The sequence below is a fragment of the Stenella coeruleoalba genome (assembly GCF_951394435.1).
Source record: "Stenella coeruleoalba genome assembly, chromosome: 20".
Taxonomy (NCBI): Eukaryota; Metazoa; Chordata; class Mammalia; order Artiodactyla; family Delphinidae; genus Stenella; species Stenella coeruleoalba.
The window spans coordinates 58,129,890-58,201,978 of record NC_137166.1 but is presented as its reverse complement, the minus strand read 5'-3'; the positions used below and the strand labels follow the sequence as shown (position 1 = coordinate 58,201,978).

At 41.5% G+C, this 72,089-nt stretch overlaps 1 protein-coding gene and 1 long non-coding RNA gene across 2 annotated transcripts; both read right to left on the bottom strand.

Moving 5' to 3' along the window:
• Nucleotides 1-11,480: 11,480 nt before the first annotated feature.
• LOC307179564 lies at nucleotides 11,481-22,692 on the bottom strand. Its single transcript, XR_013825427.1, has 3 exons — nucleotides 22,420-22,692; nucleotides 18,761-18,887; nucleotides 11,481-17,450 (listed from the first exon to the last, which is right to left on the bottom strand). It is a non-coding gene; the product is annotated as an uncharacterized lncRNA (long non-coding RNA).
• Nucleotides 22,693-34,399: 11,707 nt separating this feature from the next.
• On the bottom strand, nucleotides 34,400-49,551 carry LOC307178508 (uncharacterized protein). Its single transcript, XM_079906698.1, has 5 exons — nucleotides 49,266-49,551; nucleotides 47,877-48,003; nucleotides 37,919-38,891; nucleotides 36,564-37,876; nucleotides 34,400-34,797 (listed from the first exon to the last, which is right to left on the bottom strand). Exons 1-4 carry the CDS (start codon nucleotides 49,296-49,298, stop codon nucleotides 36,568-36,570), a joined length of 2,442 nt encoding a protein of 813 aa, XP_079762824.1. The 5' UTR covers nucleotides 49,299-49,551; the 3' UTR covers nucleotides 34,400-34,797; nucleotides 36,564-36,567.
• Nucleotides 49,552-72,089: the final 22,538 nt, after the last annotated feature.

The following is a 72,089-nucleotide window of genomic DNA, read 5'->3' as shown; positions in this document are numbered from 1 at the left end:
CCCAAAGAAATTCGACACGGCCATGTGTCTGGTCACGTCAGTCACGAGCTGTAATTTTCAACACACACCCTGAGGAGCCCTCACACAAGAGGAAACAAAAAGCAACAGCACATACTTTATTAAATGAACATTTCTCCTCTCTGACATACCTTAATCTGAAAGCCAAAAGTGCAGCTACAAAAAAATGGAGGTAATGAATACAAAAAAAAAAAAAAAAAGAAAACCTTGAAACTGGCAGAGAAAAATATTTGCTGAATACACATGGGATAAAGAATATTTACTCACATAAGATATAGAACTAGAAAAGCATCAACTACACTCAAAGTACATAAACATCTGAATAGACAGGATGGGCAACACCTACAGATCCGGGGAAAGGGCCAAAGAGTGTCTGCTTTTTGACTGTGTGCTCCTGTGTGGAAGATAGTGACAAAGCTGCCAGACAGGGCCAGAATGTGCGAAAGAGTCTGGGGCATTGATGCCATGGATTCAGTGGACTCCCCAATTTTGTGAACATCTTTCCAGGACAGTTAAGAGCACAGATGGGCACTCACTAGGCAGGGATACGTTTCAGTGGTCGGCCATGCAGTGATTCAATTGGAGGTAGTGAGCCTGGATGTAGAGGGTCCTGTTGGGAAACTCCTGGGATATTCCTGTAAGAAAAAGTTGAGTCCTGCGCCAGGGCAATTGTTGTGAGGCTGGGTCATTGGGGAGAGGCAGTACAGATATTCTAGTGGCAGAATCAAGTACCGGGAGTTAGTTGTAGGAGGGACGGCAAGGAAGGAGTCCCATCTATACTCAGATTTCTGGCTCAGACAACTGGACTTAACACTGCACCAGCTGGCACACTGTAAGTAGATGGGTCACGAAGCAGGTGCACACAGACAATGAGCAGTTCAGTGATGGGTGTCAGACACGTTGTGAAAGTCCCGGTGGAATAAACGTGTGCTCGTCTGAACTCTGACTCCTGGTTCATTCTGCCTGCCCAGTTTTGTACATCACACCTTGTCAGTTTTAAAACACACATCCTTTATCACTTCTCTGAAATCAGGATTTTTTTAAATGACTGTGTGACATGGTTTAGTGGGCAGTGTACTTTTTTAGAGGTAAATAAAATAGTGATTCTTCTTATAATGGACGAAATCTTGGCTTTGGTGAAATACAATAATGTCTATCAAACTCAGAAGAAAATAATACATGAATGTCTCTCCTTATGTCCTGAATTTTACCGTGTTCCAAAATGATCTGAAGTACCCTTTCAAAGTAAAGCTCGTAGGACAGGACAATTTCTGTAGAAAGACAAAATCCCTACCTGGGATCGAATATTGGAAGGAATCCTCAGAAGGCTCTTCTCTCTCACAGGAGGGGTTATCGGGAGACTGTGTTTACAGCTCAAATAAAAACAACAGAATGGGGCTTCCCTGGTGGCGCAGTGGTTGAGAGTCCGCCTGCCGCTGCAGGGGACGCGTGTTCGTGCCCCGGGCCGGGAAGATCCCACATGCCTCGGAGTGGCTAGGCCCGTGAGCCATAGCCGCTGAGCTTGCGCGTCCGGAGCCTGTGCTCCGCAACGGGAGAGGCCACAACTGTGAGAGGCCCACGTACCGCAAAAAAAAAAAAAAAAAAAGAACAACAGAATGGGAATTCCCTGATGGTCCAGTGGTTAAGAGTTGGTCTTTTCACACTTTCACTGCTGTGGCCCGGCTTCAATCCGTGGTTGGGGAACTAAGATCCCAGAAGGCTTTTGGCACAGCCAAAATAAAAACAAAAAACAAATAAAAACAAAAAACACAGAAGGACAAACAAGCTTCCAGAAACTCCCAATCCTAAGAACTAAAACCCAAACCAGGAGACAGAATAATCTAGAAAAAAAAAATAACAGGAATAAATTGACTTTCAGACAGCACAGAGATGGGTGTGGCCTGGAGATCTCAGGAATCGCATCTTTTAAAAAGAGTGGATTTGGTGGGGACTTAAGGGCTTCATTGCTGCTCTTCCCAAAAAGAATATGACGAAAGACAAGGCCCATTAATATCTTAGCGATACTGTTCAAGGGCTTCATACAGCTTCACTGAAGAACTGAAAAAACATCTCCTGGGACAAATAAAACATTCTGAAAGAACAACCTGTGTGCTTTCTAGACTGTGATGTGAAACAGCACACAGCTGGGTCCACACTCATTTTGGGAGAAGCCAGGCTCCTGCCACATGCAGGAAGCAGAGCCTCTGACTCACTGAAAGTAGTGAGTCCTTCCACATTGGGGTTCACAATGCAGACCATGTGGCTGCCTGCCTCCTCCACACAGTAGCAAAACAAGGGCTCCAAGACATCAGCATCTGAAACCCCAAGGGCCTTACTTCAACTCTCTTCTGAAACTTTGCATCTCCCCACCCATCACTGAATGCCAAGTCACCCCTTTCCTTTCCACAGCTCTGACCTTTTCCAGCTTCTGTAACCAGGCTCTACCTGGGTCTAATAAGAATAGCAATAGGACTTCCCTGGTGGTACAGTGGTTAAGAATCCACCCGCCAATTCAGGGGACATGGGTTCAAGCCCTGGTCCAAGAAGATCCCAAACGCCGCGGAGCAACTAAGCCCATGTGCCACAACTACTGAGCCTGCACTCTAGAGTCCATGAGCCACAACTACTGAGCCTGCAAGCTACAACTACTGAAGCCTGCGTGCCTAGAGCCTGTGCTCCACAAGAGAAGCCACCACAATGAGAAGCCCACACACCGCAACAAAGAGTAGCCCCCGCTCGCCGCAACTAGAGAAAGCCTGTGTGCAGCAACAAACACCAAACAGCCAAAAATAAATATAAATAAATAAAACAAGAATAACAATAAGTATGGAAGTGTTCATACTTACAGCTACAATTTTTGAGAACCTGCCATGTGCCATGCTTTGTTTATATGCTCTCATTTAATTCTCACACAAATTCCTTGGGAGCATGAATCCCATTTTCTTAATGAAATCCTGTGAAGGACAGTGAAGGCAGAAAAATATGGTTCCTATGTATCCGTTTAAAGAAAAATATCTTCTTTAAGTCAGAAGGGGGGGGAGGTGATATATTAGTATTTGTTATGTTATTCCTTATACGTTTATGCTTCCACAGCCAATTTCTTTTCATTAATAGAAAAATGAGCCTGAAGTTTACCACTCAGCCTAAAAACACCACCACTACAAACACCAAGAGAATAGCAGGAAGAGGTGCTGCTGGCCTCTTGTACCCCCACACCCAGAGATGCCTTCACCTGGTTTATTTTGACTACTTAAAGGCTACACCTGAGGGAGAAACAGAGAAATAATAAGCAAAAGGACCAGATTCAGGAAACTCTTGTTTTACAAATCCATGTGGCCAGAGGTCTTTAAATTGTTAGGCACAAACTCTTATTAAAAATAATGGTTCCAGAGAAGGACGTCAGCTCACCTCCTCTCACAAAAACACCAAAATCACAACTAACTGCTATGATCACCACACAGCAAATCACAACAAAAAAACAATGGAACCTACCAAAAAAATTATGCTACATCCAAAGACACAGAAGAAACCACAATGAGATGGTAGGAGGGGCTCAATTGTGATAAAAATCCAATCCCATACCCACCAGGTGGGCAAAGCACAAACTTAAAAATAATAATATCACAGAGGTTCCCCCACAGCAGTGAAAGTTCTGAGCTCCACATCAGGCTCCCCAGCCTGGAGGTGTGGCATCTGGAGGAGGAGCCCCCAGAGTATCTGGCTTTAAAGACCAGTGGGGCTTGATCGCAAAGTTCTGTTTCCCACAGGACTTTGGGAAACAGAAACTCCACTCTTGGAGAGAGCATACAAGGTCTTGTGTGCATCAGGACCCGGGGGAAAAAGCAGTGACCTCATAGGAGCCTAGGCCAGACCTACCTGGTGGTATTGGAGAGTCTCCTACAGAGGTGGGAGGTGACTGTGGCTCAATGCAGGGACAAAGACACTGGTGGTGGTAGTTCTGGGGAATTCTCATTGGCGTGAGCCCTCCTGGAGGCCACTGTTTTCTCACCAAGACCTGGCCCTACCCAACCTACAGGCTCCAGTGCTGGGACTCCTCAGACCAAACCAACAGGGCAGGAACACATCCACACCAATCAGCAGATAGGCTGCCTAAAGTCTTCCTGAGCTCACTGCTTCCCACTAAAGACACCCCTTGACACAGCCCTGGCCACCAGAGGGACAAGACCCAGATCCAACCACCAGTGGGCATGAAGCAGTTCCACCCACCAGAAAGCCTGCACAAGCTTCTTAGACCAGCCTCATCCTCTAAGGGGTAGACACAAGAAGCAAGAAGAACTACAACCATGCAGCCTGCAGGACGTAAACTGCAATCACAGAAAGTTAGACAAAATGAGATGGCAGAGGAATATATCCCAAACGAAGGAACAAGATAAAGCCCCAGAAGAACAAGTGAAGTGGAGATAGTCAATCTACCCAAAAAAGTATTCAGAGTAAAGACAGTAAAGATGATCCAAGATCTTACAAAAAGAATGGAGGCACAGACTGAGAAGACAAAAGAAATGATTAACAAAGAGCTAGAAGATCTAAACAAACAGAGATGAACAATAAGATAACTAAAATTAAAAATACACTAGACAAGATCGACAGCAGAATAAATGAGTCAGAAGAAAGGCTATGTGAGCTGGAAGACAGAATGGTGGAAATCCCTGCCATGGAACAGAATAAAGAAAAAGAAATGAAAAGAAATGAGGACAGTATAAAAGACCTCTGGGACAACATTAAACACACCAACATTCACATTGTAGGGTTCCCAGAAGGAGAAGAGAGAAAGGACCTGAGAAAATATTTGAAAAGATAATAGCTGAAAACTTCCCTAACATGGGAAAGGAAGCAGTCACCCAACTCCAGGAAGCGCAGAGAGCCCCAGTCAAGATAAACCAAAGGAGGAACATGCTGAGACACATAGTAGTCAAACTGACAAAAATTAAAGAAAAAGATAAAAAATTAAAAGCAACAGGGAAAAGCAACAAATAACATACAATGGGATTCCTATAAGGTATCAGCTAATTTTTCAATGGAAACTCTGCAGGCCAGAAGGCAGTGGAACCATATACTGAAAGTGATGAAAGGGAAGAACCTACAACCAAGAATACCCAGCAATCTCATTCAGATTTGAAGGAGAAATCAAAAGCTTTACAGACAAGCAAAAGATAAGAGAATTCAGCAGCACCAGACCAGTTTTGCAACAAATGCTAAAGGAACTTCTCTAGGTGGAGAACAAAAGAAAAAAAAAGAGGGCTTCCCTGGTGGCACAGTGGTTGAGAGCCCGCCTGCCGATGCAGGGGACGCGGGTTCATGCTCCTGTCTGGGAGGATCCCACATGCCGTGGAGCGGCTGGGCCTGTGAGCCATGGCCACTGAGCCCATGTGTCTGGAGCCTGTGCTCCGCAACAGGAGAGGCCACAACAGTGAGAGGCCCGCGTACCACAAAAAAAAAAAAAAAAAAAAGAAAAGAAAAGAAAAGAAAAGAAAAAGGCCACAACTAGGAACAAGAAAATTACAAATGGAAAAACTCACGGGTAAAAGCAAACATACAGACAAAGTAGGAAAGCAACCAAACACAAATATGATATCAAAACCAGCAATCAGAGCTTCCCTGGTGGCGCAGTGGTTGGGAGTCCACCTGCCAATGCAGGGGACATGGGTTCAGGCCCTGGTCCGGGAGGATCCCACATGCTGCAGAGCAGCTGGGCCCATGTGCCACGACTACTGAGCCTGTGCTCTAGAGCCCGTGAGCCACAACTACTGAGCCCGCGTGCTGCAACTACTGAAGCCCACACACCTAGAGCCCGTGTTCTGCAACAAGGGAGGCCACTGCAATGAGGAGCCCGCACACCACAACGAAGAGTAGTCCCTGCTCACTGCAACTAAAGAAAGCCTCCGTGCAGCAATGAAGACCCAACACAGCCAAAAATAAAAATAAATAAATTTATAAAAAACAAAACAAAACAAAACAAAACCCCCAGCAATCATGAGGAGAGAACAAACGCAGGATACTGGACATGCATTTGAAATTAAAAGAGCAGCAAGTTAAAATAATCTTGTTTATATAGACTGCTATATTAAATCTCATGGTAATCACAAACCAAAAATCTACAATAGATACACACACCAAAAAAAAAAAAAAAAAGGAATCCAAACACAACATTAAAGTTAGTCATCAAATCACAAGAGAAGAGGGAGTTCCCTGGCTATCCAGTGGTTAGGACTCAGCGCTTTCACTCCTGTGGGCCCAGGTTCAATCTCTGGTCAGTGAACTAAGATCCTGCAAGCCACACAGGACTGCCAAAAAAAGAAAAGATGTCTCAGTAAATCAGAAGAGAAGAGAACAGAAGAGGAAAGGGAGAAAAAAGACCTACAAAAATAAATCAAAAACAATTAACAAAACAGCAATAAGAACATACATATTGATAATTACCTTAAATGTAAATGGATTAAATGCTCCAACCAAAAGATATAGATTGGCTGAATGGATATAAAAACAAAACCAGTATATATGCTGTCTATAAGAGAGCCACTTCAGATCTAGGGACACCTACAGACTGAAAGTGAGGAGATTGAAAAAGGTATTCCATGCAAATGGAAATCAAAAGAAAGCTGGAATAGCAATACTCATATCAGACAAAACAGATGTTAAAATAAAGACTGTTACAAGAGTCAAAAGAAGGACACCACATAATGATCAAGGGATCAATCAAGAAGAAGATATAACAACTGTAAATATATATGCACTCAACATAGGAGCACCTCAATATATAAGGAAAATACTAACAGCCATAAAAGGAGAAATCAACAGTAACACAATAGTGGGGGAGTTTAACAGCCCAATTTCATCAATGGACAGATCACCCATACAGTAAATCAGTAAGGAAACACAGGCCTTAAATGACACATTAGACCAGATGGGCTTAATTGATATTTATAAAGCATTTCAACCACAAGCAGCAGAATACATATTCTTTTCAAATGCACATGGAACATTCTCCAGGATTAATAATATGGCGGGCCACAAAGCAAGCCTTGGTAAACTTAAGAAAATTGAAATCATATCAAGCATCTTTTCCAATCACAACATTATGAGATCAGAAATCCACTACAAGAAAAAAACTGTAAAAACCACAAACACGTGGAAGCTAAACAATATGCTACTAAACAACCAATGGATCACTGAAGAAATCAAAAAGGAAATCAAAAAATACCTAGAGACAGAGAATTCCCTGGTGGTCCAGTGGTTAGGACTCCATGCTTTCACTGTCAAGGGCCTGGGTTCAATCCCTGGTCAGTGAACTAAGATGGCACAAGCTGCACAGTGCAGCAAAGAAAGAAACAAAGAAAACAACTAGGCAGAAATGAAAAAGAAAGAACGAAAGCACGAAGATCCAAAACCTATGGGATGCAGCAAAAGCAATTCTAAGAGGGAAGTTTATAGCAATACAATCTTACCTCTGGAAACAAGAAAAATCTCAATCTAACCTTATACCTAATGGAACTAGAGAAAGAACAAAATGAAAAGTTAGTAGAAGGAAAAGAAATCATAAAGATCAGAGCAGAAAGACATGAATTAGAGACAAAAAAAAATTGAAAAGATCAAAGAAAACAAAAGCTGGTTCTTTGAAATGATAAACGAAATGTATAAACCTCTAGCCAGACTCATCAAGAAAAAAAGGGAGGGCTTCCCTGGTGGTGCAGTGGTTGAGAGTCTGCCTGCTAATGCAGGGGACACGGGTTCGAGCCCTGGTCTGGGAGGATCCCGCATGCCGTGGAGCAACTGGGCCCGTGAGCCACAACTGCTGAGCCTGCACATCTGGAGCCTGTGCTCTGCAGCGGGAGAGGCCGCCATAGTGAGAGGCCTGCGCACCGCGATGAAGAGTGGCCCCCGCTTGCCACAACTAGAGAAAGCCCTCGCACAGAGATGAAGACCCAACACAGCAAAAATAAAATTAACTAATTAATAAACTCCTACCCCCAACATCTTTAAAAAAAAAAAAGGAAAAAAAAAAAAAGAAAAAAGGGGAGAGGGTCCAAATTAATAAAATCAGAAATGAAAAAGGAGAAGTTAAACTGAAACCATGAAAATACAAAGGATCATAAGAGGCTACTACAAACAACTATATGCCAATAAAATGGACAACATAGAAGAAATGGACAAATTCTTAGAAAGTTACAATCTCCCAAGAACCAGGAAGAAATAGAAAATGTGAACAGAGCAGTTACCAGTAAGGAAATTCAATCACTAGTGGGTTTTTATTTATTTATTTATTTTTGGTGGTACGCGGGCCTCTCACTGTTGTGGCCTCTCCCGTTGCGGAGCACAGGCTCCAGACGCGCAGTCTCAGCGGCCATGGCTCACGGGCCCAGCCGCTCCATGGCATGCGGGATCCTCCCAGACCAGGGCTCGAACCCGTGTCCCCTGCATCGGCAGGCGGACTCCCAACCACTGCACCACCAGGGAAGCCCCAATCACTAGTTTTAAAACTACCAGAAAACCAAAGTCCAAGACCAGATGGCTTCACAGGTGAATTCTACCAAAAATTTAGAGAAGAGTTAACACCTATCCTTCTCAAACTATTCCCAAAAAATTGCAGAGGAAAGAATGCTTCCAAACTCATTCTACCAGGCAAGCATCACCCTGCTAGCAAAACCAAAGGTATCACAAAAAAGGAAAATTACAGGTCAATATCACTGATGAACATAGATGCAAATATCCTCAACAAAATATCAGCAAATTGAATCCAACAATACATCAAAAGGATCATACACCATGATCAAATGGAATTTATCCCAGGGATGGAAGGATTTTTCAATATCCACAAATCAATGTGATATACCACATTGACAATTAAAGAATAAAAACATTTCATTTTAATAGATGCAGAGAAAGCTTTTGACAAAATTTGACATCCATTTATGATAAAAACTCTCCAGAAAGTGGGCATAAAGTGAACATAACTCAACATAATAAAGGCCATATATAAGCCCACAGATAACATCATACTCAATGGTGAAAAGCTAAAAGCATTTCCTCTAATATGAGGAACAAGACAAGGATGCCCACTCTTGTCACTTTTGTTTAACATTGTATTGGAAGTTCTTGCCACAGAAATCAGAAGAAAACGAAATAAAAGGAATCCAAATGGAAAGGAAGAAGTAAAACTGTCAGTGTTTGCAGATGATGTACTATATATTGAAAACAGTTTAAACCACACATACTTAAAATCTACCTTTTGATCTACTGATGCATGCTTACAACCCTGAAACCAAGTTTCCTGCTGCCTTTTAAAATTTATCCTTCTCAGCATATAAAATTACTGATACAAGGACATATATATTTTTGTTATAAAAAAAGACTGTTATGAAAAAAAGAAAGAGACTGTAATGAAACCAGATGAATCCATCCCCATCTTCCATCATTTCATGGCCATTCTTATTTCATCTTTCCCCATTTACACCAGTGCCTTAGTTTACCACAGTCTCTCCCTTATTCACAGATTTGCTTTTTGGGGTTTCAGTGACCCAAGGTCAACTAAGGTCTGAAAATATTAAATGGAGAACTCCAGAAATAAGTCATGAGTTTTAAATTGCGTGCCTTTCTATATGCTGCAATCTCTCACCGCCCTCTTCGTCCCACCCACAGCATGAATCATCCCATTGTCCAGTGAATCCACATAGGCATCGTATCATCTCACATCATCACAAAAAGGGCGACTACAGTACAATAAGCTATTTTGAGAGAGACACCACATTCACTTAACTTTTATTACAGCTATTGTTATAATTTTTATCATAGGTATGCATGTATAGGAAAAAACATAGTACATATAGGGTTTGGTACTATCTGTAGTTTCAGGCATCTACTTGGAGGTCTTGGAACGCATCTGCTGCAGATAAGGGGGAACTACTGTACTAATTCCAGACATGGTATCACTTAATGCATAATCTCTTCAGAATGGATTTTTCATAACACAATAGTTGTCAGAAAAATATAAACGTTGTATCAATGCTGAATTGTCTCAAAAATGTGTTTGTTTCTTAAGTCAAATTAGTTGCAATCAGAATCCAAAATATATCCTTACAGGGTTCAGTAGCTGTGTCTCACAGATCTCTTAACATGTGGGGTCCACTTATCTTTTAAAATTCTTATTTGTTTCTCATAATTTGCTGTCATTGGTTCATCAGAATTTGGCACATGCAAGATGGGTCTTAATGAGTCTCTAATACTGTTTAACTGTTCACCCTTCCCCCATATATCCTGTATACTAGATGTTGACGAGATGGGTGATGAAGTTTGATCCCTGAAGACAGGTGCCTGATGATGACTGTTAGGGAAGTAAAAACAAAAATCTCTCCCAACCTGGTAATCCTTTCCACAATGGTAGTAGAGAGAGAAGACCACTTTTATTATTGAATAAGCATTAAAGCAAAGTACTCGTGCATCACAGGCAATCCACCAGGAAACTGCAAAGACAGAAAAAACCTAAATCCCCTATTTATCCAAACAGATACAACCCACTGCATATGTATATTCAAGATAAACAATACCTAGTCCTCAAGTAAGAGGAGTTGACAGTGCCATTTGTCACACAGAGTCCTAATTTTACCTGGTAATTGGGGTGACTATCTGTGTTTGCTTATCGGTTTTAGCCACAGGAAACACAAACTTCTCATCTTTGTAATAGGAGGTAGTTTTTTAAGTTGGAGCACAGCATCCACTAAGATGAGACTCCTATCCTCGTGCAAGAACTGATAAATGAGCTAACTCCCTGATGTCTGCAGTTTGAGGAGAAAGCAGGTTCTTGAGAAAGACATTTCTGAATCCTAAAACTGGAAGAAAAAAAAAGACCAGCTGAAAAAAGGCCTCTCTAGTCTTCAAAGACATGCATTTTAAAAGAGATGAGACAGTTCCTGCAAGTTTTCTAAGGTAAATCGTCTAAGGGAGAGGAACGAAATCTCATTCCCCATTTTCAACAGGGAGAAGTAAATCTCTTGTTTTTTACGTGTGTATTTGTCAAATAAAATAATTTGTATGTGACACACCTAGAAACACAAATATTGTGACTGTGTTTTGCTACCACACCATAACACAGCCTGGAAACAAACGTTTCAGGTATTGGATATGACCTGCCTATATATATCTGGGGACACAGTGTAACAAGTGTGGGACACTGTCATCCTGTGATATGTGAATGATGCAGGATTTACAAGACAGGCCAGACTTCATCTAGCCCATTCAGGGAATGGTGGTCAAGTTTAGTTCCCCAAGAGAGAGCAGGAATATTCTTAGGGATTAGCAGTCATTGGTTTGCTTTTTACCTAGTGTAAAAAAAACCCAACATAGCGAAAAAAACCCAAACCAAACAAAAACGTTATAAAAAAGGAAAAGTTTATTTGGAGTCTACAATTCAGGAGACACAGATTCAGGTAACCCCAAAAGATGTTCCAGGAGAAGAGAGTAAGGGGCTTACAAAGACAAAAAGCTCTGAGTTTGTTAAAGCTGCCTCTTGAGAATTGTGATTGAGTCTGATGCAATTTAGGAACTATTTGTCCTTAAGAAATCAGGAGTTATTTTAGGGTTTTGGTCTGATAAGTAGACAGGCTGTCATGAGTTATTTTACGATGAGGGTTTGATAAGAATCTTGACTTTCTGGCAGATGTTCTGGATGGCCTCATTAGGACAATAAGAAGTCAAAAGATCAGATTCCATCCTGGCTGAGAGGTGCATAAGTCACACTTCCTTAATAGATTCCCGGCTCCATTTTAGACAGCCCTGAGCAATATCGGCTCCATTTTTATTTTCCTTTCACAATAGTCACCCCAATTGCCAGATAAATTTAGAAGAAGAACCATGTGTGACAAGTGGTACAGTCAAATTCTCTTGGCTATTTTTTTGTTTGTTTTCTGGGCCTATTTCTTACTTTTAGAGTAGACCTACTTTGATGGTTTTAAGATAAGGAATCAGATGGAAGTTTAAGAATCTGCGAGAGACCTGCCAAAGGATTATTCTGTTGCCTCTTTGCTCTGACGAAACCATATTTAAAATTAATCTAATATTATACATATAGTTTCAGTTCTGGGCAGCCATGAAAGTAGGCTGCTCAGTTTTTCCTTTACGATGTATCCTTCTCTGAGGAGTGCAGCTGGCCAACAACCCCCAGCTGTGCTGCCTTGGAAGCCACCACAGCATTCCAAAGGCCATTCTCAGCAAGCTATTCTCAGCCAGTGACTGAGCATGGCACGGGAACTAGAGCTAGGTGACTAGTTATTATCATCAAAATATGTATGTAATGAGTTGTACCTGCTTAGCTACATAAGGTGGAGTTTTTTTTTCAGCCTTTGCAATTTCTTAGCATATGACCTGTGATACATATCAAACTCTGGTTTAATGCTTACTCGATAATAAAAGTGTTTTCTGTCACTACCACCTTTGAGGAGAAGATTTCTGAGTCCAGAGAGTTTATTTTTATTTACCCAATAGTCACCATCACACACTTTGCTGGGACCAAACTTCAATCACCTACCTCATTAATATCTACTGCACAGGATTATGGGGAAAGGGTGATCAGTTAAACAGTATCAGAGATTCAATAAACCACATCTATAATCTGCCTAATTCTGATCAACAAATAAGAATAAAAATGGCAAGTGAGACTTAAAGGTTAAGAGACTTAGTGCGACACAGTTACCAAAAACCCTAAGAATACATTTTGGATCCTGACCGTAATTAATCTGCCTTAAATACATTTTTGAGACAGTTGAGAAAACTGAGCATACTTCCAAATTCTTAAGTGTTTTCATTTTATGTGATAGTTATTAGAGTTATGAAGGAGCACTCAATTTCTAAAAATGCATCCTGAAGAGGTTATGCATTATATGTTATGTCTGGGATTAAAAGTAGAATAATCCTCTAGCATATATGAAGATGAATGAAACAATGGCCAAGAAATGATAAATAATGGTGGCAGATTGGAAAGGGGTTCATCCAGTTTCCTAATACAATCTTTTCCATTTTTATGTATATTAGAAATAACAAATGATATGTCATTGTATCAGTAATTTTATATGTGGAGAAGGCTGAGTTAAAATAGGTAGAAGGAAAATTTTGGTTTCAGTTGTAAGCACGTGTCAAACCATTAAAATGTACATTTAAAATATGTGCAGTTTACTTTATGTAATTTTACCGCAATTGAATTGTTTAAAAATATATAAAAACTTCTAGGGCTTCCCTGGTGGCACAGTGGTTGAGAGCCCGCCTGCCGATGCAGGGGACACGGGTTCATGCCCCGGTCCGGGAAGATCCCGCATGCTGCGGAGCGGCTGGGCCCGTGAGCCATGGCCGCTGAGCCTGCGCGTTCGGAGCCTGTGCTCCGCAACGGGAGAGGCCACAGCGGTGAGAGGCCTGCGTACTGCAAACAAACAAACAAACAAAACCTTCTAACTTCTTAGTCATTTCACTACATTTTTCTTCTATGTTCTTGAAGCTTGTGGCTACTGTATCACTACAGTGGAAATAGAATATATTGGTGTGCTACTGTCAACTTTCAAACTCCATGTTCAGTGATATCACATTGGAAGTTTTAAATTGACGAAAGTGGGAATATTCACACTGGGGAAACTGCAAACAATACAAATCTTGGCTTGATTATGGAGAATATGTTAGTAATGCTGATTAAACTTTAAAAAGCATATGCTGTATGTGGCCACTGCACTGTGTACAGCAGAAAAAAAGTTAGGAAATAGTATTTCAGAATTCAAAAATAATTATTTCTTATGGCTAGGAGTCACATCACTAAAGAATGAAGTTTCAAGTCTTCATTGTTTCATTATCTTATTTAGTAATGAAGAGAGAAATAGTCAAAATTAATTATTTTTAAATGGACAAAAGCTATGAAAAGACATTTTACCAAAAGAGGACTTAAAAAATGAAAAAAATGCTCCACGTCATAAAACATCTGAGAAATGCAACTAAAACCACAGTGAGATACTGCTATACACTTATTAAAAGGGTCAAAAAGTCTTATTAAAAGACTTGGGACTAACCTGGCGGTCCGGTGGTTAACAATCTGCCTTCCAATGCAGGGGACACGGGTTCGACCCCTGGTTAGGGAATTAAGGTCCCATGTGCTGTGGGGCAACTAAGCCCACATGCCACAACTAGAGTGCCCACATGACACAACTAGAGCGCCAGTGCGCCACCACTGCTGAGCCCATGCTCTCTGGAACCTGTGCACCACAACTAGAGAGAAGCCCGTATGCTGCAACGAAGAGCCCACACACCGCAAAAAAAGATCCCGCATGCCTTAATGAAGATCCCATGTGCCACAAACTAAGACCTGATGCAGCCAAATTAAAAAGAAAAAAAAAAGTTTAAAAAGACTAAACATATTGGCAATGATATGGAATAAATGGAAGTCCCAAACTCTTCTGGTAGGAATGCAAAAGGAAACAACCATTTCAGATCACACTGTAGAGTTCTTTAAAAAGTCATCCATTCACTAAGACTGAAACTCAGGCACTGCACCCTAAAGTATTAATAGAGGAAAAGTGAAACATAACCATGTATAGAATTATATTCAAAAGTCTGCAGCAATTTTACTTCCAACAGTCAAAAACTGGAAACAACTCAAATACGGATAAACAGATGAATAAACAAATAGTAGTATATCCTCAGAACATCATACTTCTCGTCAATATAAAAAGAATGAACTACTCACTGATGACTCTCAAAATAAACATGTCACATGAGGGTACCTGACGGGAAAAGAATAAACACTTTATGACTTTAATCATATAAAATTCTAGACAATGCAAACTTATCTATTGTAAAGAAAAATAAATCAATGATTGACTAGAGGTCAGAGTAACATCAATAAAAGAAACAAGGTAAATAAGAAGGTAGATAGGTTTATTATGGATGTGATGGTGGTTCCATGGATTTATATAAATGTCAAAACTTATCAAATTGTATATTTTAACCATGTGCATTTTATTGTATGTATTCATACCTTATTAAAGCTTAAAAATATTATCCAAAATAAAAATCTGGATTTCTTACTCTTTTTGTAAAATCCCCTCTATTGACTTCACCACTTTCTGCCTCACACCCTGGGAGGGTCACCTTGCCTCAGTGGTCAAAAATATAAGGAAGTAATGAAGACTGTTCCCACCTGATTCAACAGGAATACTGTCTGGGTCACAAAGTCCATTACTTGATGAAAAGATATCCCTTCTCTCTATTCTCATTTTTCTGTCTGGCACAGAAATGGCCTTGAGGAGGATAGCCCACAGAGGCTACAGAAATCCACAAAACCTTCAGTTTATGTTCTCTTGTAATGCCCTTCTCAATTCAGGAGATCTGAGAATTTCTGTACATGCTCATCCTTCACAGCCACAGTGACTGGAACACTGTCATTGTGGATGCCCCTTTAAATGAGGCACATTCCAACCAGCTTGTAATAGTGTCCTCCTCCCACTATTAATCCAATGTTTTCTGTAACAATTATCATTCCCCCTATAATCTTACAACCAGTGATGCTACACTGCAGAATTCTGCACATAAGGGCACATGGCTCTACTGCAGGACCTGGGAGAATATTTTCCTCACTAATGCTGAGCTCAAGGCAATATCCCCTGTGAACAAGACAACAATTTCATGTTACTCTCAGAAGCAAGGAAGATTGTCACAATTGCTCCTTCCCCAGGCTGACCTCTGAACCAAGAAAATATGGCACTCAGGCCACAAATTAGAACCAGAAAGCTCTGTAGTCTTTCCTTGGAAGCCTTGGGCAATAATGCAAACAAGGCCAAAATGGAGAGAGGTATAACTGCTATCATATTGTGCCCTTAAGGCACACAAAGCGTGGGATTCCCAACAAAAGCTGATCAGTCCTTTATGTTAGCAGAACCCGTGTTTTCAAATCATCCCCTACAGTGAATGGAACCTCAAGATTAAATGTGGCTTAAACAGTGAGACCTTTATAATTGCACAAACCAGAGCAATGGGAGGGAAGCTACTCCTGGATTGGTGACTTGATGGCTAGAAAATCCTATCATAGGAGTTATGTGGGCTAGAAAATCCCATCATAGGAGTTATGTGAGGCCAACAATATCCCTGAATAAGGTCGTCCATTTTTACAAGTCACAAGCAGAGTCCTTTGGGCCAAAAATGGGTCAGGTCAGTGACTTAACTCATCAAAGAAATGAGAAAGGAGTGAGTGCTCAGGCTTCTCACAATCCCTCCTGTGAATGGTAAAGACCAATGTTTCTTTCCCTGAACACCCTGGGGTGGGTGAATGCTGTACACTGTGAGTACCTGCCAGGTGGGAGAGGTGAAATGGCTTTGGCCACAGAAACTGTCAATGACAGAAATCTGGCAAGGGACCTGGGCAGGTTAAAAAGTACAGTGCAGCTCCCACATACCTGGGATGTTTGCAGATGTTTGGATGTATGAGGTTCAATTCAGATGGTACCACGATGAGGGATCTCAAGTGTTGACATACTGAAAAAGGAAACTGTACATCCCTGCACATGTAAGATGTTTTTTCCCTTCTGAAATCTGTGGTTCCAGAGTCAAAACCTTGGGCTAATGGCCTTATCGTATTCATTGCATTAACAAGGCCTTGATCCAGTGTAAACAGTCTAGTGTTTTAAGAGACTGGAGCTGTAGGTAAAGAATTCAGCATATTCCCCAAATTGTAAGGCCTTTTCTCACTGTGAACTCTCTGATGTGTGATGAGGTTAGAGCTTTGGCTAAAGGATTTCCCACATTCACTGCACTCATAAGGCCTTTCTCCAGTGTGAACTCTCTCATGTCTAATGAGATGGGAGCTTTTGCTAAATGATTTCCCACATTAGCTGCATGTGTAACATCTTCCTCTAGTGAGGACTCTCTGGTGCTGAACAAGTGTGTTTGCCACTGAAAGTTTCTGGGCAGTATCCCCATTTATAATGATTTTTTCCCCTTGGAAAGGGAGTCGCACACTCAGTTCCACTATTTGACTTCTCCCAGGTGCATGTGGCCTGTTGGTGAAGAAATCCTGAGTTGCCCAGGAAGTCCTTCCCAACATCCCCAAAGGTAAAGGGCTTCCTTGATACATAGAATTTTCAGTTGTTCACAAACAATGTTCTCCTCACATCACTTCTCAATTGTTTCTCTCCAGTGTGCTGCTTTTGGTGATGGAGGTTTGTTCTGAAATAGAATGGTTTCTCACACGTCCCACACGTGTAGTTTCTGCCCACAGCGTGCTACCTGGTACTCAGCCAAGTGAAAAATGTCACTCAAGATCGGGCCACACATCTCATAGAGATTGGCCTTCTGGGGAGACAGACCTGCCTTAACAATTCTGATCTGTGAGCTTCCTTGATCAGAGATACTCTGCTCAGAAAGTGCCTCCTCATCCTCTTCTCCATGCCAACAACCTGAAAGCAGAGAAATGCTGGAGATGTACACGTTGACTCTGTGCAAGGAGAAATCCCCAATACAGATCTGTGTCTCACAAATCCAAGGATGAGTCCATGGGACTGTTTGCAAGACAAGGTGGTTGGGCTCAAGTTGAGGATGAGGCTGCTTAGCAGCACTGGGCCTTTAAAGATTACAGAATGGGGGAGGCCTCACAAGGTGAGGAACACAACCATGTGGAGTGACACAAAGAGAAGAGGCAGGGTCTACAGCTCATTCTGCAAACAACTTTCAGCAGGATCTTGTTTGGTGGTGACACATGAGTACTATGTAGTAGGTTGTATCCAGGCTCAGGAAAATCCAACTGCAACAGAGCAGCTGGTGTTCAAGGATTAAGAATGTGCACACCTCATGACATGAATGGTACAGGCCAATGTTGGACAGCACTGCAGACGGACCAGTGTGAAAAAGCATTGAGAGATGGAGTCCAGGGAGGTGAGAATTAGCCCTACGTTGGAAATAAAAAGTGACAAGTAGTAGAGTTGAGAAGGTGGCTAACTGAAGAATGGGGAAGTACAGGCAGAAATGAGGTGTGGCCGCCACTGTGATTGGCACCAAAAGGCTAGTCAGAGAATAGCTTTCTGGCATGATTTGTATACGGCCCTGACATCACGCCCTGCCCCAGGTGCTACTTATCAGGGCCAGACTATGTATGAGTCCTTGCTGTAGTTGGAGTCCTTTCTATTCTGTGAACCTCTCTACTTCACCCCCTTGATGAGCAGCTACGCAGAACCTGGATGATTCAAGTACTAAAGTAAAGACAGGACAGACAAGCAGCCAGCAATGGCCAAAAAGATAGAGCACAAGAAATAAAATTAAATCTTACAAAAAGAACTTCAGAGGAATATCTTGTAAGAATAGCCCATTGTCCTTATAATAACAGTGACCGGGTCAGTAACAGCAATTTCTGGCACAAGCAAGAATGAGGAAATGTTAGCTAGGTGAAGGAAGTAGGAACTGGGGTACACAGGTGCCTTGGATCTGGAAAATTCACCTGGCTATGGAGAGGGTAAACAAGGTGGGCTTCATGCCTATAAGACTCCTGACTCTGGATCCATCCCTGCAAGGCAGGGGGTAGCAGGTGCTGGATCTGTCAAAGAGAAGAGACAGCAGTGCTCACACCTCAGCCCTACTAACCACAACACCTACTCCGGGAACTGGGGAAGAAAGCAGTGCCCAGGTACTGATGTGAGAAGGGGAGACTTGCCAATGGATAAAAAGAAAGGGCAGAGACTAGTTCAGGGCACAGGGGTGGGTTTGAGGGCCTTACCCGGGGAGGTTGTAAGTGCCAAGTTCTCCAGCATCACATCATGGTACAGGCATCTCTGAGCCTCGTCAAGGAGACCCCATTCCTCCAAGGAAAAGTTTACGGCCACATCTTCAAAAGTCACACTGCCCTGTCGTGATTGGGACAGATGAAATCACAAACAATCCTCTCTCAAGAGGACCTACAATCATTTCCCCTATTTATCTATTCTATGTCTATCCTCCTCCCAATCTCCCCAGTCAGAGGAGAAACTAGGCCCTGGCGCCATTGGTGCTACTGTCTCCCTATGGGCCCAATGACTACTGGGTCCAGCCGTCAGCAACAAGAGACAGGTGCACAAACAGATATTTAAACTGTGGGCCTGACATAGAGGCATCCAACACTCCTACCAGGCAATAACCCTGGTGTGATCAAGGTCATGTAAGTCCCAATACCAGGGACCTGGGACCATGAAACATACTCCCTCTCCATGTACACATCACTCTCGAGACTGCACATCCCTCATATTTAGACATGCCCATGGCCACCACCACCTCACCATCCCACTCTATAAGCATCCCCCTGGCCTCCCCACACGTTGAAATATTTTTATCACCTCCTTTTTTAAAATAAAGTTTTTCTTAAATTTTTATTTATTTTTTTATTTTTGACTGTGTTGGATCTTTGTTGCTGCGCGCAGGCTTTTCTCTGGTTGAGGCGAGCGGGGGCTACTCTTTGTTGTGCTGCACAGGCTTCTCATTGCAGTGGCTTCTCTTATTGAGCAAGGGCTCTAGGCACACGGGCTTCACTAGTTGTGGCACAAGGGCTCAGTGGTTGTGGCTCGTGGGCTTAGTTGCTCCGTGGCATGTGGGATCTTCCCAGACCAGGGCTCGAACCCATGTCCCCTGCATTGACAGGTCGATTCTTAACTACTGCACAACCAAGGAAGCCCTGATCACCTCCTTTTCACTCCACTGGTGAGGGTGGGATTTCTGCCTAGGGTTAGGGCACCTGACACTGGAAAGATGTTATCAGCAGCATCTTATTAATCATATATATCCACAGCCTGGAATAGGAAGACACCACATTCCATACAGGGCTACATGGAGTTACACTCTGGAAAACAGTGAACAACCAAGAACTGTGAGACATAAGCTTTGTAGTATCAAGAGGGTAAGGTGCCCCTGGTTCCATGGGAGGATGCAATTTCCTTTTCTGAATAACTCCAAAGGGCTGACAGGGAACTGAAACTCACTACAAAGGGATAAGCAGGAATTATACCTAGTCCCCTTTATAAAAAGCGTTGTTTGGTTAGGAGACCTTATCCACTGGAGCAGAGCAAAGTGGGGACCTGCTGCTCAGGCCATTTGAGGTCCTGCCAGTTTCAACACATGTCAAGGAAGCATATAATACTGGGAGTTAATTTTAGGCCTTACGCCACAACTTAGCTGACAGCATCCAGAATATGCCTGGCAAATTCATAAAGGATCCAGTAATCCTCTAGACTTCCATGGCTCCCACTAGCAGTGGCAGTGACAAAATCTTCTATAATGGCCGCCCTGACAGGCTCCATTCCTTACCTCTGACTTAGCCACACAGAATCGACTGTTCATTTCAGACACCCATGGCCCTATTCCACTTCTATGCTATACTTGCTGTTCCCTTAACAAGCACAACTTTCCTCCATCCACTTAACCCTCATTCAAAGCCTAGCCCATTGGTGGCCCACCCCAGGCCTACTGATGCTCACATATGATGACATTTTCCCCTGTTCTTATCCTCCAGGCTGAATGAAACATGTCAGAGCATACCAAAGTCATCAAAAAATCCTGGAGCATCCATAGGGAAGTAAGCACCAGCTCCAGCCTGACTGTCATCTTGCCTCAATTACTTCTAGGCCTCTGTATCCCTCTCATTTCCATTGGCCACTTAGAATGTCTACTCATCTGCCACACTATGTCGTCCCCAACACAACCTCCCTTTATGGCCACTTACCTTCCTCACTTTTGTTTGTGAAGCCCAATACCATGACCCAAGTACTGAAGCCAGATATTGAGTCCACAGCCCCACCCTCCCTTTCCTGGGCACCTAATAGCTTTACACCGTAACCTGAAGACTGCCCCTCCTTAATGTCACCACAGCTTACTCATCATGGTCTACAGAGTACCGACCACATTTTGGATGTCTCCATCTTAAACCCCTCCGCACATTTCCACACCTATGTGTTCAGCTGCTCCTTTCACGCCTCCACTCAGTGATCTCTGATACACCTCAGACTTTAAACATGGCTAAAACAAAGCTCTTGTTACCCCCAGTGACTATCACTTACTATAGTCTTTCTCATCCCATATGATGGAGTTTTCATCCCTACAGTTGCTAAGGCTGGAAACCCTGGGGTAATCTCTGACTCCTGTTTTACTCCCTCACTGTTCACATTAGAAAAAAATCTAGTTGTCCCTTTTTAAAACACGCATCCAGAATACAACCACATTTCCTAAGCCACCATTATGGTCCATTAACCCTCACCTGGACTATGATAGGAGCCTCTACCCTGATTTTCCCCTCCTCTCTCAGCTTCAGTCTCTTCTCCACTTTACAGCCAAATGGAGCCTGTTTATAGACACTGGTAAGAACATCTCTCTCCTCTGATCCAAATCTCCCTTCGCCTCTAGAATAGACATACATCTTTTCAGGGAACCATTTCTATACTGACTCCTGTCCCTGCTCTTTGTTCTCACCTAAAAGAAAGGAGACCTGTGGTTTCCTGAACAATCCCTGATCAGTTTTACCTCTAAACATCTGGAAATCTTGGAACAAGTTCCTGGAAGAACCCTCCACGCCTGTTTACACTGATTGCCAATCATGAGAATACCTCTATATAAAGGCTCACATGGATTCAGGGCTATGGGTTTGGAGTTTCTTCAGCGTTCCCAGACTCAAGAATTGGAGGGATAGCATTAAGAGTCCCAGGAAACCACAATTCAGAGAACACAGGAGTGGGGTTTGTGGCCCTGAGGGACTGGGACACGCTCCACCTTCCTGTGTGAATTCCACAAGCACTTCTGCAGCCATGGGAACCTGTGCAAAGAGGCAGGGCTCGGAGGAAGGGATCCATGGTGAGGTTCCATGTGCTGATCTCCTCCCTGTACACTTCCCTGACCCTGGAGCCAGGTGACCTCAGGCTGATGGTCTAATCTCAATGATCAGTGTCCTTACCAGCTGCGTGAGAACCTGAACAAATACTCAACCTCCCAGTACCTAAATGTCGTCATCGCCTCTTTCGTTTTTCCTTTGAACAGCTTTTGGGAAATTTTTAAACTCTGACGTAGATCCTGTATTTCTTTTCTTAAAACTCCCCATGGCTTCTAGAGTTCTAACATTAAGAACCCTCATCCTGCTATTCCAGGCTTTGCTTCACGTTGTTTGTTCCCTGCGGACAGAACATGGGTCACAGGTTTCCCGAATCCTTCCGCCTCAATCCGACCTCCAAGCCTTTGCACCTGCGGTCCCTCCACCTGAAACCTCTCCCACGAGCCATCACACTGTCTGTCTGAAACAGGGCCCCAACCACGACCACCTCACCGTCCAGGACACCGCGGCCTGGGCTGCGGGCACGTGAGCAGGCGCCCCGCTTAGTGTCTGGTGGGGTGAGGACGGTGAGGGGTCGGAGGACGAGCGTTTACCTCAGGCGGGTCCCTCAGCGCCGCCGCAGCCATCGGACTCTGTGGGCGGGGCGGGGCCGGTAGCGGCGGGAGAGGAGGCAGGACGCGGACACTGCGGTCCCTCTCCCGGGCCTGGCGCTGGGTACCCCGAGAGACATCGCCGAACCTCAGGCCCGCCTCTGTGCCACAGGGTCAGCCCCTCCTCTCGCACCTCTTCTTTCCCGTCACCTCCGTCCCTACCCAGCGTTGCGGACCTGAAACAGACCAAGGCCAATTAAAATGGCCACCTGGAGGAGGAGACAGGAAGTCCCGCCCGACGCTTTGTGCCCAAACAGAAACTCCTTTTTCCTGAGCCTTTATTGGCTCAGGGACTCTGCCTTCGACGCAAGGCATTCTGGGTCATGTAGTTCCCATTTCCAGGAGAAAGGCCAAGATCCACCGCGAGGATGCGCTTGGAAATTGCTTGCGAAACGTCTAAGGGACACTTTGAAAATGGCTAATGAAAGCGAAGGCATCAAGCATTTTCCTTACTTTGCTGTACAGACTGCATTTTAGGGTAAACAAATAGAAAATTAGGAGTTTCTTCTTTATATATGCAGAATTCCTGATAAGAATTAGGTAGAATAGGGACTGGTCTACAGCGCATAAAGTAATGAATTTAATCAATGATCACCAACCAATTACTTCAGCCAAATAACTGCAAGGGACAGCTAACACAACAGATAAAAGTCCAGTGGGGGAAAAATGACATTGGATGAAAAAACCCTAATAACATTTGGACCCACTGTGTGAAGTGTCCAAGAAAATTTAATCGGTCTACCTAAGAAAGAAATGGAAAATTTTATTCAAGCCAAGTAGGATTATAATCCGGGAACACCCTCTCAGAAAGCTCCAAGAACTGTTCTGGTCGTTAAAGGTCAAAGCAGTTATATAGGTTTATAATTATATAGACAGAGGGCTGTACTTTAAATGCCGTAGACAGTTTGCACAATCCAGATCTGTAAGTACAACGTTGTGGGTCATCGTGACACCACACAAGATCAAGAAGGCATGTTAGCTTTTTTTTTTTTTCAATGGTGTGTTAGTTTCTGCTTTATAACAAAGTGAATCAGTTATACATATACATATGTTCCCATATCTCTTCCCTCTTGCGTCTCCCTCCCTCCCACCCTCCCTATCCCACCCCTCCAGGCTGTCACAAAGCACCGAGCCAATATCCCTGTGCCATGCGGCTGCTTCCCACTAGCTATCTACCTTACTACGTTTGTTAGTGTGTATATGTCCATGACTCTCTCTCGCCCCGTCACAGCTCACCCTTCCCCCTCCCCATAACCTCAAGTCCGTTCTCTAGGAGGTCTGCATCTTTATTCCTGCCTTACCCCTAGGTTCTTCATGACATTTTTTTTCTTAAATTCCATATATATGTGTTAGCATACGGTATTTGTCTTTTTCTTTCTGACTTACTTCACTGTGTATGACAGACTCTAGGTCTATCCACCTCATTACAAATAGCTCAATTTCGTTTCTTTTTATGGCTGAGTAATATTCCATTGTATATATGTGCCACATCTTCTTTATCCATTCATCCGATGATGGGCACTTAGGTTGTTTCCATCTCCGGGCTATTGTAAATAGAGCTGCAATGAACATTTTGGTACATGACTCTTTTTGAATTTCGGTTTTCTCAGGGTATATGCCCAGTAGTGGGATTGCTGGGTCATATGGTAGTTCTATTTGTAGTTTTTTTAAGGAACCTCCATACTGTTCTCCATAGTGGCTGAACCAATTCACATTCCCACCAGCAGTGCAAGAGGGTTCCCTTTTCTCCACACCCTCTCCAGCATTTATTGTTTCTAGATTTTTTGATGGCATGTTAGCTTTTAAGGAATTTTCTTGTTGGTGCTAGGAGAATGTTGCTCTTTATGGTTGAGCAGGTATTTCTGCCAATGGGGAGGTTTGGTGGATGCATAATGCAGATATACAATGCACAGTAGAGGGGAAAGAGGAGGACAAAGGGCACAGAAAATTTTTTATGTTTAAATTATCCTTGACTTGTCTCAGAATACAAATTTTTCTTGCATCAATCGTTAACTTTGAAAAGCAGAGACACTCAGACTTCAGAGCATCTGTTGGTGATGCAGTCATAAGTCTCAGCCCTGCCTGTGGAGTACAGTGACCAGAGTGAATTTGATCAATGCCTCTGGCTCTAGTTATACATTTATTAGAAGCAATGTAGAACATGTTAGGCCATCAGAGAAATGCAATTAGAAAATGTGGGAAATTATGCCAAATGACCTAGTTATGCCACCATATATACGACAAATATAACAGAAGAATGTAAGACAAATCTTTGAAATAAAAGAGAACTAAGATGCATAATTAAACATAAAATGGGAGTATATTGTTTGTGATTTAAACATAATGATTATGAAAATATAATTTTAGAAAAAGTAGGAAAATTCAATTTCAGTTATTGGTATTTCTGTTAGTATGAAAATGATGTAATTGTCACAATGAAAGAGAATGTGTACTTTATAGACATACTGGAAAGATTTATAAGTGAGGTGATGTGTCTGGCATTTTCAATGCTGTTAGTTTAGGAACATATTTATGAATTATATATAGAGAAAATGAAAAAGTACATATTTATACTGAAATTTGACCTATATATAGCTAAGAATTCTTTTAAAATCATTTGAAATATTATAATTAACAAGAGATTATGGGTATGCATATATGCAATAAAAATTAAAAATCAATATTAATCTTGTAAGAAGATTTCTCCTAATTAAAAATTTAAAGCAAATGTTACTGAAATACAAAAATTTGAAAAACATTAAAACAAAGAAATGTGAAAGAACTGAAGAAAATTAAAAACCATAGAAATTAAACCAGAAATTATAAAAACAATCTCTAAATAAAAATAGATATAAAGCAAGTTTCTATAAAGGCTATTATGAATAAAAATACTAAAAGAGGTAATTTACTTTATGTATTTCAAACAAAATGCTAGTGTTTCAGAGCTTATTAGTTAAAGCTTACTTAAAGGGATGACAAAAGTATTTATTAGAAGAAATTATAAATATATCCAACAGCTTATTCTGGCAGAGAAAATCGTAGTGGGGTTAACAGTACATAGTAGTGAGCCTGGAAACACACCTTACTGATATGTACATATTGAATAATTTAAGGGGGCATATATATATTAAACTTGATTATCAATTTGGACAGAAAATATATAATGTAATGAAATATTAAAATAGATTAAAACTTGAGATGGAAAAAATATTTTCAAATTGGAAATAATTTAATCAAACCTACACATGAAAAATCATATCTGTATGGATTGGGTAAAAATTTTCTCAGTGATGGGACTTCCCTGGTGGCGCTGTGGTTAAGAATCCTCCTGCCAATGCAGGGGACACAGGTTCGAGCCCTGATCCGCGAAGATCCCACATGCTGCAGAGCAACTAAGCCCGTGCACCACAACTACTGAGCCTGCACTCTAGAGCTTGCGAGCCACAACTACTGAGCCTGCACACCTAGAGCCTGTGCTCCACAACAAGAGAAGCCGCCACAATAAGAAGCCTGCACACCACGATGAAGAGTAGCCTCCACTCGCCGCAACTAGAGAATCCCGTGCATAGCAACAAAGACCCAATGCAGCCATAAATAAATTAATTAAATTAAAATTTTTTCTCAGTATTTTAATTTATATAGCATTCTATAAAATTGAACAAAACTAGCAAATTGGTAGTACAATAAAAATACTAGAGTAAGAGAATTATAAAAAGGAAAACAATGGAAATAGTTTATATAAAACCTTTGAAATGAATTTAAGTCATATACAAGCAGCATTATTTGTTTTGTATAAAGCATAACAAAACTTGTTTTATTTAAAGAGACAAGGGCCTGCAAATTCTAAACTTGCTCTCATTATTGTACACATTGCCCTTTACAAACTGCAGGTTCTTTTAGATAACAAAGCCTCTTAAATTTCCCCTGATTAGAGAGGTTCTATGTGAGCACAAATAAGGTGTAATCAAGAAAACTTCACTCTCCACAAAATGATTGAAAGATATCTGTCAGTGTGTGTGATCAGGATATGATTTGTTGGAACAAACCGTCTCATGACTTCGAGATAATGAACTAGATACCTACAGATTCACCACTGAATCATCAGAGATCTTTCCAGAGAGAGGAGGCAAAATATTAATAATAATGAAGATATTATTTATATATAAAACATGCCGTCATACAAGATAACCTTTAGCTTTGAGATTCTTTACATCCCTGATTATCTTGCTCTTTGTATCTTACAATCTTTTATTCACATGTTTCTTAAGTGTGCCTTGCTTTCACGAAATCTGAAAGGAAGTTTTAACACTTGCACTCATCAAAGACATCTTAGTAAAACACTCCTACAGATTTCATTTGCAAATCATGCTCCCAAAAGATAAAAAATGCATATCCAACAATTGACATAAATGTCCACTCAAAAACTGAATAAAACACAGTCTTCTTACTCTTCGTGGGGAGCAAAGCTCTTAGAATGGACATTGTGAGGCTCAATGTGTTTGGTCAGCAATAAGAGCAAGTATAATCCAGACAGGTTGTAGAGGAAATATGGATACTAGGCAGCCTTAAAGCAAGTAGATGAGGTGGCACCATGCCTCTTGGTCCCTCAGAATGCATCCCTTTTGTATCTCTTTGTCAGTATTTGTGTTTCAATCCCAGAAAGCAGATTTTTCCCCCCATATAACGTTTCTTATTGAATTTTCTGAGATATGGTCTATTTCTTCTAAGAATATGACATGTATCTGGGAATAGTGCTTACTTACCAAATTTACATTTGTTGCCAGGATGGCCAAAATATCGGCATCTGTGTATGGGGTAAAAAGTGGGCATCCAAACAAGAGATAAAGGTTTTTAATTCCACGATCTCATCTCCTTGCTGGGCAGTGATTATTATTTCACCTGTAAATGCAGTGGCAGTGTCTGCAAGGGGACTCAAGAATATCTCTGAAAAATATTTGTAGAGTGAGCAAATTACAGAAAGTTATTAATGTTGATTAATGGAGTCATCCATTAAGCACTGTGGAAATCACTAGAAGAGAAAAGGACTTGTGAAACCTGAGAAGAGGTAAATCTCAATGGGTGATAAATGAAGGACACTGAGTCCTAAAATGTGAGAGAATTAAGTTGAGTCCATGGTTATGCTGGAGACTTGGCTACCATGAAATTCTTGTTTCCACAAAGTGTGAATCCTTTCCATTCATGACAATCCTGGGAAAACAAACTTGAGAAAAAGAAATAGTAAGGTGAGAGCAGAAAGAGGTAGAAGAATGGAAGGAAAGCTATGGCATCATGTTTTATTCCATCAATAATCATTTACTAAACATCTCATCTGGCTCAGAGGCTCACCTAGATAAGAGTTATACATCAGCAACCAAAGAAATGTGTTCTCATGCAGCCTTCAATCCAACTCTTTATTGAAGGAATAGTCAATAAATCACAAAGAAAATATTCTATATTATAGTAATTATAATTATAAGTAATATAGTAATCTATATTATAGTAATTATAGTAATTACTAATTATAGTAATTATTCTATATTATAGTAATTATAAGTATAGTAATTCTATATTATAGTAATTATGACAAAGAGATACAAAATCACAAAGAAAATATTCTATATTATAGTAATTATATTATAGTAATTATAAGGTGACAGGTGGTGTGGAAATATAAAAGAGCAGCAATGAGGAATGCAGGCATGTGGAGTCTGAGGATTTCAGTAGGAAATAGAGGTGTCAGAGATGTTCTCATACTGCAGATAATATTCGAGCAAATATTTAATGGAGAGGAGAGAGTGACAAGGATACATCAGAAAGATGTTCCATGGAGAAGAAATAGCCAGTACACTTTCCCAAAGGTAGTTGTTTGCCTGGAGTGCCAGACCACTCATATGACCATTGTGCCAGTTCCAGGGTGCTAGAGATATTTTCTGGTATGTGTGTGTTTTTGTTTTGTTTAATTTTTATTGGAGTATGCTTTACAATGTTGTGTTAGCCTCCACTGACAACAAAATGACTCATCCATACACAGATATCCCCTCCCTTTTGGACGTCCCTCCCATTTAGGTTACCACAGTGCATTAGATAGAGTTTCCTGTGCTATACAGTATGTTCCCATCAGTTGTCTATTTTATACATAGTAACAATAATTGTATATGTGTCAATCCCAGTCTCCCAATTCCTCCCTCCCCACCCCTTTTCCCCTTGGTATCCATACATTTGTTCTCTATGTCTATGTCTCCATTTCTGCTTTGCAAATAAAATCTATACCATCTTTCTAGATTCCACATATATACGTTATTATATGATATTTGCTTTTCTGACTTACTTCACTCTGTATGACACTCTCTAGGTCCATCCTTGTCTCCAAAAATGACCCAATTTAATTCCTTTTTATGGCTGACGTGGTGTGTTTTAATATACTGTAAAATACAGTAAAAATATGTTGGTCTCTACCACTAGTTCCTGCCACCAAGCTCTGAAATCCCTTGGAATTTCATTTTCTTTTTCTTCTCTGATTGCTGTGGCTAGGACTTCCAAAACTATGTTGAATAAAAGTGTCAAGAGTGGGCATCCTTGTCTTTGATTAAATGCTTTCAGCTTTTCACTGTTGAGTATGATACCAGTTGTGGGCTTATATGACCTTTATTATGTTGAGGTATGTACCCTCTATGCCTATTTTCTAGAGAGTTTTTATCGTAATGGGTGTTGAATTTTGTCAAAAGCTTTTTCTGCATTCTATTGAGATGATCATATGATTTTTATTCTTCAAAGTGTTAATGTGGTATATCACACTGATTGATTTGTGGATATCCAACCATCCTTTCTTCCCTGGAATAAATCCCACTTGATCATGGTGTATGATCCTTTTAATGTATTGTTGGATTTGGTTTGCTAATATTTTGTTAAGGATTTTTGCATATATATTCATCAGTGATATTGGCCTGTAATTTTCTCTTTTTGTGATATCTTTGTCTTGTTTTGGTATTATAGTGAGGTTAGCCTTGTAGAATGAGTTCAAAAGTGTTCCTGCTGTAAGTTTTGGGGAATAGTTTGAGAAGCATAGGTGTTAACTCTTCTCTGAACTTCTGGTAGAATTCACCTGTGAAGCCATTTGGTCCTGAACTTCTGTTTGTTGGTAGTTTTTTAAAATTGCTGATTCAATTTCATTACTGGTTAATTGGTCCATTCATATTTTCTATTTTTTCCTTGTTCAGTCTTGAGTGTACATTCTAGGAATTAATCCATTTCTTCTAGGTTGTCCATTTTATTGGCATATAGTTGTTGATATTAATCTCATGATCCTTTGTATTTCTGTTGTGTCAGTTGAAACTTCTTCTTCATTTCTGATTTTATGGATTTTGGACTTCTTTTTTCCTTGATGAGTGTGGCTAAAGATTTATCAATTTTATTTTTCTTTTCAAAGAACCTTCTCTGACCATAACTTTTCCTACTTGTCAAGTATCTTTTTTGACCACAATGCTATGAGACTAGAAATCAACTACAAGAAAAAGAAAAAAAAAAAACTGCAAAAAACACAAACACATGGAGACTAAATAATATGCTAACAACCAATGGATCACTGAAGAAATCAAAGAAATAAAAAAAAATATCAGGAGTTCTCTAGTGACCTAGTGGATAGGATTCCAGGCTTTCACTGCTGTGGCCTGGGTTCAATCACTTGTCGGGAAACTGAGATGCCTCAAGCTGCCCAGTGTGGCAAAAAAAAAAAAAAAAATCTCTAGGCAAACGAAAACAAAAACAAAACAATCCAAAATCTATGGGATATAGCTAAAGCAGTCCAAAGTGGGAAGTTTATAGTGATACAAGCCTACCTCAGGAAAACAAAAAAAATCTCAAACAACCTAAACTTACACCTAAAGGAACTATTAAAAGAACAAACAAAACCCAAATTTAGTAGAAGAAAGAAATAATAAAGATCAGGGCAGAAATAGAGACTAAAAAAAAATTGAAAAGGTCAATGAAACTGAAATTTTGTCAGTTTCTTAACAACAAAAAATTCACCTACCATCTGACTCAGGAATTATACTCACAAATCTTAGTTCAAAATAAATGAAACACATTTCCACATGAAGACTAGCTATAAATGTCTGCAGCAGCTTTATCTTTAACATCCCCAAGCTGGAAACAACTCAACTATCAATAACAAGTGAATTGAGACAGGTGAATGGCATGTAACTGATATTCAGCTGATCCAGTTGGGGACCCAGGTTGGCTGTCTCTGGCATCTGTACTATTGAACTACAACGCTTCACAACACTGCTCTAGAAGGTGCCAAGTTCAGGCATGTTGATAATGAGGATAATGATGATGATGATGGTGGTATCAACAGGAGCAGTGATGGCAACAGAGATCATACCTCAGACCTGCACAGTCAGGAAGTAACAGACTGGTCAGTTTTCATACATGAACCCATTTAGACAAACAATAGTACTGTGACATAAATACCATATTACCCCATTCTGTCAAGGACTCTAAGCCAGGGAGAGGTTCAGAAACTTGCCTGGGGCCATACAGCCTGTGAGAAGCAGAGTTGGGATTCTCACCAGGAGCTATGGCTCCAGGACTCGGCCTCCTGAGTGCTACACTGAGGAGGAAAGAGTGCACAGCCCTGTGTAGGGCCAGCATTCTTGGAAAAGGTAGCCATGTGAGGGGGAGGTGATCTGGAGTACTTAATCCTTGAGAAAGGGATATCTCTGTGAGGGGATGACTTGGTCATTCCCAGATTTTGATATTTCATGGACCTGTAAAATTTTTTTAAAAATCAGGAAATCTACATGGTGATTTGGTGCAGAAAGGACATTAACTATCATCTACACTCACTTACATTTCATTTTTAAAAAGAACTTTTAGGGAATTCCCTAGCAATCCAGTGGTTAGGCCTCTGTGCTTCCACCGCAGGGGGCAGGGGTTCGATCCCTGGTCTGGTCTGGAAACTAAGATCTTGCATGCCGTGCAGCGTGGTCACAAAAAGGACTTTTAGCAGCAAAGAAAGCACAGGTTGGCACCACATAAAGAAGGCACATCTTCTATGTTGAATAACTTGAGGTTTCTGAGGGACTCACTCAGTGGCTGTATTTTCCTTACTTTGCTGAGAACAGGATGTTGGAATTCAAGGAATGGAGTCTGAACAGTGCCTGCAACAAACCTGACACCTGGTCTGTGTTTACAGGAACTTGGCTGTGGTCAGTGTTACAATTCTCTTTTAAATGACCTATATTTTATTTTTCTTATATAGATTGCATCTTAAAAAGAATATTTGTATCTCTCTGCTAATTGGGAAAACCAGTTTGACTTGGGACAAGTGGAAGTTTACCATGAAAATACAATGAAATCAAAATAATGCTCTGAAGTCCCAGGGACCCCATGAGGTATGCTCACGGGTGCCCCCTCTATTAAAAAGGGATATTAGTTTCATGTCCCTGTTCGGGCACAAAAAATGGGGAGGGGGATATTAGTAACAGTGGGCAATAGAGATCTAGCACTATACCAAGAAGACTTTCTCCTGACAGCAGCAAGGGAAAGAGCAGGGGAAAAGAATTGCTTTCTCAGGCTGTCCAAGCATTCCACTTTATGTCAGATCTGTGCACCCTCTAAAATCATCTCCTGAAGCAGCACAGGAGCATGGTCTAGGCCTTAAGAAACAAGGGACAATGGTGTAGCATTCAGGAGTTACCCTCACCTTTTTTTGTTTTGGCCATGCTGCGCAGCATGTGGGATCTTACTTCGCCGACCAGGGATCGAACCGGTACCCCGTTCATTGGAAATGTTTAGTCTCAACTACTGGACCACAAGGGAAGTCACCAGGAGCCTGTTTTAACTGGGATTGTATGGTTTAAGAAGATACCCTGGATGAACTGATGCTAAATGATTCTCAAGAAGTACTGCCTGACTCACCCTCTTCTCTGAAGCAGCCTATCACCCATGACCTTGCTAACTGGACCGAGGGAACACATGACCCAACCAGGCTAGGCTAGTCAGTTCCCCTTCTGTGTAATCTGGAGTGGGGACCTCAGATGTGGTTAGAGTGTGATGGGCACTCAGGTGAGGACTTGTGTTTTTTACCAAAAGACCCTTGGTGCAGACAGAAAGGTTAGAATAGAGGATGTCGGTCCAGAACATGGTGAGGAGTGCAGGGAAGAAGGACAGTGTGTGCCAGTGGTCTTCTCAACCAGCCAGTTCTGGACAGAGGGGACAGAACCAAACAGGCAGCAGGTCCATGAATGGAGCAGAGGTGAGCTGTTACCCAGTGAGACCAGGAGCACATAGGTCTCCATTATCACCTCCTGGAACCAGGTCCTCTGGGCTGGGCTGTCTCTAGTCCTCCAGGATGAAGGTTACAAATACCTGAAAAAGTCAAACCTCATATTGGGATGTTAGATGGCATCAGAGGCTGTCACTCAAGTCGCTGATGAAGGTGGAGAGACCCAGCCCTGAATCACTGATTCTTGAGGGTTAAGCTCTGTGCTGTGCTCAAAGGAGAGGAAGGTGCGGCCTTTGGACATAATGCAATTGCAGCTGAGAGAAAAACCTCCCATTGGGGAAGCCACTAGTAATGACAGACAAGGGCGTTCCTGTGAGAACTGTGAGGGCAGGAGGTAAGTGGGGAAATGGTCATGTTGATAATTCCAACAAAGGTAACAGCAGCTGAGACTCCTTGGAACTCTGTGCATGCCTGCCCAGGGATGAGTGCTTCACGTGCTGAGGTAAAGGGATTAAACATCCCCAGCTCTGGAGCTAGACTTAGGGGTATGAATCCAGCATCTTGAACCAGACACTTGGCCATTGTGTGACCTTGGGGAACCCACAACATCATTCTGACCCTGGATTTCCCCAGCAGTACAATAATAGTTCCCACTATCTTGGGTCGTGAGAATTAAAGAGAATATGTTCATAAAGAAACCCTGGAATCCTGGCACTGTTAGGTACTCAGTATTTTGTTACTTTTATTAATCCTCACAGGAACCAAGGTAAGCGCCTCATCACCTCCATGTCAGTCAGCAAACTGAGGCTCAGGGAGCTCTAGCAAGTTGTCCAGAGATTCCCAGGTGGGGAACCCACACTGAGATGTCAGTACAGCCTCTGCCTCCTGGTGGGTGGGTGGGGTGGGTGGGTCAGTGGCTTCTGAGAAGCCCCATTTCTTTCCCAAATGTACCCAGGGACTTTGGGGAAAATGAAGGGTGCCTGGCCAGGGAATGTCACGGAAGGCAGAGGCTAGTGCTGCCTAGGTCCAATGAGGTTGCGGGTATAGCCACGTTTCAGCTCTTCACCTCCCACAGCTCACTGGTAGAGCCACAACTTATACCTATTTTACAAAGGGGGAAACTGAGGCCCAGAGTGGTTGGTCATTTGCCTGTGAGTCACAATATTTTGGGATCAGGATTCAAACCCAGGCTGCCTGACCCAGGGCTTGGGGAGTCTGATTACTGCCTTATTTCCTGTCCTGCTAGGCTTTGGGACTCAAAAAACACCCTGTTCATCCTGATGCCATCTCATCTCCCTCACCAAGAGTTCTGCTCCAACCCACCAACTCCCATGATGATAGACCAGGCAAAGGGGCAAACACTACTAAGCAAGGGTTTGTGGTATTATTAAATGTCTGAACTTTAGAAAGTGATGGAGAGTACATTATTAACACAGATTAAAATTAAAAGTATATGGTATATGTTTCCATTACACTGCACATAGCATAAAAAATTGAAAAAATTAGAACATATTATTCCAGTATTAAAAACAATTATTCCATAAATTAAAAAGTCACAAAATGAGTGAAATTCCAATACAACTTGGCTGTTTTACTGTTCTTTTGTGAAAGGAAGAAAATAGCCAAAATTCACAGAATAGGCAGAAGATATGAACATTTCACTAAAGATACAGAGGTAGCAAATATGCATCTGAAGAAATGCTCATCATGAATCTTTAGGGAAATGTAAATAAAACAACAGTTAGATAGCTGGACAAACTTACAAAAAGGGTTAAAATTAAGAATGATTGGCTATAAAAAATACAAATAATAAAAAAAAGAAATACACATTCCCAATAAAAACACTAATATTCTGGAATGTTATCTTTTATCCCATTTATGTAGAAAGACACATATGTACAATATAATAAAGTGACAACTTTTGTTAAAAAAAAAAAAAGAATGAACAAATGAAATATTCACCAGGATGTGGAAGAAATGGAGCTCTCATACACTGCTGGTAAGAATGAAAAAAATGGGAATTCCCTGGCAGTCCAGTAGTTAGGACTCTGCACTTTCACTGATGAGGCCTGGTTGGGAAACTAAGATCCCACAAGCTGTGCAGCACGGTCAGAAAAAAAAAGAAAAGAAAAAGGTATAATTAGTTCAGATCACAATTTGCTAGTCTGTTTAAGTTAAGCATTCACCTACCCTATGACTCAAACTTTGCACTCTGAGTTACTGAAGATAAACATACATCCACATAAAAACTTATACACAAATGTTTGTACCAGCTTTTTTTTCCAATAGTCAAAAATTAGAAAAACCCCAAATGTCCATAAGCAAGTGAATGGATAAATAGTGGTATATTCCAATATAAGAATGTTTCTTAGAAAAAAAAAAATGAGCTGCTTATATATCATTGATGACTCTCCAAGTATTTATGCAACATAAATAAAAGCAGGAAAAAGAGTAAATACTTTGATTCCCATCACATGAATTCTAGAAAGTGGAAAGTTACATATTATAAAGGAAAGTAAATCAATGGTTACTTGAAGGTGTGTGAGGGGCAAGAAGAGAGAGATTATAAAATGTCATGAGATAAATATACAGTAACACATACAGTCATTACCATGACTACAATGATGGTTTCAGTTCCATACATATGTCAGAGCTATCTGATAACAAATAACTTTTGAAATGCTTCAAGATAAAAAAAAAAAAAAACTATGTCCAACTGTTTTGGGAAAATAGGTTTGGCAATCCTACATTCATTCCACTTTGGCATGCCCTCTGGCGGTCAGTCTTACCTCAAAGACAGCAAATAGAGTGAGCAATGACTTTCCACCAGAGTCAACAGGAATGAGGCCTGGGTCACAAGAGACACATCTGTGGACTACAGATTCTCCTTTTCTCTCTTTTTTTTAAAAATCTGCCTGGCTCTTTGTAAGACCTGGGGAAGAGAGTTCCCTCAGCATTGCTGACATGCCCTGTGAACAAGGGAAAAAATTCATGCTGCTCCCAGAAGCAGTTGAGGTTTTCACACTGGACCCCTCCTCAGGGTGCCCTCTGAGTCTCCTAAAACTCATAGCATCCAGGCCTCAAATGAAGACAAGAAAGTCCTGCAGTCTTTCCTAGGAGGCCATGGGCAGAAATGCAAATTTGACAAAAACTAGTAAGTTAATTTCTGCCTTTGTAATGTCTCCTCTGAGGCACAGAAAGTTTGATACCCCCATAAAAGTTGCTCGCCCCTTCATGCCCAAATCTGTTTATAACCTACCCTATTTGGTAAATAGAATATCCAAGATTAAAGAGGACTTAAACAGTAAGGTCTTTGTTACTGTTCTGGCAATGTTCTGGCAGATCTGCCAGCAATGGCTGGCAGTTCTTTAGCTGGTGACTCAGAAGGTATAAAACTTCATCACAAGTATCTTGAGACCAACATGTCCCTGAAAATGGTAATCCCTCTCTGGAAGTTGCCAGATGAACTCATATGATGTTCTCTGGGCTAATAGTAGGTCAGGCCCATGCCCAAGCTGGTCAGAAAGGGAATCCTAAAGGTTCAGGTTATTCCTAATTTCCTCCCAGAAATGAGAGAACAGAGTTGGCTTCCCTGAGCACACTGCAGTAGTGACTGATGCACACTGTGGGGACATGCCAGCTTATAGAGGTGAAATGGATCTGGCTACAGAAAGTGGCAGTGACATAAATCTATCAAGAGCCCTGGGTAGGTTAGAGAGTGTAACACAGTCACACATGCTTCCCACAAAACTGAAAATTATGAGGAATCTCTCTACTCCTGATGTTTGGATGCATGGGACAACTAGTGCCTCAGTTTCATCCAATGTCACTACACTGAACAAGGAAATTATACATTTCTTACACATTTAAGGCCTTTCTCCAGTGTGAACTCGCTGGTGCTGAGAGAGGTTAGATTTTCGGCTAAAAGACTTCCCACATTCGCTGCAGTCATAAGGCTTTTCTCCTGTGTGAACTCTCTGATGATAATGAAGGGTGGAACGAGAGGTAAAAGATTTCCCACATTCACTACACTCATAAGGCCTTTCTCCTGTGTGAACTCTCCTGTGAATTATGAGGTGAATTCTTTGGGTAAAGGACTTTCCACAGTCACTACATGTATGAGGCCTTTCTCCTGTGTGAACTCTCCGATGGCGAATCAGTATTGAGCTATTGGTAAAAGATTTCCCACAGTCACTGCACTTATAAGGCCTTTCTCCAGTGTGAACTCTCTGATGATAACCAAGGGCAGAGACAGAAGTAAAAGATTTCTCACATTCACTGCACTCATAAGGCCTTTCTCCAGTGTGAACTCTCCGGTGTTTAGAGAGGTATGAATTCTGGCTAAAGGATCTCCCACAATCACTACATTCATAAGGCTTTTCTCCAGTGTGAACTCTCTGGTGTTGATTCAATTGGGAACTGTCCCTAAAAGATTTACCACATTCACTGCAGTCAAAAGGCCTTTCTCCTGTGTGAACTCTCTGATGACAACGGAGGGCAGAGCTAGAGGTAAAAGATTTCTCACATTCACTGCACTCATAAGGCCTTTCTCCAATGTGAATTTTCTGATGATAACGAAGGGCAGAACCAGAGGTAAAAGATTTCCCACATTCAATGCACTCATAAGGTCTTTCTCCTGTGTGAACTCTCTGGTGTATGTTGAGATGATTTCTTTGGGTAAAGGATTTCCCACATTCACTGCACTCATAAGGCCTTTCTCCTGTGTGAACTCTACGGTGTCGAATGAGTATCGGTCCATTGGTAAAGGATTTCCCACATTCACTGCACTCATAAGGTTTTTCTCCTGTGTGAACTCTCTGATGATAACAGAGGGCGGAACCAGAGGTAAAAGATTTCCCACATTCACTACATTCATAAGGCCTTTCTCCAGTGTGAACTCTCTGGTGTTGAGACAGGTAAGATTTGTGGCTAAAGGATTTCCCACATTCACTACACTCATAAGGCCTTTCTCCTGTGTGAACTCTTCGGTGTATAATGAGGTGATTTATTTGGGTAAAAGACTTTCCACAATCAGTACACTCATATGGCCTTTCTCCTGTGTGAATTCTCTGATGATAACGTAGGCCAGAGCTAGAGGTAAAAGACTTCCCACATTCCCCACATTTATAAGGCTTTTCTCCAGTGTGAACTCTCTGATGATAACGAAGGGCGGAGCTAGAAGTAAAGGATTTCCCACATTCACTGCACTCATAAGGCCTTTCTCCTGTGTGAACCCTCCAGTGTTCAATGAGGTCAGATTTTCGTCTAAAGGGCTTCCTACATTCAGTGCACTCATAACTCATTTCTCCAGTGTGAACTGTCTGTTGTTGAAAAAAGATGGAGCTATGGCTAAAAGATTGTGCACACTGATGGCAAATGTGGCAATCTTCTCCAGTGTGACTCCTCTGAGGATAAATGAAGACAAATTCTTGGCTAAAGGATTTCCCACATTTGCTGCACTTGTACTGCCTTGCCCCAGTATGAATTCTTCGATGTTGAATGAGGGCTGAGCTTCCCCTAAAAGATTTTCCACAGTCGCCACAGTCATAAAGCCTGTCACCAGTGTGAATTCTCTGGTGCACAACAAATGAGGATTTATACTTGAATGTTTTCCCACATTCACTGCACATAAAACACTGTCTTTCAGTGTAGACACTCTGGGCCTGAACAAGTGTGTGTTTGGGGCTGAAGGCTTTCTTGCATTCTCCCCTGGTGCAATGACTTTTTCTGCTTTGTAAAGTTTCCATGCAGTGGGTGACTGTGTTTGGCTTTTCCCCAGTGTGAATGGCCTGTCGATTCAGATGTCCTGAGGTGGCTAGGAAGTCCTCTGCAACTTTCTTGCAGGTAAAAGCCTCCCCTGACACATGGAAATTGCTGCTCTTCACAAATGAGGCCCTGTCCACACCGATTATGAACGGTTTTTCTTGCATGTGTTGCTCCTGGTGCTGCTGAGTGTCTGCACTGAAATAAAATCCTTTTGCACATGCCCTACGCTTGAACAGTTTCTGGCTGTGTTGTGTTCCCTGCTGCTCAGTCAAATGGAAAATGTCTCTCAAGACTGGACCACACATCTCACAGGGGTGAGTCTTCTGGGAAGATGAAGGTTCCTTGGAAGTCCTGACCTGTGACATTACCACAGAAACATTCTGTTCAAAGGATGCCTCAACATTCTCTTCTCCACTCCAGACACCTGAATGCAAAGAAACACCGATGAGGTACACATTCACTTTATTGGAAGGGGCAACCGAACCACAAACGTGCAAATGAAACAAAAAAAGAATAGGGGAAATTATACTATGTCAGAAAAGACAGACTTTAAGTAAATAGACAAAGGAGGTCATTATATGATAAAGCAGTCAATTCATCAAGAGGATATAACAATTACAAGTATATTTGCATCCAATATTGGAACACCCGAATATATTAAGCAAATACAAACAAATCTGAAGGCAGAAAAAGACAACAGTGAAGTAATATTAGGGGTTCAATGCCCCACTCTGAATAAGAAAACGTTGGTCTTGAACTGCACCTAAGATCAAAGGGACCTGACAGACATGTACAAAAGATGCCATCCAACTATAGCAGAATACACATTCTTCTCAAGTACACAGAGAACACTCTCTAGGATAGATCACATGTTAGGTCACAAAACAAGTATTAACAAATTTAAAAAGATGGAAAACATATTAAATATCTTTTCCAACCACAATGGTACAAAACTAGAAATCATTAACAGGAGGAAAGCTGGGAAATTCACAAATACGTAGAATTTAAATGACACACTCCTGAATGACCTATGGGTTAAACAAGAAATGATTAAAAAAAACATATTCAAACAAATGTAAATGGAAACATAACACACGAAAACTTATGGGCTGCAGTAAAAGCAATTGTAAGAGGATAGTTTATAGCAATAAATGACTACATTAAGAAAAAAGAATGATCTCTAATAAACAATCTAACTCTATATCTCAAGGTATGAGAAAAAGAACAGACTAAGGTTAAAGTTAGCAGAAATAAATAATAAAGATCAGAGCAGAAATAAATGAAATAGAAACTAGAAAAATGACAGAAAACACCAATAAAAGTAAGAGGTTTTTAAATTTTTTTTAAAAAACTTTTTACTTTGTTTTTTGGCCACTCTGTATGGCTTTTGGGATCTTAGTTCCCTGACCAGGCATTGAACCTGGACCCCCTACAGTGGAAGTGCAGAGTCCTAACCACTGATCACCAGGGAAATCTCAACAGTTGGTTTTTTTGAAAAGATAAATTGACAAGCCTTTAGCTAGATTATGAAAAAAAGAGAGACGACTCAAAATCAGAAATGAAAGAGGAGACATAACAACTGATACTGCAGGAATACAATCAATCAGAAGAAACTAGAATGAACAATTATTTGCCAACAAATTGGATAACTCAGAAGAAATGAATAAAACTCCTATAAACATAAAACCTACCAAAATAAAATCATGAAGAAATAGGAAATGTGAATTAACCTATAACTGGTAAGCAGATTGAATCACTAATAAAAACAATCTCCCAACAAAGAAAAGCCCAGGACTAGGCAAAATCACTGGGAATTCTACTAAATATTTATTTATTTATTTATTTATTTTTTGCGGTATGAGGGCCTCTCACTGTTGTGGCCTCTCCCGTTGTGGAGCACAGGCTCCGGACGTGCAGGCTCAGCAGCCATGGCTCATGGGTCCAGCTGCTCAATGGCAGTGGGATCCTCCCGGATCAGGGCACGAACCCGCATCCCCTGCATCAGCAGGCGGACTCTCAACCACCGTGCCACCAGGGAAGCCATCTACTAAATATTTAAAACATTAATATCAATCCTTCTCAAAGTCTTCCAAAAAATTGAAGCAGGAACACTTCCAAGTTCATTTTATGAGACCAGCATTACTCTGATGTCAAAGCCATTTAAGAAGAATACAACAGAAGAAAATTACAGGTCAATATCCCTGATGAGGGTGTCCCTGGTGGCACAGTGATAAAGAATCCGCCTGCCAATGCACAGGACACAGGTTCGAGCCCTGGTCCAGGTAGATCCTACATGCTGCGGAGCAACTAAGCCCATGTGCTCTAGAGCCTGCGAGCCACAACTACTGAACACGTGTGCTGTAACTACTGAGGCCTGCATGCCTAGAGCCCGTGCTCTGCAACAAGGGAAGCCACCACAATAAGAAGCACGTGCACCACAACAAAGAGGAGCCCCCACTCGCTGCAACTAGAGAAAGCCCACACACAGCAACTAAGATCCAACAAAGCCAAAAATAAATAAATAAAATAAGTAAATAAAAAAAAAATCCCTGATGAATAGAGAGGCAAAAATCCTCAACCAAATACTTGCAAACCAAATCCAACAGCACATTTACAGGATCATACATCACAATCAAGTAGCATTTATCCTTGGGGTGCAAAGATGGTTCAAAATCATGTGCAAATCAATAAATGTGATACACCACATTATCAGAACGAAGGATAAAAATCATAATCATATGAATAGATGCTGAAAAACCATTTTAAAATTCAATATCCATTCATGATAAAAACTCTCAACAAGTTAGGTATAGAAGGGGGACTTCCCTGGTAGTCCAGTGGTTAAGAATCCATCTTCAAACGCAGGAGACACGAGTTCAGTCCTGGGTTGGGGAACTAAGCCCATGCACTGCAACTACTCAGCCCATGCACTGCAACTACTGAGCCCACACACTCTGCAGCCCGCCTGCCACAACTAGAGAGCCCATGCACCACAACTACTGAGCCCACGTGCTCTGGAGCCCACATGCCATAACTAGAGAGCCTGTGCGCTGCAACCAGTGAGCCCATGCGCTCTAACTAGAGGGCCTGCAGGTCACAGCTACTGAGCCCGCACACCACAACTAGAGAGAAGCCTGTACACAACTAAAAGATCCTGCACACCACAACTAACACCAGACACAGCCAAATTAATTGTTTTTTTTTTAAAAAAAGCTAGGTATAGAAGGAATGTACTTCAACATGTCTGACAAGCCCATACCTAACATCATATTGAACATTCAAAAGCTAAAAGGTTTTCCTCTAACATCAGGAACAAGACAAGGATGCCTACCCTATCCGTTTTTATTCAACATAGTACAGGAAGCCCCACCCAGAGTAAGTAGAGAAGAAAAAGAAAGAAAAGGCAGTCAAATTGGACTGGAAGAAGGAAAAGTGTTTGTTTGCAGGTAACGCACTCTTATATGTAGAAACCCCCAAAATTCCACCCTAACAAATGAATTCAGTAAAGTTTCAGGATAAAAAGAACCAATATACAAATTTCAGTTGCATTTATATACACTAATTACAAACTGTCTGAATAGAAAATTAAGAAAGCAATCTTATTTTAAATAGCATCAAAAGAATAAGATACTCAGGAACAAATTTAATCTAGGGGATGAAAGATTTACATTCTGAAAATCATAAGACAACGATGAAAGAAACTAAAGAAGACATAAATAAATGGAAAGATATCCAGTATTCTTGGATTGGAAAAATTAATATTGTTAATTTTACAAAGAGCAATTTACAGATTGAAAACAATCCATTTCAAAATTCAAATGACATTTTCCACAGAAATAGAATAAACAATCCTAAAATTTGTATGGAACGATGAAAAATTCCAAATAGCCAAAACAATCTTGAAAAAGGACAAATCTAGAGGCATCACACTTTCTGATTTCAAACTATTACAATTCTATGGTAATTAATACATTATGGTACTGGCATAAAAATAGACACATAGACCAACTGAACAGAATACAGAGCCCAGAAATAAACTCATGCATATGTGGTCAACTGATCTTTGATAGGCACAACAAGAACACACAATGGAGAAAGGATAGCTTCTTCCAAAAATTGTGATGGAAACACTGGTTATCCACAAGCAAAAAAAATGAAACTATGGCCTTATCTCACACCACTCACAAAAATTAACTTGAATCAGATTAAAATTTTGAAACATAAACCCTGAAATTGTAAAACTTTTAGAAGAAAATACAGAGAAAAAGCTCCTTGACATTGGTGTTGGCAACGATTTTTTTTAGATAACACCCATAGCACAAGCAATGAAAGCAAAAATAAACAAGTGGGACTATATCAAATGGAAAAGCTTCTTTATAGCAAGGGAAACAAAATGAAAACACAACCTAAGGAAAAGGAGAAAATACTTGCAAAGGATTTATCTGATAAGGGGTTAATATCCAGAAAATATCAGAACTCATACAATTCAACAATAAAAAACTAAAGAATCCAATTAAAAATGGGCAAAAGGACCTTAACAGATATTTATCCAAAACATACAAATGATCAACAGGTATGTGAAAAGGTGCTCAAAATCACTAACATCGGGGAAATGCAAATCCAAACCACAATGAGATACCTCACACCTGTCTGGAACACTACTATCAAAAAGACAACAGATACATGTTCGTGAGGATGTGAAGAAAAGGAAAACCTTCTACATTGTTGGTAGGAATGTAAATCGGTACAGCCATTAGGGAAAACTGTATGGAATTTCCTAAAAATTAAAAATAGAACTCTGGGGCTTCCCTGGTGGCGCAGTGGTTGAGAGTCCGCCTGCCGATGCAGGGGACACGGGTTCGTGCCCTGGTCTGGGAAGATCGCACATGCCGCGGGGCGGCTGGGCCCGTGATCTATGGCCGCTGAGCCTGCGCATCGGGAGCCTGTGCTCCACAACAAGAGAGGCCACAGCAGTGAGAGGCCCGTGTACAGCAAAAAAAAAAAAAAAAAAAAAAATAGAACTCTGCATGGTCCAATAATCCCAATTCTGTGTCTATTTTCAGAGGAAATAAAATCTGTATCTCAAACAGGTGTTTGCACCCCCATGTTCACTGCAGCATGATCCACAATAGCCCAGGTATAAAAACAACCTAAGTACAGGCATACCTTGTTTTACTGTGCTTCACAGATAACTCATTTTCTTACAAATTGAAGGTATGCAGTAACCCTGTGTCAAGCAAGTCTACTGGCGCCATTTTTCTAACAGCATTTGCTCACGTTGTGTCTGTGAGTCACGTTTTGGTAATTTTTGCGATATTTCCAACTTTCTCATTATTGTTATACTTGTTATGGTGATCTGTGATCAGTGATCTTTGTTTTGGGGTGCCACAAACTGGACCCATAAGACAGCAGACTTAATCGATAAACACTGTATGTGTTCTGCCTGCTCTACGGACTGGCGAATCTGTCTCTCTCCCTCTCCTCACGCCTCCATATTTCTTGAGATGCAACAATACTGAAATTAGGCGAATTAATAACCCTACAATGGCCTCTAAGAGCTCAAGTAAAAGGAAGGATCACATGTCTTTCACTTTAAATCAAAAGCTAGAAATGATAAAGCTTAGTGAGGAAGGCAAGTTAAAAGCCAAGAGAGGCTGAAAGCCAGGTCCTTGGACCAAACAGTATTAACCAAGTTGTATCAATAAATGCAAAGGAAAAGTTCTTCAAGTAAATTAAAAGTGCTACTCTAGTGAACACACAAAGAATAAGAAAGCAAAATAGTCTTATTGCTGATATGGAGAAAATTTTAGTGATCTGTATCCAAGATCAAGCCAGCCACAACATTACCTTAAGCCAAAGCCTGATCCAGAGTCAGGCCCCAACTCTCTCCAATTCTGTGATGGCTGAGAGAGGTGAGAAGCTGGGGGAAAAAAATATGAAGCTAGCATAGGTGGGTTCATGAGATTTAAGGAAAGAAGCTGTCTCGATAACATAAAAGTACAAGGTGAAAAAAAAAAGTACACAGTGAAGCAGCAAGTGCCGATGTAGAAGCTGTACCAAAGTTATCCACATGATCTAGTTAAGATAATTAATGGACATGGCTACACTAAACAACACATTTTTAATGTAGATGAAACAGTCTTATGTTGGAAGAAGATGGCATCTAGGACTTTCACAGTTAGAGAGGAGAAGTCAATGCCTGGCTTCAAAGCTTCAAAGGACAGGCTGACTCTCTTGTTAAGGGTAATGCAGCTGGTGACTGAAAGTTGAAGCCAATGCTCATTTATCATTCTGAAAATCTTAGGCCCTTAACAATTCTGCTAAATCTACTCTGCATATATTCTACAAATGGAACAACAAAGCCTGGATGACAGCATGTCTCCTTATAACATGATTTACTGAATATTTTAAGACTACTGTCGAGACCTACTGCTCTGAAAAAAAAAATGTTCTCAAAATATTACTACTCACTGACAATGCAGCTGGTCAGTCAAGAGCTCTGGTGGAGATGTACAAGATTAATGTTCTTTTCATGCCTACTACTACAACATCTATTCTGTAGCCCATGGATCAAGTAGTTTACACTGTCAAGTCTTAAGAAATACATTTCATAAGGCTATAGCTGCCATGGATAGCAATCCTCTGATGGATCAGGGCAAAGTAAATTGAAAACCTTTTGGAAAGGACTCACCATTCTAGATGCCATTAAGAACATTTATGAATCATGGGAAGAGGTAAAACTATCAACATTAACAGGAGTTGAGAAAAAGCTGATTCCAACTCTCTAGATGACTTTGAGGGGTTCAGGATTTCAGTGGAGGAAGTAACTGCAGATGTAGTGGAAAAACCAAGAGAACTAGAATTAGAAGTGCAGCTGGAAGATGACTGGATTGCTGCAATCTCAAGAGAAAACTTTAACAGATGAGGAGTTGTTTCTTATGGATGAGAAAAGAAAATGGTTTCTTGAGATGGAATGTACTCCTGGTGAAGATGCTGTGCAGATTGTTGAAATGATGACAAAGGCTTTAGAATATTACATAAACTTAGTTCATAAAGCAGCAGTAGGGTTTGAGAAGATTGACTACAATTTTGAAAGAAGTTCTACTGTGTGTTAAATGCTATCAAACAGCATCACGTGCTACAGAGAAATCATTCCTGAAAGGAAGAGTCCATTGATGTGGCAACCATCATTCTTGTCTTATTTGAAGAAATTGCCAAAGCCACCAAAACCTTCATCAACCTGATCAGTCAGCACCTTGATCAGTCAAAATTAAGGCAAGGGACTTCCCTGGTGGCACAGTTGGTTAAGAATCCGCCTGCCAGGCCTCCCTGGTGATGCAGTGGTTAAGACTCTTCCTGCCAATGCAGGGGACACGGGTTCGAGCCCTGGTCTGGGAAGATCCCATATGGTGCGGAGCAACTAAGCCCGTGCGCCACAACTACTGAGCCTGCGCGCTAGAGCCAGCGAGCCACAGCTACTAAGCCCGCATGTCACAACTACTGAAGCCCGTGTGCCTAGAGCCTGTTTTCCACAACAAGAGAAGCCACCCCAAACAGAAGCCTGTGCACTGCAATGAAAGAGTAGCCCCCACTTGCTGCAACAAGAGAAAGCTCACGTGCAGCAATGAAAACTCAACGCAGCCCAAAATAAATAAATAAAATTAACAAACAAACAAAAAATAGAATCCACCTGCGAAAGCAGGGGACATGGGTTCAGGCTCTGGTCCGGGAAGATCCCACGTGCCGCGGAGCAACTAAGCCCTTGTGCCACAACTACTGAGCCAGCACTCTAGACCTCGCGTGCCACAACTACTGAAGCCCATGCACCTAGAGCCTGTGCTCCACAACAAAAGAAGCCACTGCAATGAGAAGCCCCTGTACCACAATGAAGAGTAGCCACACTCGCTGTAACTAGAGAAAGCCTGCGCACAGCAACAAAGACCCAACACAGCCATAAATAAATAAATTTATTTATTAAAAATTTTTTTTAAATAAATTGCTCCAGCAGCAAAAAGATACAACTCAAATGATGATTAAAATTTTTTTAGCAATAAAGTATTTTTTAACTAAGGTATATATGTTACTTTTTAAGACATAATGTTATTGCACACTTACTGGCTACTATACAGTGTAAACATAACATTTATAGGCACTAGAAAACAAAACTTTTGGTGACTTGCTTTATTGTGTTACTCACCTTATTGCGGTGGTCTGGAACCTAACCTGCAATATGCCTGTATCTGTCTACGAATGAATGGATTAATAAAGTCTGGTATTTATATGCAATGGAGTAATATTCAGCCATTAAAAAAGGAACTCATGCATTTGTGACAACAATGATGAACATGGAGGGCATAATGCAAAGTGAAATAAGCCAAAGAAAGATAAATACTGTATGCGATCCCTTATATATGGAATCGTGGGATAAAAAACAGTTGAACCCATAGAAACAAAGAGTAGGTGCAGGGTGCTCAGGTCTAGAGGAAATGGGAAGATGTTGGTCAGTTTTATAAGATGAATAAGCTCTGAAGAACTAATACAGCATGGAGCCTATACTTAATAATGCTGCATTGTATACTTCAAATGGGCTAACAGAGTAGATCTTAAGTGTTTTCACACACACAAAAAATGTAAATACAATTATGTGAGGTAATGGATGTGTTAATCAACTTGACTGTAGTAATCATTTCATACTGTATGTGTGTATATAAAATCATGACATTGTACACTTCCTTGTACTTTTTATTTTTTTTTTTTCATTTTTTGGCCACACTGCGTGGCTTGTGGGATCTCAGTTCTCTGACCACGGATTGAACCCGGGCCATGGCAGTGGAAGTTCTGAATCCTAACCACTAGACCACCAGGGAACTCCCTGTACACTTTAAATACATACAGTATTATTTGTCAATTATACCTCAATAAGCTGGAGAAAAGAAAAGAGATCTAAACACCACAAGTAGAACCACTAAGGACAGCCTTAGAAAACAGCCCATGGTCCAGGTAAGTAATGGTCATGACAATACCTTCAATTCCTGGCATATGGAGGCAGAAGGAAATGTCAGATAATAAGAAGGAACAAAACCTGGGACACAGAAGTACCATGGACCTGGACTCACCATCTGACCAGGGAAAGGGCAAGTAAGATGCAATCCATAAGCCTCACTGCAAGAATGCTGACCTCAAATCCACCCCTACGAGCATTGAGTACAGACTGTATTGGGGCTACGGGGAGAGAAGGGGGCAGTGCCAACAACCCAGCCCTACCTATCACAGCAACTACCCAGAAAGCTGGGGAAACAAGCAGTGCCCAAGGTCCATATGTGAGAAGGACAGAGCACACCTTGGAGAAAAGAGGGTGAGGCAGGATACAGAGCCTAGCCCAGGTCACTGGGGATGGTCAGTCTCTTACCCAGTGAAGATATAAGTGCAAAGTTCTCCAGCATCACATCATGGTACAGGTGTCTCTGAGCCTCATCAAGGAGCTTCCATTCCTCCCAGGAGAAGTACAGGGCAATGTCCTCAAAGGTCACACCAACCTGTCATGAATGAGATAGATGAAACATAAACATTCTCTCTCTGAGGACCCACAATTCATCTCCTCACACATGTATTCCATGGTCATCCTCCATCAGAGTTCCCCACGTCAGGCCTCGTGCAAATGATGCCTGATCTCTCCTCACTGCGTTCAGCCCTCAGCCACAAAAGGCGGTGGCCGGGGGGATAAACGCCATCTAAACGCTGGGCCTGGCCTACAGGGCCCCATCCCTCCCCCGAAGTAATTCCCCTGAGGTCTCCCACATTGTGCCTCCAAGACACAGCAAAACATGGGCTCATCTTTACCCTTAATCCCCAACACCAGGTCCTGTGGGCCCTCAGCTCACACTTCCCCTTGATGTGCACGTCATTCAGTTGACCAAACCTCTTTCACACCTTCAGACCTCACAGTTGCACTCCCACAGCTCTACCACCTCCCTGCCCCACATCACAGGCACCTCTCTGGACTCACCCAGGTACTTGGAACGTGGCATCCACAGAGTGCTTAACAAAATCAAACATGATCTGGTACAATCCCAGTTCTCTGAGGGAGCCCATAGCCAGGGAAAGCCCTGCCTGCCTTGCTTCTGATCTCTGTTTCAGTATTAGCCACCCAGAACCAGTGAGGGACTGGGACACCCTCTCCTGCCTTACATAGGTTCCATAAGTGTCTCTTCAACCTTCAGAACCTGGGCGAAAAAGGAAGACAACCATGGCTGGGCTCCATGTGTGCAGGACTCCCTTGTACCCTGGAACCTAGTGACCTCAGGCTGACTGACTAACCTCTGCTGTCTCTCATCAGATCCTGTGACATTGGACGAGGACTCAACTCCCTGTGCCTCTCTTTGTCATCCCCATTCCAATCCTATCTGTTCGTTCTCTGAGCAGCTTTTTGAAAACTTTTAAAGCCCTCAAATACACTGCTCTTCGTCCGTTCACAGCCCTGCGTGGCTCGCAGGTCCCTCAGAATAAAGCAACAACCTCTCTCTCTGCCGGTCCAGGCGTGATTCCACCTCACACTCTCTTTACTGCAGTCATAAGATGCACCCCAGGTTTCCCGAATCCTCCTGGCTCAGTCCGACCTCCAAGCCTTTGCACCTGTCGGTTCCTTCGCCTGTCACCCTCGCCCACGCGCCGCCCACGGCCACGTCACCGTCCTGGACACCGCGGCCTGGGCTGCGGGCACGTAAACAGGCGCCCCGCACTCGGGGCTATAGTGTCTGGTGCCTTGTGGGCGGTGAGGGGCCGGAGGACGAGCGTTTACCTCAGGCGGGTCCCTCAGCGCCGCCGTCGCCATCGGACTCGGTGGACGGAGCGGGCCCGGGAGCTGCGGGAGATGAGGCGAGACGCGGGCACGGCGGTCACTCTCCCGGGCTTGGCGCGCGATACCCCGGGCGGCGTCGCCTAGCCTCAGACCTGCCTCTGTGTTGCGGGGACAGGCCCTCCTCTCGGATCTTCTCGGTCCTGTCACTTCGATCCTGACACAACGCTCCGGAGCGCGAACAAACTGGAGGGGAGCATAAATGACCGCCACAACGGGGTCGCCGGAAGTCCCGCCCAGACGCGCACGCGCGGGAACCCCTCATCCTGATTGGCCGTTGCTGCCTCTCGGCCCGTGCCTTCAGGGTAATGTAGTTCCCAGCGCTCCAGAGGCCGCGGCGAATCTAGTTCATAATGTTCAACAGGAGCATTGGATTTGCAGCCCCTTGAGGAACGCTGCTGGTGGTGTTCCTACCTCAAAGGAGGGAGGGGCTTTGGTCGTTGTTAAAGGCCGCGAAGAGACATTATTTCAGACTCCATTAAGCCCAGGCAGCTCCTAGAGGATAAAACTATTATTTGCGATGCTCGCAAATCTACTCATCTAAATGGCCGTATCATTCCAGTCATTCGTATATAAAATGAATCCACACATAGCTAGAAACATTGTTTATTGATCTTCAAATGCATGTGGTCTGAAGTGTTACTCAGTTTTTTAAGTTTCAGTTTGTTTGGTCAGGAAGAAGAAAAAAGAGTCCATTGAGGTCCATGACAGAAAAGCAAGTAGTGTGATGTTAGGCTGCCCTGAAGCGGATGGACAAGCAGGAGCTCTGCCTCTGGTTCCCCCAGAAAACGGTTCCCCTGCCTATGTTATCAGTCATTTTGAGGAGTAGAAGCAAAAATGAACAGGATCATCAAAAGTGGAAGAAAAATAGGAACTGCCAAACTAAACGCCCTAAATTGTATAAAAGCTAATTTTTATTTTGTGGCCTTTTTAGAATTGTTACAATTGTGTAATCCTCTCTCTCTCTCTCTCTCTCTCTCTCTCTCTATATATATATATATTGTTTGTTTGTTTGTTTTTGTTTTTGTTACACAAATCAACCCATTTATTAAAGGCTAGCAAGGTTTCAAATGGTGGTGCTTCTATGGTCCTTCAATTCCTTCAGTTGTCTGATGGCAGAATTTACTGTGACAGCAGAAGTGGTGTTGTAGACCTAACTATATTTCTTGGGTGTTGAGCTCATTTATTTGGTGATGAGAAAACATTAAATGAGAATTGTGTTTGTCTGCTAGGGCTGCCATAACATTTTAATACTATTGAAACCTTGGGTAGTCATAAGTTATAAACTGTAACCTGCCTTCACTGATCAAACTCACTTTGCTTTTACAAAAACTTGCGGGTACTCCTAAGCGGCAAATAGCCTAAACACTAAGATCTTTGCCCAAGTTGTGTTTTAGGAAATTGGGAGTCAGCTGTGTCCAGTTTGAGCTCGAGCTGGTTAAAACTGGTTAAGACCACTGACCCTCCATCTGGGCATGTGCAAATGTCGGCTCAGTGACCTTTTGATGTCAGAGGGCCAACAGCCCACCCTCAGAACATGCTAACACTGCCGTTTTCTGAACAGGTGTCTCATGAAAAAATCTGTAGCTTACTTTTACCTGTGCAGAACAACAATCACCTTTTCTTATCTTCAATTCCCATCCCCCTACCCCCACCCCCCACCCAGCTTTATCCCATAAACATTCCTAGCCTCTCCCCTTTGGGGAGGTGAATCTGAGATTTGTCTTTGCTTCTGCTCGCTTGGCTGCCTTATGAATAAACAGTTTCTCTGCTGCAAACCTCAGCGTCTCAACGTTTGGCTTGCTGTGCATCGGGCAAATGAAACTGGTTTAGTAAGAGTATAGACTGGGTGGCTTAAATAACAGAAATTAATTTTCTTGCAGTTCTGGATGCTGAAAGTCTAACAGGAAGGTGTCAAAAGGTATAGTTTTTCCTGAGGCCTCTGTTTTGGCTTTTGGGTAGCCAACTTCTTGCTCTGTCCTCACATAGCCTTTTCTCCCCGTGTGCATACTCCTGGTGTCTATCCCTCATCTTATGAGTGGTGCAATGATATTTATATTTCAAGGCAGGACAAGAAAATTTAAACATAAAATTTTCTGCTTTGGCCCCTCTACCTCCTTAATGTGCAGTGTGCTTCTGCATTACACACTAACTAGTCTTCCTCAAAGATGGGAATGCTTTCTTGACTGCAAAGATCAATTTTTTTCCCCTTTCTTCTGATGCTAGCAATGTAACTTCTTAAAAGATTAGCATTGTTTCCCAACTCTATTGGGGGTTATGGTGACTCACTGACTGCTTTGTACATGCTTACTTGGCCTATGAACTTTGTGTAAAATGTCAGCATGTCATTTTGTTGTATGATCCTGTCTCATAAATGTATATCGTTGTGCCTTCAACTTCTAACAGGCCGAACAGATCTCAGACATTCTGAGACTCTGTCTCCCGGGTTATAAACCTGTTTAATTGAATAAAGTTAACTTTTTTCTTCTTGATTGTTAATTGAGTTTTTGTCAATGGAAGGAAACAAGTCTTAATGGAATACAGCCACACTCTTATAATCTCACTTATCCTTATTTACCTCTATAAATGCCCTATGTCCAAATACAGGCCCTTTGTGAGTTAGTGCTTCAACATTTGACAGGTATTATGTTAATAAATGTTAGTGGTAATAAAAGGCAAATAACTTACTACAGTTGGGTAATAAAGAGGAAAAGAGCATTCAACTTTTAAAAGTATCCTCCAATTGCCAATAGATCACAATTTCTAAAATTCACTTTCATAAAAACGTAATTTCCAAAATATTCCTATTAAATACTGTAAATGCATCACTGCTAAGAACTACTTCAAACAAACACAAAGTTTTCAATTAAAACAAATATTAAATGATGCTAAAATGTAGAGTTTAATAAAGTAAATTTATTTGAATCAAATACTTACACTTGTTATCATATACAACACTGATTATTATCCCACCTGACTAATCCCCCACAAACTCATCATCTTCCCTACAAAAACTTCGGATCATTCTCATCACTGAGATATCCTCTGATACCTGGCAAAAAAAGCCTTCACCTGCTTCCTCTGTTTGTTTTCTCATCACTCTTCCCATCGCACACTATACCACAAACACATCGATCTTCCTTCAGTCTTTGAATTCCATATGTGACTTTACAGCTCAAGAGTATTCCCAGGTCTTTTGCTCTCCAAATGAAACATCTATTTTCCCCACTATGCTTTGTAAATTCAAATAAATCTTTTAAGTGTCAACATAAAGTTTAACGTTTAAATTAAAGTGCTGTTATAACCTACACTCCTAAATCTTGAACATTCTCTATATTATCATAAAATTCCCTGAACCTGTAGTGAATAACATTATATACTTTTAGAAAATTATTTTTGAGTAGCTTTCGTGTTTTTATACTCTACATGTAATACAAAGCAGAGCTATTATCACTGTTATCAATTTTGAGTCAAAATCTTCTGGAAGATGAAATGACATAAAACATGAGCCTACAAATATATAAAGTTGATTAAATACATGGCGGGGTATTCTAGAGAGAACTTATAGCCCAGGAGCTACACTCAGAATATTTGTTTTCCTTGCCCAACAGGAAAGCTAAACTGAGAGAGCTGAGTGTCACTGCCAAAAAGCACTAAGGGATGAATGTCGGGAAACCTGAAAATACCTTTGCAGAGGCGTTCATTAGACCATGATGTGGGTTCATAATCGGAGTTATCCAAAAAGATAAAATAAAAAGAGAGGGTAAAAGCAGACAACATATTCACCAGAATGAGAATGGTGAACGCAGTTTTTTCCTCAGCACGATAAGAATGGTGCTTTGGTCTCATGGGAAAGTCTAGGGGAGGGGCTGCTGCTGTGAACGCATTGGATTCTCTGCTTGTGTCTGTGTGGGAAAAGACCCATGGAGCCACTGGTAGACCAGGAGCCCGTAACACATCAGGTCAATGAAGAACAACATGAATGCATGTAGTGAGGCAATACACCTTTCTGAAATGACTGAAAAACAGTATCTATGAATTATTTCTGTAGTTGTTTTTCCTCTTTCTTGGTCCAGTTTACTCACAGCAACTAAAGGTATTTATCAGGTGCTACAGTATCCAGCAGAGGAAAGAGCAGAATCCAATGCACTTGGGGGATGTCACTCTGAATTCCACCCACCTTGAAATACTGGGGCAAAGCTTAATGGCTAAGACAACTCCTCCTGCCCACTCTGTGAAGACAAAGGACAAGTTTATATCCAATATCATCTAGAAAATATTTCCTTCCAAAACTGCCACTGTCTTCAAAGACCCTTTACGGAGACACCCTAAGGAGAAGCTCTTGGCCAAGACAAGCTGTTTTATCAAATCTCTTGTAAGATAAGCCCATCAATGCGCTTCAGTCTCTTTGAATCTCTTAAAAATAACTTGATAAATATTGGACACCTTGAAACAATTACACGTCACTCTTTCATCCAGTACATTTTCTGATTCTACCATTTCTTACACCCTTTGCAACTCCACTGTTTTTTTTAAATTTATTTTTTGGCTGCGTTAGGTCTTCGTTGCTGCACACAGGCTTTCTCTCTACTTGTGGCGAGTGGGGTCTGCTCTTCATTGCGGTGCACCGGCTTCTCATTGCTGTGGTTTCTCTTGTTTTGGAGCGTGGGCTCTAGGCAGGCAGGTTCAGTAGTTTTGGCACGTGGGCCCTAGAGTGTGCGGCCTTCAGTAGTTGCAGCGTGTGGGCTCAGTAGTTGTGGCTCGCAAGGTCTAGATTACAGGCTCAGTATTTGTGGCACATGGGATTACTTACTCCGCAGCACCTGGGATCTTCCTGGACCAGGGATTGAACCCGTGTTCCCTGCATTGGCAGGCGGATTCTAAACCACTGCACCACTAGGGAAGTCCCTACAACTCCACTTTTTTAGAGCATTTTCCCTCTCTTATTCTATTATCTCAACTCTTAGGTAATTCTTCACTCATTCTACGTGCAGGTTTATCCTCATAAAACCAATGTCATGAGCAAACTCCTAAACATAACAGTGATAGGTAAGATTTTGGTTAAACATCCTCTCAGTAGCTTTAGACACCATTGATAATTTTTGCATTTTTAACTTAAATTTGCAGATTCTTCATTTTCTCTCATCCACTTAGTAATGGAATTCCTGAGAGTTTAATCAATAGTCATCTCTCCTCACAATCTGCACACATTAGTGATCTCATTCAATGTCATGGCATAAATACCACTGTAAGCCAAAATTTTCCAAATTCCTATCTTTGCACATGTACACAGGGGTCATTTTACCCAGTAGATAAAAGTCTGGGACAATATCAGGTCATGTACTTGCTGGGAATGAATTTTTATTTCACACATAAATGCAGTGACAGTGTGAGGATGGGGACTTGAGATGATCTTAGAGAAACATTTTAAAATGATCAAATTATTGAGAACTATTAGCAGTGATTAAGTAATTTATTGAGGAAGGGAAGAAGCCAGGAACCCAGGCCATAACATATCTGAAATGGCTGGAAAAGATCAGGTAAAATTGATAGGCAAGACACAGTCTAAAAAGTGACAGAAAACAGCTAAGACAAAGGATGGGCTTCATGGGCTGTGTTTCTCACCAACCCAAGTGTTTTACCTAGAAAATATTATTATTTTTCATTTCTGACTTCTGAGCACTACTGCAGCCTGGAAGAAGAAGAAAAGAGAGAAGTAGGAAGAACTTACAGAATCTTAAAAAGGAACATGGACAAAATGGGTATACTTTTATTCACTGCTTCAATAGGCATGTGTTAAGCATCTGATGTGTGTCAAACATTATTCGTGTCTATAAGAGGTATCAGAAAGAAAAATATCTGGTAAAGGACCTGCCTCTATTAAGCCAATACTAGCAACAAAAAAGATATACATCAGACAGAATAATAAATAAAATATACAATATATTGTAAGATGATAAGGGTACACACAAGGATAGAAAGAATTGTGCCTCCACACTGTGTACACACACACACCCTACTGATTCTGTTTCTCTGAAGAACACCGAGTAGTCCAGACTTAGGAACCAGGAAGAGAGGTGCTACTATGACAAATACCTACACGTATTCAAGTGACTTTAGAACTGGGTAATGAGCGGAGCTAAAGGAGTTTTGAAGAACAAGTTAGAAAAGGCCTAGACTGCCCTGAAGAGACTGCTGATTGAAACATGAAAGTTAAAGGTGATTCTGAAGAGGGCTCAGAGAGAAAAAAAGGAGAGCTGTAGAAAAAGTTCCTATCATCTTACAGATATACATACATCATCATAAACAAAAGAGTGGTAGAAATATAAATATTAAAGCTGCTTTTGATGAGGCCTGAAACGGAAATGTGGGAACATGTTATTTGAAATGGGAAGAAAGGCAATCACTGTTATAGTGACAAAGAACTTGGCCAAACTGCATTTTCATGTTTTGTGGAAAGTAGAACCTGTTAGTGATGAACCTGGATACTGACATGAGATTTTTAAGCGAGCTCTTGAAGGCATGGCCTGGTTTCTCCTTGCTGTTCACAGTAAATGCAAGAGGAGACAGAGAAACTGAAGCAGGAATTGTTAAGCAAAAAGGACCAGGAACTTGAAGACTAGGGGAATTCTAAACCTATCTCTCTTCTAAAAACTGGGGAAGGCTGCTCCTGAGAGAACATCAAGGTTGTGGCTGGATGATTATTTGTTGAAGATATGATGGGCATGTGATGCCTGATCCAAGGGGTTAAGACTTTGCAGGCAAGTGGGTTGCAGTCAATGTATTTTTTATGTGAGAAGGACGTGAATTCAGTTATGCCAGAGTATGAAGTATTATGGGCTGAGTTGTGTCCTCCCATGCCCCCCACCAAATTCATATGTTTAAATCCTAACCCTCAAGACCTACAAATAAGCCTGTATTTGGAGACAGGGTCTTTAAAGAGGTAATTCAGTTACTGTGAGTTCATTAGGGTGGGCCTTAATCCAATATGACTGGTGTCCCTATAATAGGAGGAGATTAGAACACAGACACTTACAGAGGGAGCTCTGCATATAAGCTGTCTTCAGACTGCAACATCTGCTATTCCCGGGGTCTCCAGCCTGCCAGCCTTCCCTGCAGGTTTTGGACTTGCCATCCACCACAATTCTGTGAGCCATTTCCTTAAAATGTCTCTTTCTTACCACAGTTATCCCTGAGAAAAGATAAATAGATAAATAAATAATAAATTAAGTCTCTCTCTCTCCCTGTCTATACATCGGTTCTGTTACTACAGAGAACTCTTAATAGTCTCTGTAAACTTTCTGTGATTAATATAGAACTGAACACCTCCATCTTCTTTCTTACTGGTTCTGGGGAACAGGATGCACTTTATCAGTAATTTTATGTCTACAGCAAATTACTGGGATCAGTGCAAAGAAGGTACCTCTCATTCGAAATAATAAACATTTCATTTGATAAAAGAAAGAATGAATGAAAGATTGCCAAGCTTAGAGGGAAGGAATAATGAAGGTGCATAATGGTGTTAAGGAATAAGTGTTTCCCTGAAAGTCACCACTGGCTCCAGATCTGTGAGGATTTTTAACGATTTCGCCCCACTCCTTCTTTGAGTAGTGATAACTTGGTCTGATCTGACCTCCAAAATTCAAGCCACAGACCTGGGTGGGGGTTGGAGACAGAGGGGAATTTTCCATAAAGTTTATAAAGTTTATTTGCATGCATTTTACCACCATTTATTTGCATTTAGGTTGCTGCTGTGGAGCAGAGGCACCCTTTCAACGAAGCATTTCTATAAGCATGTCACTGGCCAGGACTCCTAAGGCACCTTCGTTTTCCCAGAAGAATCACTCCAGTGAGACGTGTAGTCTGGTCTTGAGAAGTATTTTTCACTTGGCTGAGCATGAAGAAACACAACACAGTCAGAAAGTGTTCCCGTGTAGAATATGTTTGAAGCGATTTCGTTTTAGTGCAAACCTCCAAAAACACCAGAAGCAGCACATGGAAGAGAAATCCTTCAGTAATGCTGCAGTCAGGGCCTTGTTTGTGAAGAACTGCAAATGCCATGTGTGAAGGAAGACCTTTACCTGTGAGGAAGTTGGGAAAGACTTTCTGGCCACCTTGGGACATCTCCAGCAACAGACCACTCACACCAGGGAGAAGCCAAAAATGATTGCCCAGCGTGAGGCAACTTTACAAAGCAGAGAAGTCATTACAGCTGGGGAGAATGCAAGAAAGCCTTCAGCCTGAAACATGCAATTGTTCAGGACCAGGGTGTCCACCCTGGAAGACACTGTTCTGTGTGCAGTGAATGTGGGAAGACATTCAGGTACAAATCCTCATTTGTTGTGCACCAGAGAGTGCATACTGGAGAAAGGCTTCACGTGTGTGGTGAGTCTGGCAAATCTTTCAGGCGAACCTCAACCCTCAATCTGCATGGAAGAATTCACACTGAAACAAGGCAGTACAAGTGCAGCAAATGTGGGAAATCCTTTAACCAAAACTTTGTGCATATTTATCCCTGGAGAAGACACATTGGAGAAAATTATTACCTGTGCAGTGAATGTGCACAGTTTCCTAGCTGTAGATCCATCATAGTTCAAGAACGGACATTTCACACTGGAGAAAGGCGTTATGAGTGTACTCAATGTGGGATATCTTTTAGATGAAAATTTTACCTAATTGTACACTGGAGAGTTCACACAGGAGAAAGGCCTTCTGAGTGCAGTGAGCATTGGAAATCCTTTAGTCATCAATCTTACCTCACTCAACACTGAAATGTTCATAGTGGAAAAAGGCCTTATGAATGCAGTGAATGTGGGAAATCTTGTACTTCTCACCCTGGCCTCTATTATCTTTAGAGAGATCACACAGGAGAAAGGCCTTATAAGTGTAGAGAGTGTGGGAAATCTTTTACCAGTAGGAGGAAACTTCGTTATCATCAGGGAGTTCATACTGAGTGCAGTGAATGTGGGAAATCTTTTCCATCTAGGTCTGGCCTCTGTTATCATCAGAGAGTTCACACAGGATTGAGGCCATATGAGTGTAGTGTGTATGGGAAGTCTTTTTCCAAGAGCCCTGTGATTACTGAACATCAGAGAGTTCACACTGGACTTAGGCCTTATCAGCGCCGTGAATGTGGGAAGTCTTTTTTCTCTGGTTTCAACATCAATAATCATCAGAGAGTTCACACAGCAGAAAGGCCTTATGGGTGCAGTGAATGTGGGAAATGTTTTCCCTGTAATTCCATCCTTCATGAACATCAGAGAATTCACACAAGCAAAAGGCCTTATGAGCACAAGGAATGTAGGCAGTCCTTTAGAGCAAATTCTTCTCTCCTATAAGACTTCTCTGCAGTGTGACCTCTACAGTGTTCAAGGTGTACAGCACCAAGTAGGCATATTCTAGAACTTGTTCATATGCCAGAGGATTCCTGCAGGACCTATTCTGCTCGTGATGTGACGCTGTGTAGAAAGCATATGTCCAAACCCAGAAGAAACCAACTGCAGTAGAATAGCTTCTGTTCAAGGCCAATTTAAGGATGTGTGGACACCTCATAGCACATGCAGACCTAAGTTGCAGAGCAAGAGAGGAGGAGGTATGAGAGAAATGGCTGAGATTTGAAGTCCAGAGACATGGGGCTTATCCCTGGGCTGGAAGTCAGAGTAGATATCACAGTGGAGTAAAACTGACTAGTCAGCACAGGATTAACAGTGGAGAAGGGAAAGTAGACATGGGCTGTGTCGCGAGCTACAACCAAAAAAATACTGGGTAAATGAGAAACATTCCTGGTATGATCTGAACACAGTACTGATGTCACACTCTCCAGGTTCACCAGGGCAAGGTACCTGTGAGTTCACCTTGCAGCCTTGCCTATTGAGAATCCCTACAATCTATGGTGTCCCTAGAGCTGACAGAGCTGCAGAGCCATTACATGGCTGGTCCCTTCTGACAGCCCAAACTGCCACACCCCACCTAGCCAGTGACCTTGTAACCAACCCAAGTTAAGGTCTTTCCCTACCAAAACCAGTCTGAAAATCCGGATGATGTGACTGATCCATCAAATGCATAAACATGAACAAAAGACTCTAAGAAACATGGAATATCAAGGAAACAAGACATCACCAAAGGAGTGTAAGTTTCCAGCAAGTGAATCCAAAGAAATGCATATCTATAAACAACTGGATGAAGATTTCAAAATAAATGTTTTAAGGAAGGTCAGCCAGCTCCAGGAGAACACAAACAGTAACTCAATCAAAGTAGGAAAAAAATACACAAACAAATCAACAGGTTCCAAGAATGGGAGTTCCCTAGCAGTCCAGTGGTTAGGGCTTCACACTCCCACTGCAGGGGGCACAGGTTCCATCCCTGGTCAAGGAACTAAGATGCCACATGCCATATGGTGTGGCCAAAACAAACAAACAAAAAAACACAAGAAGTTCCAAGATACAAAAAAAAAAAAAAAAAGAAAGAAAAAAAAGAAAAAGGAATTAAATTTTGGAGCTGAAGAACACAATGAATGAAATGAAAAATACAACAGAGACCAGCCAACTTGATCAAGCAGGAGAAAAATCTATGACCTTGAATCAGGTGATTTCAAATCATCCAGCTAGAGGGATAAAAGACTGAAGAAAGCCTATGTAAATTATGGGATGCCATCAATGGAAATAATATTCACATTGTAGAAGTGCCAGAAGGAGAAGTAATGGAGAAAGGAGCAGAAAGCTGATTTAAATAAAAAATGGTGGAAACAATCAACCAAATCAAGAGAGAGAGGTGAGGATATGCAGGTACATGATGCACATAGGTCCCCATCCAGATTCAATCCAACAAGATCTTCACTGAGACAGTAAAATGAAAGTCTGAAAAGTCAAAGACAAAGAATTTTGAAAGCAGCAAAAGAAAAGAAACTTATCACATACAAGAGAACCCCTGTAAGGCTATAAGCACATTTCTCAGCAGAACCCATGCAGACCAGGAGAGAGTGGGACATTAAATCCAAAATGCAGAAGGAAAAAAACTGCCAACTAAGGAATACTTTATCTGGCAATGTTGTCCTTCAGAAATGAAGGAGTGATAAAAATTCTCCTACATAAACAAAAGCTGGGAGAGTTCATCACCATTCAACCTGCCTTACCAGAAATGCTAAATGGAGCTTTTCAACCTGAAAGGAAAAGACACTAATTAGCAACAGGAAAATATATGAAAATATGAAGCACAGTGGTAAAGGTTAAGTATATACTCAAATTCAGAATATGCTAACACTGTAATATGGTGGTGTGGTAATCACTTAATTCTAGTATAAGGGATAAAAAACAAAAGTATTAAAAATTACTACGCCAACAATTACTTTTAATGACTACAAGTATAAAAACATATAAACTGTCACATCAAAAATATAAATGCAACAGGGGTGAGATACTAAAATGGGACTTTTTTTCCCTTTTATTTTTTATCTTTATTGAAGTATAGTTGATTTACAACATTGTGTTAATTACTGGTGTATAGAAAAGTGATTCAGTTATACATATATATACATTCTTTTTTAAAAATATTCTTTATCATTCTGGTTTATCATAGGATACTGAATATAATTCTCTGTGCTATACAATAAGACCTTTTTTATCCATCCTATATATAAAAGCTTATACCCACTAACCTCCCACTCCATCCCTTCCCCAAACCATCCCTCTTAGCAACCACTAGTCTCTTCTCTATGTCTGTAATTCTGTTGCTGTTTCATAGATAGGCTCATCTGTGTCATATTCTAGATTCCACATATAAGTGATATCATACGGTATTTATCTTTCTCTTTCTGATTTATTTCACTTAGTATGATAATTTCTAGATGCATCCATGTTGCTGCAAATGGCACTATTTCATTCTTTTTTATGGCTGAGTAGTATTCCATTCTATATATGGACCACACATCTTCTCTATCCATTCATCTGTTGATGGACATTTTGGTTGTTCCCATGTCTTGGCTATTGTGAATAGTGCTGCTATGAAGATTTGGGTGTGTGTATCTTTTTGAATTATAATTTTTTCTGGACATATGCCCAGGAGTGGGATTGCTTGATCAAATGGTAATTCTAGTTTTAGTTTTCTGAGGAACTTCCATACTATTTTCCACAGTGGCTATACCAACTTACATTCCCACCAACAGTGTAGGAGGATTCTAAAAGGAAACTTTTAGTATAGAACTGACATTAAGTTGTTATCAGCTTAAAATACTGTTATATTTTACGCAAACCAGACAGTAAACACAAAGCAATAACCTACAGTAGATACACAAAGATAAAAAGAAAGGAATCAAAGCATACCACTACCGAAAACCATCAAATCACAAAGGAAGAAAGTGAGAAAGAAAAAAAGGAACAAAGGAACTACAAATCAGCTGTACAAAAATTAACAATATGGCAATTACAAAGTCCTTACAAAATTCTCTCCATTCAAAAGACACACAGTGGCTGAGGATAAAGTCTTCAAGAGACTTGCTTCAGCTTTAAGGACACAAATAGGCTGAAAGAGAAGGAACTGAATAAAAACTCAATACAAATGGAAACGAGAAAACAGTAGCTTATACTTATAATAGCCTTCATTTAGGCCAGAAAAATAAACTTTAACTCAAAACCTATCACAAGAGACAAAGAAAGTCATTGAATAATGATAAAGGTGTTGACTCATCAAGAGGACAGAACATAAACAATATGAATCTAACATCAGAGCACTTAAAAGTGTAAGGCAAATATTAAGAAACTGGAAGGTGCAATTCCCTGGTGGTCCACTGGGTAAGACTCTACACTCCCAATGCAGGAGGCCTTGGTTCCACCCCTGGTTGGGGACCTAGATCCTGCATGCACGCCTCAACTAAGAGCCCACATGCTGCAACTAGGAATTCCACATGCAGCAACTAAAATATCCCACGTGCCACAACGAAGGTCCTGTGTGCCGCAACGAAGACCCAGCACAGCCAAAAGTAAATAAATAAATAAGTATTAAGAAAAAAAGAAAAGAAACTGGTAGATATAAAAGACAACAATGAAATAATGTTAGCAGACTCCAATACCCATCTTTTGAGAATGGGTAGATTAACCAAACAGAAAATCAATAAGGAAATATTTAATGACACTTTAGCTCAAACATTGACGAAATATTGAATGGAACTTTAGACCACCTCAACCTAACATACACAGAACATTCCATTCAACTACAGCACAATACATTCTTCTCAAGTGGACACAGAACACTCTCTAAAAGACATCATATGTTAGGTCACAAAACAAGTCTTCACACCTTTAGGAAGACTGAAATCATATCAAGACTCTTATTCAGCCATAAGAGTTGGAAACTAAAAATCAATAACATAATATATTTGTGAACACTGGAAAGTTCAAAAATATATGGACATTAAATAACACATTCCTGAACAACAAATGTGTTCAAGAAAAAAAATCAGAAGGAAAAATAAAATTATCTTGAGATGAAGTAAAATGGAATCAAAACATGCCGTGAGATGTAGCAAAAGAATTTCTAAAAGTAAAGCTGATAGTAATAAATGCCTACATTAAGGAAAAAGACTCAAATAAACAACCTAACTTTACACCACAAGGAACTAGGAAAAAAACAACTAAGCTCAATTCTAGAAGGAAGGAAATAACAAAGATCAGACCAGAAAGAAATAAAATACAGACTAAAAAGAATAGGAACATCAACAAAGCTAAGAACTGGTTTTTGAAAAGAACCAAAATTGACAAAACTTTAGCTACACTAAATTAGAAAAGAGAAGATTCAAATAAATGAAATCAAAAATGAAGGAGCAGCTAGTACAACTGATACTACAGATACACAAATATCATAAACAATGAACAATTAAATGCCAACAAACTGGATAAACAAGAAGAAATGGATAAATTATTTGAAACAAATTACCAACATTAAATCATGAAGGAAAAAATATGAGTAGGTCAGTAACAATTAAGGAAACTGAATCATTAATTAAAAATCTCCCCAAAAGCTAAGCAACAAGGATATATTTTACAGCACAGGGAAATACAGCCAATTTTTTATAATAACTTAAAATTGAGTATAATTTATGAAAAAAAATTTTTTGGTTGTGCTGCACAGCACATGTGATCTTAGTTTGCAGACCAGGGATCAAACCCATTCCCCTGCAGGGGAAGCACAGAGTTCTAACCACTGGACCATCATAGAATTCCCCAATTTATAAAAATACTGAATCACTATGTCTTACTCTGACACGAATACTGTAAATAAACTATACTTCAATTTTTAAAAATTAATTAATTAATAATAACAAACTGTCCCAACAAAGAAAAGCACAGGACCAGACAGATTCACTGGTGATTTCTTCCAGTGATTTTAAGAATTAATGTCAATCCTTCCTCAACTCTTCCAAAACGCTGAAAGAACATTTCCAAACTCATTTTCTCAGGCTAAGGCGAGAAATATACCTTGATACCAAAGCATGTTATGGAAACTATAAGAAAAAAAAAATTACAGGCCAACATCCTTGATGAACATAGAAGGAAAAAATTCCCAACAGAAAACTAGCAAACTAAACTCAACATCATATTCAAGAATCTTACATTATCATCAAGTGTGGCTTATCCACAGGAAACAAGGATAGTTCCTCATATGCAAATCAATAAACATGACACACCATATTAAGAGAATGAGGATAAAAATCATACGATCATCTCAATAAATGAAGAAAAACCACTTAACAAAATTGAGCATATTTTCCTATTAAAAATTCTAAACAAATTAAGTGTACAAGGAATATAATTCAATATGATAAACCCATAAACAATAAGCCCATGCTAACATCATACTCAGAATTTAAAACCTAAAAGCTTTTCCTCTAAAACCAGGAACAAGACAAAGATGCCCACTGTCCTCATTGCTATTCAATATTGTTCTGGAAGGCCTACCCAGAACACTTGGTCAAGAGAAAAAAGTAATAATAATAAAATCATAAAAAAAGTAAAACTACTGCAGAAGGCATGATCTTATATGTAGAGGATCCTAAAGACTCCCCCCGAAAACTTACAACTATTAAACAAATTCAGTAAAGTTGCAGGATACAAAATCAATACACAAAAATCAGTTGCATTTTTGTAAACAATGAAATATCAGAATAATAAATTAAGAAATCAATCGTATTTACAAAATCAAAAACAATAAAATACATATGAATAAATTTAACAAGGAAGTAAAAGCTCTGGACTCTGAAAACTATAAGACACTGATAAAACAGACACAAATAAATGAAAAGATATCCCACATCCTTGTATTGGAAGAATTAATAATGTTACAATGTCCACACCACCAAATGCAATATACGGATTCAATGCAATTCTTATCAAAATTACAATGAGATTTTTCACAGAAATAGAGAATGAATCCTAAAGTTCATATGGAGCCACAAATGACCTCAAAGAGCCAAAGCAATCTTTTTTTTTTTTTTAATGTATTTATTTTTTGGGCTGTGTTGGGTCTTTGTTGCTGTGTGTGGGCTTTCTCTAGTTGCAGTGCATGGGGCTTCTCATTGTCATGGCTTCTCTTGTTGCAAATCACGGGCTCTAGGCACGTGGGATTCAGTACTTGTGGCATGTGGGCTCAGTAGTTGTGGCTTGTGGGTTCTAGAGTGCAGGCTCAGTAGTTGTGGGGCACGGGCTTAGTTGCTTCGTGGCACGTGGGATCTTCCCGGATCAGGGATCAAACCCGTGTCCCTTGCATTGGCAGGCAGATTCTTAACCACTGTGCCACCAGGGAAGACCCCAGGGATGATATTGTAAACACATAGCATACTCATAGAAAAAGAATAATCTGATTAAAATATGGGCAGAGGATCTGATTAGACGTTATTCCAAAGATGATATACAAATGGCTAACAAGTGTAAGAAAAATTGTTCTTCATCACTAATCATCACAGAAATGTAAATCCAAACCACAATGAGATATTACTACATAACTGTTAGGATGGCTATCATCAAGAAGACAAATGTTGGTAAAGGTACAGAAATAAGGGAACCCTTGTACACTTGTTGGCAAGATAATCTGGTAGAGGTGTTATGAATAAACAGTATGGAAGTTCCTCAAAAATTCAAAACAGAACTATCATACAATCCAGCAATCCCACTGCTTGGAATATAGCCAAAAGAAATGAAATCCAATGGGGAAAATATAACCTGCACTCTCATGTTTGCAGCAACATTATGAATAATACACAAGACATGGAAACAACCTAAGTGTCCATCCACGTAGGAATGGATAAGGTGTGATATACTCACACATACACATGCACGCCTTGAATATTATTTAGCCTTAAAAACAAAGGAAGTCCTGCCATGTGGGACAACATGGATGAACCAGACGGATACTACGCCAAATAATGTATGATATCACTTATATGTAGAGTTTAAAACAAACAAAAAACATTGAACTCATAGAAACAGAGAGTAGAAGGCCAGGGGCTGTGGGATGGGAGACATGGAAAGTTGTTGCTTGAAAAGCACAAACCTTCAGTTACAAGATGGTACAGATCATTAAACACACTGCAGGACTACAGACCTCAAATTCTTCCCTGTGAGGATCCGGTACAGCAAATATTGGGGTTGCAGGGGAGAGAAGAATGGAGTGCGAACAACCCAGGCATACCTACCACAGCAACTACCCAGAAAGCTGGGGAAACAAGCAGTGCCTGATGTCCATGTGTCACAAGGACAGAGCACCCCCGCAGAAAAGGGGTTGAGCCAGAATACAGAGCTCACTCCAGGTCACTGGGAAGGCTGTGAGAGTCTTACCCAGTGAGGATATGAGTGCAAAGTTTTCCAGCATCACATCGTTGTACAAATGCCCTGAACCTCATCAAGGAGCCTCCATTCCTCCCACGAGAGGTACAGGGCAATGTCCTCAAAGGTCATACTGTCCTGTCAACATGGGGACAGATGAAAGAATGAACACTCTGAGAACCAACAGTCCATCACCACACACATCTACCCTACTATCATCCTCTTCCCAAGCTCCCCACCACAGAGGAGATACCAGGACCCGGTGCCACTCCGCTCACTCTCTCCTCAGGTCCCATTAATCACTGTTCAGTCCTCAGCATTAACAGACAGGGGGACATATAGTTTCCACATAAGCTCTGGGCCTGGCGAGCAGAGCTCCATCCCTCCTGCCAATCAATACCCCTGAGGTCTCCCAGACTGTACGTACAAGACACGGTCAAACCTGGGCTCATGCTTCACCATTAAGTCCCCAATACCAGGGCTGTAGGGCCATAAGCTCACATTACCTGTGTATGTGCATATTATTCTGTAGACTCTCACTCTCTAACATCATCATTCTCCAGGTTTACACTCCCACAGTTCTGCTTACCTTCCTGCTCTACAATACAGGTATCTCCCTGGACTTAACCATATACCTGGCCCATAGTTTTCTTCCAGAGACCGCTTGACACTCAAAAACTATTCAATCCCAGACCTCTGATGAATCCCAATACCAGGGAAAGCCCCTCATGGTGCTTTGAAGGGCTCTCCACCTGCTTCTGATCCTTGCTTCAATATTAGCCACTCAGAACCACATGTGAATTACAGACACCCATGACATTCTTCTACTTCTGTGATGCACTGTCTGATTGCCTGTCCCCTCAACAAGTCACAACCCTCCTCTCTCTACTCAAACTTCCTCACAAGCCAGCCCTTACAATCTCCCTGCCAGGCATAACGACTTTCACAAATGACCCCGTTTACCCTGAATCTTATCCACCAGCAAGACTAAAACACTCTAGACCCCAACAAGGCTCACTACACGATTCTGGAGAATCTGGACAGTAGTGAATTAGCAGGAGCCCTGGCCTCACTGTCAAATTGTCTCAATTATTTCTCTGCCTCCCAAACCATGTATTTTGCACCCATTCATCCCATGGAAGCCTTGGCCACCTGCCAGATCATCTTCTCTCCCAGACCATCCAGAGCCATTCTGTCTCTCACCTGTGTTTGTTATACTCAGGAACCTCAACAAGGTGCTAAGCAAGAGAACCACTCCTCGGCATGCACCCTAGTCCTTCTGACCCACTGATAGCATTACCACTCTAACCTGCATTCCACTTTCGAAATGTCATCCACAGCTTCACTCTGGTCCTTACAATAGCTACCACTTTTGGAAATCTCCATCCTGATCCCCTCCCCAAATTTCAGAAATGTGCGTCCAGCTGCCCATTTGATGCCTCCACTCACTGTTCTCTGAAACATCTCAGACCCTTATCAGGACCAAAACAAAACTTCTGATTTTCCCAAGAAACATAAACCTACTGACAACTGCCATATCCGATTTGATGAAGGATCCATCCCTTCAGCTGCTAGGACTAAAAATCTTGGAGTCATTTCTAACCTCTAACTTACCTAACAACACTAAAAATCTACTTGGCTCTTCTTTAAAAATGTACCTAGAGGGGCTTCCCTGGTGGCACAGTGGTTAAGAATCCGCCTGCCAATACAGGGGACATGGATTTGAACCCAGGTCCGGGAAGAGCAACTAGGCCCATATGCCACAAATACTGAATCTGCACTCTAAAGCCCGCAAGCCACGTAAATTGAGCCCGTGCACCACAACTACTGAGCTCGCATTCTGCAACTACCGAAGCCCAAGCCCCTAGAGCCCGTTCTCTGCAACAAGAGAAGCCACCACAATGAGAGTGCACCTCAAAGAAGAGTAGCCCCTGCTTGCCACAACTAGAGAAAGCCCGCGTGCAACAATGAAGACCCAACACAGCCAAAAATAAATGAATGAATGAATGAATGAATGTATCTAGAATCCAAACTTGTCTCCCACCTTCATGGCCAAAACTCTGGGGCTTCACCACTGGTCTGGATTACAGACCTGGGCTCTTCCTGGGCTCCCTGACGCCCTCCTTAACTCCACAGTCTTTTCTCTCCAGTCAGATGCAGCCTATTAAAACCTGGTTAATACCACTTACTTCCTCTTATCCAAACCTCTCATTACCTCCATAAATGATGTTGAAGCTCTTAGCCAGATCACAGGCCTGATTATTGATCCTCTACTCTTTGTTCTTTTTTTAAAAAATAAATTTATTTATTTTTGGCTGCGTTGGGTCTTTGTTGCTGGGCTTGGGCTTTCTCTTGTTGCAGCGAGTGGGGACTACTCTCCGTTGTGGTGCCTGGGCTTCTCATTGCAGTGGCTTCCCTTGTTGCAGAGAATGGGCTCTAGGCGCGCAGGCTTCAGTAGTTGTGGCACGCAGGCTGTAGAGTGCAGGCTCAGTAGTTTTGTCACATGGGCTTAGTTGGGCATGTGGGATCTTCCCAGACCAGGGCTCGAACCCAAGTCCCCTGCACTGGCAGGCGGATCCTTAACCACTGAGCCACCAGGGAAGCCCTTGCTCTTTGTTCTTAACTAAAAGAATGAAGACCTGCTGTACCCTGTTTCCAGCTCAGTCACACCTCCAAGTACTTGCACATGCTGGTATCTATTCCTGGGAAAACCTTCCATACAACTTTATACTGGTTGTCAGGAATGGGAACTCCTGTATGTTATCCTTGTCCTGCACTCAGGACCCAGGGCTTGGGGATATCCTCAGGGCCCCCCTATCCAAGAGCTGAGACTGTATCTAGGGAAGAGTCTCAAGACAAAATACCCAGATAACCTACAGATGGTGTCAATACCAGTGAGGGACTGGGACACCCTCTCCTGCCTTGTGTAGGATCCCTAAGTGCTTTTTAAAAAAAAATCTTTATTGGAGTATAATTGCTTTACAATGGTGTTAGTTTCTGATTTATAACAAAGTCAATCACCTATACATATACATATATCTCCGTATCTCCTCCCTCTTGTGTCTCCCTCCCACCCTCCCCCTAAGTGCTTTTTCAACCTTCGGAACCTGTGGGAAGAGGAAAGCAACCATGGCTGGGCTCCATGTGAGCAGGACTCCCCTGTATCCACACCTGGCCCTGGAACCTGGACCTGGGGTTAACTTACTAACGTCTGTGTTTCAATCTTAGAGCTGACTCTTACCAGATCTCTGACTTTGGACAAAGGCTCTACTTCTCTTTGCCTCAACGTCTTCATCAACCACATTCCAGTCTGTTCCTACTTTTTTTGTTTTGGCCTTGCCCCACAGCATGTGGGATCTTCGTGCCCCGACCAGGAATCACACCAACGCCCCTGCATTGGAAGTGCACAGTCTTAACCACTGGATCACCAGGAAAGTCCGTGATAACTTTTAAAACCGTAACACATAATATGTCTCTCTTCTATCCACTACCCTCCGTGGCCTCCAGGTCCCTCAGAAAAAGGAACAACCTCTCTGCCGAACCAGACGTCGCTCTACCACACCCTCTGTTCCCTGCAAGCGGAAGGCTCATCCTAGGTTTCCCGAATCCTCCCGCCTCAGTCCGACCTCCAAGACTTTGCACCTGACGTTCCCTCCGCCTGGCACGCTCTCCCACGCGGCATCACACTGTCGGAAACAGAGTCCCAACGACGACCGCCTTACCGTCCTAGACACCGCGGCCTGGCCTGCAGGCACGTGAGCAAGGCGCCCCGCACTCGGGGCTTTAGTGTCTGATGGGGTGAGGGCGGTGAGGACCCAGAGGACGAGCGTTTACCTGAGGCGGGTCCCTCAACGCCGGCGCCGCCATCGGACTCTGTGGAGGCAGCGGGGCGGGGACAGGCGGGACGCGGGCACTTCGGACCCTCTCCTGGGCCTGCGCGGGGCACCCCGGGCGGCGTCCCCGAACTTCAGACCCGCCTCTGTGCCGCGGGGACAGCGCCTCCTGTCACGTTTTCTCACCTCGTTACCCTGGTCCCGACCCAGCGCCCCAGAGCCAAAACAGACCCGGACAATTAAAATGACCGTCGCTAGGACGAGGCCGGAAGTCCCGCCCAGAGCCGAGGAATTTTCCCGGAAATGCCATTATCCTGAACTATCACTGGCTCAACCTGCTGCAATTTCTTCTGGGTAATATAGTTCCTAGAGCCCTAGAGGCCGCAGCGAAGGGTATTCTCATTCCTGACCAACCAGAACCTGTCACACGCGGATCCAGGAAGGATGCTGTGAGGGGGTCATCCGGCCTCAAGAAAGGCAGGGCTTTGCTCGTTAACTGCAGCAAAAAGAAATAATTTTAGACTTCGTGAATCTCACCTGCCAAAGGATTAAAATATCATTTAAGGGAATTCCCTGGTGCTCCAGTGGTTAGGACTCAGCGCCAACACTGCAGGAGACGCTGGTTTGATCCCTGATCGGGATATTAAGATTCCGCAAGGCGCGCAACGTGGAAAAAAAAAATCATTTGAGATGCTCTCAGATCTACTGTTCTAAATGGCCATTTTACTATAGAGTCATTCAGACATAAAATGATTCAGTGCATAGCTGGATATATTATATACTTGTCATTCAAATGCATGTAGCCTGAAGCTAACCATTGGAAGTGTGTGTGTGCATTTAGTTGTATTATGATTGGCTATGAGCAAAACAGTCCGTACAGAACCATGACTGGGAAGAAAGAAGACGGATATTCTGAGGGTAGTCACATTCCACTACCCTCCCCAGCTCTGACAACCACTCAATTTGATCTTTTAGTTTACCTGACAGAGTCAGACATTTTATGCAGCTGCTTTATATTTTATCTCCATAAACCCTCAGATTGATTTCCACTCCTTGAGAATGTACAACCTTATATTCATTTGCATACCAAAATGATGAGATGTAAAAGCTTATTTAACTCCCAACTCTCATATTATTCTTGGAATATGACTTCATATTTATACAATTTCATACACTGTAAATATTTATTGGGAATAAGTTCATGCAATAAGCTGTATTGAGGCTGTGTCCTTCCCATGCCTCCATTTACAGAATCTTTATAATCAGGTCAAGGGTGTGTTTCAGTAAACCACAAAGACTTGAATATTTTCCAATTAGCTAAATGGATCACCAAATAACATTTTCCCCCAATATAAAATTATACCTTTGCCCAATGATAGCTAATGAATACTGTTAAACAATGAAGCCACAACAGATAAAACAGTTTAGTTTAACCACACTGATGCCACCACCTCACACACACACAACCTTCACAAAGTGAGCACTCTCCAACTTGCTCTAACTTTGTCTTTCTCAGTTATTTCATTTCTTCACATGCCTATCCCTGTATTCATTTCTTACTGCCCCTGAAACAAATTACCACAAATGTAGAACCTGAAAACAGTACAGATGTATTATTACATAGTTTCTGTAGACAACATATAGTTTGGTCTTGCTTTTTTTTTTTTTTTTTGCCGGTCACAGGCGTCTCACTGCCGTGGCCTCTCCCGTTGCGGAACACAGGCTCCGGACGCGCAGGCTCAGCGGCCATGGCTCACGGGCCCAGCCGCTTCGCAGCATGTGGGATCTTCCCGGACCGGGGCATGAACCCGTGTCCCTTGCATCCGCAGGAGGACTCTCAACCACTGTGCCACCAGGGAAGCCCTGGTCTTGCTTTTTAATCCACCCTGAAAATCTTTTAATTAGTGCATTTAGACCATTCCCATCAAAGTGATTATTGATGCAGTTGGATTAATATTTACCATATTTGTTATTTCTTCTTTTAAATTCTTATTTATTTATTTTTGGCTGCGTTGGGTCTTCGTTGCTGTGCACGGGCTTAGTTGCTCCACAGCATGTGGGATCTTACTGGACCAGGAATAATTCCTGGAGATGGAATCCTCATGAATGGTGCCTTTATAAAA

Bases quoted from the DNA above. Each gene is read 5' to 3' on its own strand.
- LOC307178508 (XM_079906698.1), bottom strand. From the start codon at position 49,298: ATGGCGACGGCGGCGCTGAGGGACCCGCCTGAG. The intron at 48,004-49,265 runs GTAAACGCTCGT...CATTCATGACAG, and splicing joins CGCTGAGGGACCCGCCTGAG to GTTGGTGTGACCTTTGAGGA. The intron at 38,892-47,876 runs GTAAGAGACTGA...CTTTGCATTCAG, and splicing joins TGCACTTATATCTTCACTGG to GTGTCTGGAGTGGAGAAGAG.